This window comes from Solanum pennellii, chromosome 1 (assembly GCF_001406875.1).
Source record: "Solanum pennellii chromosome 1, SPENNV200".
In the NCBI taxonomy this organism is placed as follows: domain Eukaryota; kingdom Viridiplantae; phylum Streptophyta; class Magnoliopsida; order Solanales; family Solanaceae; genus Solanum; species Solanum pennellii.
The window spans coordinates 3,471,841-3,536,712 of NC_028637.1; the positions used below are offsets into that span (position 1 = coordinate 3,471,841).

The 64,872-nt window shown below is 33.0% G+C and overlaps 3 protein-coding genes, 1 non-coding gene and 1 pseudogene across 6 annotated transcripts; 2 read left to right on the forward strand and 3 right to left on the reverse strand.

Moving 5' to 3' along the window:
• Window positions 1-1,811: 1,811 nt before the first annotated feature.
• Window positions 1,812-20,330, reverse strand: LOC107003959 (histone deacetylase 14). 3 transcript variants are annotated; one of them, XM_015202199.2, is made up of 10 exons: window positions 20,158-20,330; window positions 17,975-18,222; window positions 15,979-16,008; window positions 15,702-15,776; window positions 14,343-14,444; window positions 12,768-12,839; window positions 4,584-4,640; window positions 4,428-4,442; window positions 2,599-2,780; window positions 1,812-2,295 (listed from the first exon to the last, which is right to left on the reverse strand). In XM_015202199.2, exons 1-10 carry the CDS (start codon window positions 20,264-20,266, stop codon window positions 1,995-1,997), a joined length of 1,191 nt encoding a protein of 396 aa, XP_015057685.1. In that variant the 5' UTR covers window positions 20,267-20,330; the 3' UTR covers window positions 1,812-1,994. The 3 variants fall into 3 exon arrangements, with proteins under 3 accessions (XP_015057685.1, XP_015057679.1, XP_015057682.1); XM_015202193.2 differs by having other exon boundaries at window positions 4,191-4,442; window positions 20,158-20,327; XM_015202196.2 differs by lacking the exon at window positions 15,979-16,008 and having other exon boundaries at window positions 4,191-4,442; window positions 20,158-20,325.
• A 14,212-nt stretch (window positions 20,331-34,542) lies between these two features.
• On the reverse strand, window positions 34,543-38,159 carry LOC107016601 (annotated as a pseudogene).
• A 9,250-nt stretch (window positions 38,160-47,409) lies between these two features.
• On the forward strand, window positions 47,410-52,402 carry LOC107010293. The gene is made up of 3 exons (XM_015209562.2): window positions 47,410-47,733; window positions 50,750-51,077; window positions 51,836-52,402. The coding sequence occupies exons 1-3, from the start codon at window positions 47,583-47,585 to the stop codon at window positions 52,035-52,037; spliced, it is 681 nt and encodes a 226-aa protein (XP_015065048.1). The 5' UTR covers window positions 47,410-47,582; the 3' UTR covers window positions 52,038-52,402.
• Window positions 52,403-53,375: 973 nt separating this feature from the next.
• LOC107027394 (NDR1/HIN1-like protein 13) lies at window positions 53,376-54,556 on the reverse strand. The gene has a single exon (XM_015228568.2). It carries the CDS (start codon window positions 54,375-54,377, stop codon window positions 53,562-53,564), a length of 816 nt encoding a protein of 271 aa, XP_015084054.1. The 5' UTR covers window positions 54,378-54,556; the 3' UTR covers window positions 53,376-53,561.
• A 6,835-nt stretch (window positions 54,557-61,391) lies between these two features.
• On the forward strand, window positions 61,392-61,463 carry TRNAC-GCA. Its single transcript has one exon. It is a non-coding gene; the product is annotated as a tRNA-Cys (tRNA).
• The last annotated feature ends 3,409 nt before the right edge of the window (window positions 61,464-64,872 follow it).

Below are 64,872 nucleotides of genomic sequence, written 5' to 3' on the forward strand. Positions count from 1 at the left end.
GGGTTTACTTGCCTCGGGGCTTGTTTGACCTTTATAATGGGTTGTTTTGTCTGTCAGGGCCAACTGGATCCATAGATACCGTCTTGAAGGATTTCCACACTAAATTTGGGCCAATAAGACGTCATAATTCCAAAGCACCAAAACTCCATTGACTATAGTACACAAAAATTGGCAAAATGGGGTTTACAAGCTTCAAGGCTCGTTTGACCTTGAAAATGGGTCGTCTTAACCATTAGGCCTACAAGCTTAGTATCAAGGGACGTGCATGAAAATTTGATTAAAAAAGACATCAAAATTCTGTATCACCCAAAATCCATGGACTATAACACACAAAAATCGATAAAATGGGGGATTTACCTGCTCTGGGCTCGTTTAACCTTCAAAATGTATCGTTTTGGCCGTTAAGGCCAACTAGCTCAATATCATACCTCTTAATAAACGTCCACAAAAATTTTGGGAGAAAAAAATGTTGGAATTTTGGATCACCGAAAAACGATCGTGGACTATAACACAAGAAAATCGATAAAATGTGGGGTTTACCTGTTGCGGGGCACATTTGATCTTCAAAATGGGCGGTTTTTGTCGTCAGGTCTAACCGGCTCCATAGATGATGTCTTAACAGATGTCCATAAAAATTTGGGCTAAGTATGTCAAAATTTTATTTCACCAAATATTCATGGACTATAGTACACCAAAATCGGTATGAAGGGTTCCCTAATTCAAGGATCGTTTGATCTTGAAAATGAGTTGTATTGGCCATCAAGATCAAATATCTCCATATATAATGTCTAACGGGCTTTCACAAAAAAATGGGCAAAAAAAACGTCGGTATTTTATATCACCAAAACTCGCTTGTACTTTCAAAATGGGTCGTCTTGGCCATTAGGGAAAACTGTAACCATAGCTACCGTCTTCAAGTAGGTCCACAAAAGATTTTGGGCAAAAAAGACGTCGAAATTCATGATCATTGTAAAAGATCGTGGACTATAGCACATGAAAATAAAAAAAATGAGGGGTTTACCTTTTCTGGGATCGTTTGATCTTCATAATGGTCTATTTAGGCAATCAGGGTTAACTGGATCCATAGATGACGTCTTAACGTACATCAACAGAATATTTGGCAAAAAAGACATTGGAATTCCAGATAACGAAAAATCCATGAAGTACACCAAAATTGGCAAAATGGAGTTTACTTGCTTTGGGGCTTGCTTGACCTTAAAAAATGAGCCGTTTTGGTTGTTTAGGCAAATCAAATCCATAGATAACGTTTTAACAGACTTCCATGAAAAATTTGTACAAAATAGATGTCGAAATTCTGAATCGCCAAAAATCCATGGACTATAACACACGAAAATCAGTAAAATGGAGGATTTACTTGCTTCGGGGCTTGTTTGACCTCTAAAATGAGTCATTTTGGCTATCAAAGCCAATTGTCTCTTTAACTAATGTCTTAATGGGCATTCATAAAAGATTTGGGAAAAGAATACGTTGGAATTCTAGATATCCATAAAATATCATGGACTATATTATAGGACAGAATCATCATATCATATCATATCATAACATAATATAGCACTGTACCTAAGTGGGAACAAAAATCAAAAGACGAATCACTAAAATACCCTTGATGGATTTCTTTTTTATTTTCATAAACCAACTTAAGAGGTAATAAAAAATAAAAATGAAAAAAAACAGTTACAATGAAGAGGAAATACCCAAAGTTGCATTTTTCCTTCATATATATATATACACATCAATTCTTCTGCAGGATCATACAATATATAAGCATTTGTTATCTAAGAAAGAAATAATTAAACAGAATGGACGTTCATCAATTTTAGCTTGTACTTTTAAACAAATTTTTGTTACGAATTTACGACATCAGTATATTTTATATCGTATATACTAAACAAAGCTGTATACAAATTATAGAAAAGTCATGGTGTCCTATACAAAGCTGTATAATAATTCTAGACCACTGCCAATATAAGCTTTCAAAAGGAATGTATGTGCTTCACTTTTTCTATAATCTGCTTCACCTTCTTCAATGGCTCTTCGTGCAAGTAGGATGGATCATCGAGCACTGAAGCTAAGCTCCGATCACCAAGAAAAGCACGAAATGATTCTGCAACTGAATTTGACAGAGAGCTGAGATTATATCCCCCTTCTAAGAAAAACACGCAACGTCCCCCACATAAATCTTTAGCAAGTTGCTTAATGCTGGAGGCTAGCATGTAATATGTTCCTGTTGTGAACTGTAAGCTGGCAAGTGGATCCAACAGATGGGCATCATACCTGAAAATTTTAGACGACACGTTAGAATTGCTGTATAGATCAAATATCCGACCTCATTACAAGACCAGAAACGGAATATATGAGGCATGATAGTAGTGAATAGACCAAATATTCCGACCTCATTGCATTGCTAGTTTAGCAGACAACACAAGCATAATACATGACCCATTATTAACGTCAAAAGAAAAAGGAACCACACAGTAGAGAACAGTAAAGAAAAGTAAAAGGAACTGTGCTAGAATCATATGTTCTGTTTTATATTCCGAATGTTGAGACTATCTTCTTGACTGAATAGAAAATTACCCAGCTGAAACAAGGATTATATCTGGCTTGAACCTTTGAGCACAAGGTACAATAACTTCATCAAAAACTGTTCGCATTGCTGTATCACCGGATCCTCCAGGTAAAGGGAGGTTTAGTGTTGATCCTTCACCACTTCCACAACCAATTTGATCTATCTTACCAGTTCCTGGATAACTTCCAGCCTACATCGATCCAAAGATAAGTGAGCATAACTGATAAAAATCCGTGCAATTGTTAAGTTCCAGACTATTAATTCTACACATCGAGGTGCATAGCTAGCATATAATGAAAGCAATCTTATTTTCCTCTAAACAAAATGTTTGGTTGAGGTGAAAGGAGGAACGCAGTAGCAAGGGTGGGTTGTTTCCTTGTAATGTAGTAAGTAAAAGAAGATAACAACAACATACCCAGTGTGATTCCACAAGTGGGGTTTGGAGAGAGTAGCATGTAGGCAGACTTTACCCCCACCTTTTGTGGGGTAGAGAGGTTGTTTCTGATAAACCCTCAGCTCGAAAGAAAAGAGGATAATCCGGTTACGTGGCAGCACAAAAATATGACAGCAAAATACGAGATACAAGGCAAATGAAGCAACAGATAGTATTACACATTGAAGAAAAGGAACTGCGCCGATTACTAAATAATACCACTAATAAGGAGAAGCGGATAGAGGGGTAGCCCCATGCATCTTCCACACAAGGAATGACAACACTCTGCTACCTATCAACCTTCTAGCCTAATCCTCGCCCTCTACATTTTCTTATCTAGGGTCATGTCCACAGTAAGCTAAAGCTGGCACATGTCATCGCTAATCATATCCCCCTATCTAATAATAAGAAGATACAAGGCAAATGAAGCAACAGATAGCAACAAACATTGAAGATACGAAACTAAATGATTACTAAATAATACTACTATTTTGGGACGTGACGACAATCATAATTGATGTGTTTTATTTCTGCTCATTTGTAACAAATAAATTTCCAGAAGAGTAATCACCAAGTCCCAAGCACCCTTGAACTGAACAGTGCTGCGCCGATTACTAAATAATACTACTAATAAGGAGAAGCGGATAGAGGGGTAGCCCCATGCATCTTCCACACAAAGAATGACAACACTCTGCTACCTATCACCTTCTAGCCTAATCCTCGCCCTCCACATTTTCTTATCTAGGGTCATGTCCACAGTAAGCTAAAGCTGGCACATGTCATGTCTAATCATATCCCCCTATCTAATAATAAGAAGATACAAGGCAAATGAAGCAACAGATAACAACAAACATTGAAGATACGAAACTAAAAGATTACAAAATAATACTACTATTTTGGGACGTGACGACAATCATAATTGATGTGTTTTATTTCTGCTCATTTGTAACAAATAAATTTCCAGAGGAGTAATCACCAAGTCCCAAGCACCCTTGAACTGAACAGTGTCAAGAATAATCATTTTTGTGGATCACTAGATTTGGCTCAATTATTAGATAAAACCAAATGATCTTTCGTTCATACAAACTACATTTTATAATAGCAGTTGATTCAGAGGTAAAAATGTCAATATTTCCTAAGCAATTTGTTCAGTAATGTGTAGCTTACTTGGTGAGTTGAAAGGAAAAATATATCTGGGTCCTCATAGAAGGCGTCATTGGTTCCATTTCCATGATGAACATCAAAGTCTATGATAAAAACACGTTTCAATCCATGCATTCTTTGAGCATAACGAGCAGCAATAGCAATATTTCCAAACACACAAAAGCCCATGGCCCCCTTCGGAACAGCATGGTGACCAGGAGGTCGAATTAGTGCAAAAGCGACAGGAGGATCTTTGCTTACTCTGGATGCTGCAACCTGAAATATCAGATGAAACAATTAATCCAGCTTTGAGAGACAGAAGTTTACCAACAAAACGCACCCTGAACTGATTGCTACATTAAACGAAGTATTCCCAGTAAACTGAAATATTACTAACAGCTTAGACGGATACATTACCACTGAATCAACCAAGGAAATCCCAGCTCCAGCTGCCAATAACGACTCTTGGAACGTCTGCATCATATTATATCAAGATCAGAGTTCACATTGCCATAGGAACACTTGTTGTTAAATCTTTCTGACGGAACTCAATAATTTTAGGAACCTATTAGCTCATACGTATTCAAAAACTTTCCTGATTAAGAATGGTTATTTCATTAAATATTAGAGAACTTCGAGCATGAAATTTACTAAAATGGAATTTTAATGTCTATGGGGTTATGCACAGGGCTGAGCTTTCATAGTTACACTCCTACATCATCATGCATAATGAATAATGAAATAGTATCTCCATATGTTTAGTTGATCAATATAAAGCACCATATATGACCACTTGTGCCTCATTAGGATGATATTGTAGACTCATTGAAGAAGCAACCAGCTTTTCTGATCTGAGTTTTCTGATTAATCCTCATTCATGATGTCCTACAAATTTGGCGCTTGCCTAAAATGTCATGATGTAACTTAAGGTAGGATTAATTAGAACTTAAGAAAGCAATTTAAAGAGATATAGAGAAGATACAACTAAAAAGTACCAACAAGAACAATTTGACAGATATCAACAACACTACTTAGTGCACTTAAATAGCACTCCTGAACTATAGGATATCCTTTAATAGAATCAATCCACTTGAAAACACCCTTAAAAATCTTGAATCAAAGTTTGGATACCATCCAACTCCACAAAATACATCAGTCATCACAGGTAAGCTAACCCTAGTTATTCTAGGAAGCCAAGCATTTATACTAGGTCTAATTATTCCATAGTAATGATTTAGGTATTTCACATTTATTTGAGTTTTCCCATTAATTAGTATACTATATGTATAATATTTTCTTGCAATTTATGTTAGTTAGAAATGTAGAATAAAGTATAAATTTATATTAAATAAAAATTTTGAAATAGTATGAAAATTATATAAAGTGATTTTTTTGGAAAAAGAAAGAAAAAATTTATATCATGAAATAAGAAGAGACTAAAACAGAACATGCTGAGGAGAGAGGAGAAGATTCCTTTTTAGAGAGTAAAATAGAGGATTGGGCTGGAGTTGGTTGTCTAAAAAAAATAGAGAACTCTATATTTGGAGAGTAAATAGATTTTAAGGTTGGAGATGCCCTCAGGATTCTATTTCCAGTTGTTCTCATACTACATCAACAACAAAAAGCTAAAATAACTGAAGTTTGGAGTAACCAAGGCTGGGATCTTAGTGTCAGAAGGCCTCTAAATGACTTAGGATATGTCAGGATTCATAGAATTCCTCAACATTCTCAATTTCTTCAAAAGGAGTCTCACTAGAACAAGATAGGTTACGGTGGCTCAGAGACAGTACAGGGATCTTTTCAGTCAAGACAGCAAATTATACGAGGAATCAGAACAACCACCTTAATGTTCAGTGGCCCTGGAAGCATTTATGGAAACCAAGACACCATACAAAGTGATGTGTTTTGTTTGATTCGTAGTTAAGTTGGTCCGCTTCACACAAGAGAGACCGCAGAGGAGGAATACACCTTTGCATTATCTGCCATCTATGTGGAAGGAATGCAGAAGCAGATAGTCATCTTTTTTGCTATGTAAGGTGACTTCTCAACGGAGGGGCATATTTGTAGCTATGATTCGTTTAAGCCGGACAATACTAATGAAAACACTAGATATGCTATGAGCAGATTCATGAGCAGGAAGCACCACCCCAGTCTACTCCAGAGATAATCAACCAGGTTCTCACTTATATAAGCGAGTTATCCGATCAAGGCCAGGCATCCAAGTGTTTTCTGCACCAGCAACTTAAGTTCAAGGAGTAAAACATGCAGCTATTGTGGCTCCCCGCATGGATGCGTCCTTGGAAACATGCATGTTTCCTCGATTAACTACAGGGCCTATAATGACTAGTGACCATCATGATCTCTTTATTAAGTTCTTAAAGTTGAAACCTTTGGTCTTCAAGGGTACTGAATCTGAAGCTCTGACCTACCAGTTTCAAGAGGATACTAAATTGTGGTGGCAGTTCATGTTGAGTGTCGAGGCATCACCTATGACTTGCGCAACATTTTCTAGATTCTTCATTGAGAAGTATATACTCGGAGTTTGAGGGACAAAAGGAGAGATAAGTTCTTGAACATAGAGCAAGGAAAGATGTCGGTTGCAGCCTATGAGGCCAAATTTCGTGCATTATGCAGATATGCCACTTAGCTTTGCTTCAGTCCACAAGAGCGGATTCGCCGCTTTGTGAAGGGACTGCGGTAAGATTTGCAGATTCCAGCTTTACAGGTTGCTTTTGCAAAATCTTTACAAGAAGCGGTTGATTTTGTGATTGAGGTAGAGAAGGTGAAGTAAGATGACTTTACCAAGGTGTCAATATTTAAGAACTTCCATAAAAAAGTGAGGTTAGTGGTTCTTACTTTGGAGGCGGAGTTTTGGGGGTTATCCACCCCGTCCTCATCATTCTTCATTGCAAGTTCCAGTTGAGGGTCCGTCGCCAACTAGTAAGCCTTTTTCTGTGTTTGGGGGTTATCTTCAGTCTTTTTCGTCTTCATAGAGACCTACTCTCGACTCCAGAACTTGCTATGGATGTGGTGAGACTGCGCATATTAGGAAATATTGTCCAAGGCAGAGCCAACCTCAGTATGATTAGAGTTACAAATCTCCAGCAGTTAGAGGTAGGGGTGGTCATGGTAGAGGTTGTCATTCTGGAGGACGTGGTGGCCAAGGTAATCATGGTCACCAGTTCAACCAAGGTGGCAAGCAGGTGAAACTACTGGACGCAGCCCGATAGAGGCAATGGATAGACAAGCGATAGACCCATTGTTATGCTTTCCCTAGGAGGCCAGAGATAGAGGCATCTAATGTTGTTATCACATGTACTCTTCTGGTCTGTGATCGCATGACTTTTGTATTGTTTGATCCTAGACCCACATTTTCTTATATTTTCCCTTATTAGCTAATGGACTTGATTTGCATTGTGACTTGCTTGACATGCCTATTCGTGTCTCTACTCCTGTCGCCGAGTGTGTGTTAGTTGAGAAGATGTATAGGTCTTGCCTTGTGACTTTTATGGGGAGCAAAACTTACGTAGATTTGATTACACTGGAGATGGTTGATTTTGATGTAATTCTGGTATGCTTGGCTTTTGCTAAATTTTGCTATCTTAAATTATAATGTTAAGACTGTAACTTTGGTTAAGCCTGGGATAAATCCGCTGGTATGGGAGGGTGACTATGTTTCACCCCAGTTCACATTATCTCTTTTCTTCGTGCTAAGAGTTTGGTGAATAAGGGTTGTTCAACTTTCATATCTCAGGGATGATACTTCCAAAGTGCCATCGATTGAGTATGTTTTGATAGTTCGTGAGTTTGTGGATGTTTATCCTGCAGACCTGCCGGGTATACCAATTCATAGGGATATTGATTTTCGTATTGACATGGAGTCGGGGACTCGCCCCATTTCCATTCCCCTTATAGAATGGCCCCAGCTGAGTTGAGAGAGTTCAAGGCCCAACTTCAGGAGTTGTTAGGTAAAGACTTTATTAGACCAAGTGCCCCTCCTTGGGGTGCTCTAGATTTATTTGTGAAGGAGGAGGATGGTAGTTTTCGAATATGCATAGACTATAGGTAGTTGAATAAGGTAACTATTAAGAACAAGTACCCCATTCTTCGCATTAATGACTTGTTTGATCAGTTCCAGGGTGCTTGTGTGTTCTCAAAAATTGATTTGAGATACGATTTTCATCAACTAAAATACGAGCAATGAATGTGCCAAAGACTGTTTTCGAACAAGGTATGAACATTATGAGTTCTTAGTAATGTCTTTCATGAGCCAGATGAATAGAATTTTTAAGCCATATATGGATCTCTTCGTTATTGTATTTATTGATGACATACTGATCTACTCCAAGAGCAAGAAAGAACATGAAGAGCATTTGAGAATTATATTGGGGTTGTTAATGGAGAAAATGCTTTATCCCCAAATTCTCCAAGTGTGAGTTTTGGCTTGATTCAGTGTCCTTTTCAGGGCACGTGGTTTGGAGTGATGGTGGATCCCACTAAAATCAAAGCAGTGAATAGTTGGGTAAGGCCTACTAATGTTTTAGAGGTAAGAAGTTTTGATGGTTTAGCAGCTACAACCGTGGATTCATTAAGGAATTTTCTTCCATCGCTTCCCAACTGACCAACTTGACCAAGCAGAATGTTCCCTTTGTATGGTCGGATGAGTGTGAAAAGAGCTTCATGCGACTCAAGACCTTGTTGACTACTGAACCAATTCTTGCCTTGCCTGTGGAAGGTAAGAATTTCATTGTTTATTGTGATGCATCTTATTCTGGTTTAGGTGCAGTGCTAATGTAGGAGAGCAATGTAATTGCCTATGCTTCAAGACAACTGAAAGTGCACGAACGTACCCGACCCATGATTTGAAGTTGGCTGCAGTTGTGCATTGAAGCAGCAGAGGCATTATCTACCTGGGTCAAGTGTGAAATGTATACAAATCATCGTAGTTTACAATATGTGTTCACTCAGAAGGACTTGAATTTGAGGCAAAAGAGGTGGATGGAGTTACTTAAAGAATATGACACTACTATTCTGTATTACCCAAGAAAACTAATATTGCGGTTAATGCCCTAAGTAGAAAAGCAGGGAGCATGGGGAGTTTAGCCACTTACAGGTTTCTAAACGCCCATAGGTAGAGAGCTTCAAACTCTAGCTAATGACTTTATGAGACTGGAAGTAATTCAGAAATGAGGATTCTTGGCTTGTGTGGAGGCAAGATCTTTTCTTGACAAGCTTAAAGGAGAGTAGTTTGATGACGAGAAGCTGAGCCAAATTCGAGACATGGTGCTAGAAGAGTCTAAAGAGGTTGTGATTGATGAGGAAGGCGTCTTCTGAATTAAGGGGTGAGTATGTGTGCATCGTGTTGATGATTTGACTCATACTATCCTTGCAGAGACTCATAGTTCGAGGTATTCTATACATCCTGGTGCAACCAAGATGTATCGTGATCTGGAACAACATTATCGAGTGGAGTAGAATGAAGCTTACATTGTTGATTCGGTTGCCTAATGCCCAAATTGTCACCAGGTAAAGTACGAGCATCAGAGGCCTAGAGGTACACTTCAGAGAATGTCCATTCTTGAATGGAAGTAGGAAAGAATTGCAATGATTATCGTGGTTGGTCTTCCAAAGACATTGGTAAGTTTGATTCTATCTGGGTAATTGTTCCCAGATTAACTTAGTCTACTCACTTCATTCCGGTCAAGGTGACTTATAATGCAGAGAAGTTAAGCCAAACTCTATATCCGTGAGACTGTTCAATTGCATGGAGTTCTGATCTCCATCATATCAGATAGTGGTACACAATTTACTTCTAACTTTAAGAGGACCTTGCAGGCTGAATTAGGAACTAGATTGGATCTAAGTACTGCATTTTACCTTCAGACCGGTGGATAGTCTGAGCTATTCTAGATAGGGACGTCCGCAAGTTAAGGTCATCAAAGGAGATTGCATTCATCAAGGTTCAGTGGAAGAATCATATGTTGAAGAGTCTACTTAGGAGAGTAGATGCTAATATGCAAGAAAGGTAAATCACATCTTCTTGTCGATTTAGGTACATTTTCTTACCATCACCTTGTTTTGATCGTTCGAGGACGAACAATGGGTAAATTGGTATTTAGTGTAATGACCCATTAGGTTTTTTTTTAGTACTATAGCTTCTTATTTCACAAGACTCTTACAATAAATTCTAAATGGGTATTTTGGACTATTTGTAATTATAGTTATATAATTAATGAGATAGTTTTAATAATTAAATTAGTCAAGGGTTGAAGAAAATAATATTAAAATTAGTAATAACCCATTTTTACAACTTTTATAATTGGTCATGTATAATAATTAGGGTAAAGAAATAATCTATAAAAGAAAGACGAAAGAAAACTAGGCGAGAGTGAAAATGAATTAGTTGATGGATTAATGATTAGTCAATCATTGACTGATGATATGATAAATTTGGGTTAGAGTTGTTGTCACTAGTTTTCGAAGTCAGTGACTTTAATCTTATTACGTTGTCATCATATTTAAATTGAGTTTTAATATATTGAGATATGTAATTAAATATTAGGTGTATTAAATAATTTGAATATCATTAAAGTGATGATAATTAGAGCAACTGAAACTTACCCTTAAGCTTGAACTGTAGAAAAGTGACTAGATTTGTGAGAGTTGTTGGGTCTAGGCTAGACATATAGTAATATGGATGTCTATAGACTCATTTACTTATGAATGTTTAATAGATTGGAAACATTCGGAGACATGGAGGAAAGGAAAAACTTTGGAAAATTAGCTTGCTCAACTTCAATCCTTGGTAGAGGTGGGTTAAGGTTTATTCTATGTGATAGATAGACTTTTAATAGTGATTGAAGTTATTGAGTGATATTGTGAATTTCTTCATGTACTTGGTTATGTAAATTGGATAATCTATGTGTTGTTTGTGATTGATTTGAAATCCTTAGACCGTGAACTTTATAATCATGAACTTTCTCTATCGAAGTGATGTCTTGAATAAAGAAGGCTTGGTAAAATATTATTAATTAAGTGAAAAGTGGTGATTATAAATGATAAATTAACGATATATTTGGACCGAATGCCATGAGTTGGCACGATTTTATTGGATCGGGTGTCACGTTCCGGCAATATTAAAGGAAAACATATATAACATCCAAGCGTCACGTACTTATATATGTCTTTCTTTAATGTTTCCGTGTTGGAACATGACACCCGATCCAATAACATCGTACCGACTCGTGGAATCCGATCCAAATATATCATTAGTTTATCATTTATTATCACCACTTTTCACTTCATGAACAATATTTCATCAAACCTTCTTTATTTAAGGCATCACTTCAATAGAGAAGATTCAAGATTATAAATTTGACAGTGACAAGATTTCAGACCAATCACAAACACATAGATTGTCCAAACCTTACAACCAAGTACATAGGGAAATTCACAATATCACCAATGATTATCAGTCACTATTAAGAGTCTATCTATTGCATAAAATAATCCATAACCTACATCCACAGAGGAATCGAAGTCGAGCAAGCTAATTTTCCAATGTTTTTCCTTTCCTCAATGCCTCCGAACGTTTCCAATCTATTAAACATGCATAATTCATAAGTAAATTAGTTTATAGACACCCATATTACTATATGTCTAGCCTAGACCCAAAAACTCACACAAATCTATAGTCACTTTCCTAAAGTTAAAGCCTAAGGATAAGTCTCAATTGCTCTAATTATCATCATTTTAATGATATTCTAAATATACAATACACCTAATATTTAATTACACATCTCAATATATTAAAACTCAATTTATAATATGATGACAACGTAATAAAATTCAAGATTAAAGTCATTGACTTCGAAAACTAGTGGCAACAACTTTAACCCAAATTTATCATTATACTATAAGCCAAATATATCATATCATCCGTCAGATTGACTAATCATTAATTCATCAACCAATTCATTATTGCCCTCACTTTCTTATCGAAGTCCAAACTCTCATCGCATCCGCTAACACCCACTTTCAATTTATATCTAACCATGAAATATTATAGTATAATACTTAACCCCCTACCATTAAATAAGGACGTTGAAGATTCAAAACATTAGCTCGATGTCTGTCTTCCTTGTTAGACGCTGCAGGTAAAGTTTCTCGCCTAGTTTTCTCTCTTCTTTCTTTTACAGATGATTTATTTGCCCAAATTATTATACATGACCAATTATAAAAGTGATAAAAATGACTCCCTACTAACTTTAATGTTATTTTTCTTTAACCACCGACTAAATTAATTATTAAAATTAACTCATTAGTTATATAACTATAGTTACAAATAGTCCAAAATACCTATTTAGAATTTATCGAAAAAGTCTTTTATGAAATATGAAGTTAAAGTACCCAAAACGACCTAATGGGTCGTTACAATGGCTGACGAACACCCAGCAGAAAACACCAAAATAGTTTGGAAAAGGGAAAAAATAACCTAAAAATAAGTGTAATGTGACGCATGTGTGTTAACATCATAAAGTTAAATATGGTAGAGACTAGCATCAGAAAGAGGAAGAGTTACCGTAAGAGATATATTCTTACTGTGGAAGTAGCATATGTGGGTCCAGATCCATCAATGAAAATTAGACCTTTCTCTAAAGCTTGATCCATAGCCTGCAAATGATAGTCAACAAATCAAGAGAACATAGGATGAGAAATTAATGGTGACAACGGCGATGACAAAGATGATGATGATAATACTACTACTATAATAAATAAACAATAACAATTATTACAATGATATCACAAATAACAAAGAACAATAGGAACAGTAACAATAGTAAGGATGATGACAACAATTATGCAAAGTAAAAATGATGTGGAAAACATTCCCTCAGTTTCAGAAGGAATGGACAAGTTAGGAATATCAGAGTACAACCATTCAATTTCCTATCACAAATTATCAATTTCTTTATTTTCCTAAAATTAAAATTATATAAAAAAGTATTGTTACTAAATCTTTTACAACTAATACTATTTAGATAAAGCACACATTGAGGATAAAATGAGAGAAATGACGTTTGCGATGGTTTAGCCATGTCCTAAGTCAATTTATGAATGTGAAACCATAGCATGTGTAAGTGTTAACAAAGAACGAGGTAAACCTAAAATACATGAAAGAGAGTTGTCTCGATGGACCTAGTCTCTTGAAATCCATGCAGGCCTGAGCAAAAATAGGGGACCCAACATTTCTCCACCTGTTACAACTTTTTTAAAGAACAAATTCCAAAAATAAGGTAAGAAGTCCTTATGCTAACCTCTTCACGGTATATGACAAAATTACGCATGTAGACGTTACAAATAAAAACATTATTTTATACTATATGGAGTCTTCACATTCATGGTGCACTCTTAGTGAATGGCAATGACATGGGCATGGGTGCTTCACATACTACTTTAAGATAGAATAAATCCCACTAAAAGTGAAAAACGGCCATGTAGAATACGTACCAATATCGACTTTTCAAACCCAAATCTCCATGTAACATCAAAATAATAGATGACTTTTAAGAAAAACCCCAAAATTGAAAAAAAAAAGAGAGGAATGCCAAGCATGAGATTATCTTTATCTACGAACCAAAATATAAACCCGTACCATGATCGCATGGATTGAAAATATTAAGGAAATGTAACTTTTTAGATCGAATTCAAAGTTTGTTTGTATGATGGAAGTCATTTTCCATGGTAACAATTTTTCAAGAAAATGTTTTCTGGTGAGTGGAAAATAGTTTCAGAAAAACATAGATCCATCAAAGGATTAATAATAATCTTCGCAAACCAGGTAATGCTTTGGTTAAAAAATTTACTAGTAAATATCAATAATGCAAAGGTGTTGAAATAAATAACATAAAGCTAAAAATTTATTTCATAGTCTCCAATAAAAGATATGAAGTTAGAAGTAAAATAGAAGTTCGGAAATGACTTGCATCGATATATGAGGAAAGTCATTTTTCTCATTTTGATGGATAACATTTTCTAGAAACCAAAATGTTGTCGTCATGGAAAATATTTTACTGAAAAGTGACTTCCATCAATCAAACACACCACCACAGAAGTTTTGAATTATCGTACAACAACATTAACAAGAAGAATTACCAAACCTTATGGCTATGCTACCTTCTCAAGCCCTGAAATATAGGGCCCAACATGAACACTTCCTATGTCATCTGTTGTAGCTGGTCTGAAATTCTGCACTTCAACAACATCTGATCCTCGAAACTGGAACACAAGATAGCTTGATTAGTTGTATAGCTGTTTTATAAAATCTCTATATGCATCTTGCTAGTGCGCATGAAGGTTTAGGACGTTTTAATCAGAACCAAATCCCCCCCCCCTCCCCCGCCCAAAAAAGTGGTAGAGTTCTACTAGGATTCTCTTGCCTCCTATGATCACCATAGTGTTCAAGGTCCTATGACAAAGGAAAATTCACCAGATCTGACTTTATAATATCTCTAAGTTCCTAGTAGAAACTGCTTCACTCTAGCGTAGGATGGTAGCTCCTATAAAATTCTTCCTGTATATTGCTAACACTTAAGAATAGGAGGTAGCTCACACAAGGTTTAGCTATATAGCTATAATGGGAGTGTCATTAGGTGGCACATCATGTAGGAGAGTAATGACACCATTTGGGATGGTGATCCAGGCAAGAGGCTTGGTTTAGTCGGTTAACTATCGGTGTGCATACTGGATGACACTGAGTGTTACATGCAAGTTTGGCTTTTATGTCAACAGGATGCTGAGCAACAACAACCTGGAGGACTTGGGAACTATTGCCAGTTACGGAGATCCATGGTAGAGCAAGGCTATAGAATTTATCACATGTTAGCCGAAGTCCGGAGATTATGCACTATTATGGTGGTCATGGATAGATTTTCGATGTATGCCTATCTTCATGCATGCCTCACTGAGCTTTGCATTGCCGAGGAAGCTGTCAAGCTATTCTTAAGAACGAGTTTAAGTATTTGGGGTTGGCGAGGCATATAATTAGTGACTGAGACCCTCGCTTTACGGGATTGCACTTTCCTACTAGCTTCAACCCGTACACAGATGGATAGATGAAGCGAGTCAATGCCTTCTACTAGCTTCCACAATAAAGTTGCAATCAGTATAGCTTAGAGCCTCAGAATCATGTTCAACATGACTGAACAAAATAAAATGAAATTGATTGGCACTTCGTCAAAGAGAAAGTTACTAGTCGCAGCTTCAGTTTGTTTCATGTAGCGTCAGAAAACAAATAGCATATGTGCTGACATAGGGCCTCAGCGGACAGATTATGCTAATTAATTAGCATGATTTTAGGAGACCTCATTTTTCGTTTACCTAGCGTAATTTTTATAAAATTATCTCACATTTTATCCCAAATTTATTTTCCTCATCAAGAGATATCCAATGTGTTTGTCTTTTACCATCACTGGTGAAAACAATAAAAACAAGAATCAGCACTGACAAATAATTGTAGTTGTGTTTGTGGCATACCTTTGAAGTCAAATTCATCTTTTCCAGAGCTGTCAAAATTGCAGGAACTCTAGAGTTGCATTCTGGATGTGATTCCTGAAAATTTTTAGTGACTGAATTCCAAGAAATAGATATTCCCTAAAACAAAGACCTAGTAAAGAGAATCAACAAAAGATTTAAGCTAAATGTTAGGATGGTGAAGTTTACGCAGTTCTTACCCTAAAGAAATCATGCAACAGAATAGTAACAAAAATCAGTAAAAATAAAAGGAGTTGTTCTATGAAATCCAACTACGTACTTTGATTAGGGATCCTTGCACTGTAGGAACCTGAAAACTCAAAGCTATATCAACAACTTTAGCCAGAAAAATTAAGGGGCAAGGTCATAGGAGTGAAAAGTTCAAGATAGAATGGCGCATTTCTCCCCAAAGATATTTTGCAAGTGAAATCTAGTCTAAACAAAATTATTAAGCAACAAACTGTCACACTTAAATAGAATCAAAGTCAATATATTCATATGATTCAGGCAGCATCTCACAGAACAAGAAATCGCAATGGCACAATTTATTAGTCCAATGTAACCACACAACAGACATGCTAGGAAAAGAGAGAATGCCTCAGAAAAGCTGCAAAACTACTGTTAGAGGAACATCAAGCAACAAAGGTAAGAGTTCCTACAGGGGCGTCCAATAGAATTGGAAAAAAAAGGTAAGGAAATTGGAGAATATTTTGTCATCTCTAAAACAGAAGATAAAACTATGAAGCTTTCGACTTCTACGTTCCAGTCTCGTTATGTTAACATTAACTATTTGGCCGTGCATAGCTGCTCAGCAATACAAATAAAGGGTACTCAAGTCTCAAGATAAATAGAAAAACCAAATTAAATATAACACCTAATTCACCCATATTCAGGGAAAGAAAACTTAGTCAAACAAATCACAGTGCGTAATGGGACATGAGAGACAGTTCCTGAAACTAAAATTCTTGAAGTTAGATTCTTTGAACAATGGAACATCTCCTCTGACTGCTTACCTAATGATAATTAAAAGAGTTGGTTTGCTTGGTGGGTAGATGCTCACTAAGTGGTGGTCACGGTCCTTTCGATTTGGGTCATGACATTGGCTTTCACTTAAGTCGTGTAATTTTGAATTAAATGATCAATTTGGAACTTATTGACCGAAAATGTTGACTAGATCCAATGTGTCTTGAATTTAGGATTTTGCATAAGTATTGTATGGACTGATCCAATAAGATTTAAATGTCTACGATGTATTTTGAAAGGGAAAAGAATAGACAAATTATAATAAAAACCTGTCGATCTCCAACCAGTCGAAAAGTGACACATGCCCTAAATTTAAATAGGTTTCATGTTGAAGGAGGAACTATTCCTGGAAAGACAAGGATCCTATTGTAGGACATTTAACTTAACAGTCACTGGAATCGAGATTCAGAACTCTGGCATACATGAGTTCTGGACATCTGATAGGGAATATTTGGAACCTTGCAAAGAGCAAAAATCTAGGCATTCCCTACAAGAACTTTGTTCAATTGCAGATAAGTGAACCTTGGAATTAATATCTACTTTTTGCACATGCAGGCGACAGAATGACGTGCAACTACATAGAACAGAATAAGCACAACTTTTTCTTAGGGAACATATATTAACATTATCTACCTAATTCTCAAAATATATCTCAGTAGGGAAACCAATAAGATAACTGTGGGAAAAAGACACACAGGAGAGTATAGAGAAAGAATAACTGCAAAGGCAGTAATCTGCTAATCTTTGCAATTAAATGGGCGGAAAAAAAAATATTGCTTCCCCCTATGGGCAGCCAAAACTTGATAGGAAGTTCATAGAGGTTGTAATGAACTTGATGACGGCATATTTTGAGGTTTATGACATATAACAGTTCTATGTTTCAGATTTCACTGCCATTTAAATTGATCAAGACACTTGAAACAATTCGAACCCCCTGAGGAGATTCTTCTACCAAAAACAAACAAACTTTGGGCTGTAAAGAAGAGAAATTTTCTAGTTGCAACTCTGATATAAGAGTTTGGGTTGATTCCTTCTCAAGACATAAATGGTTATACAAGGCAAACACTTGATCAAAACCGTAGCACCATATATAGCTTTAGTTTAACTCTCATGGTGGACATCAAAAAAAGAGATATAAAAGTTGTTCCGCATGAGTTGGTTCCACAACAGCTCTAGGAGAAGAATGAAGTAAATGATTCCCTGGAATCACAAAGCTAGCTTGACAATGCATATGGTAAGTAGATTTACTTTACCTGATTATGACCCATTGCAGGAGCAGCAGCATAAATCACTTTTGCACCAACTGCGATATGATCAGAAGGCAAGCCAACATTTCTTTCCTTATGATTTGAACAATAAATGGTGCCTCGAACACTTGATGAAGAATATCCCTTTTCTGGTCTGATGTGCTTGGGGAGATCTGTATACTTAATGGTAATTCCATTTTTGGAATACTTTTTATGAGAGTAAACGTGATGTCTATCATAGAACAGCAAGTTACCTGCCAAAAGGAATTGAAACAATTATGTATATCCATTGAAGCAGTCCATTTTGAAAGAACAGACAAAACAACTCCGCAACAACAATATTTGACACAACGATCTTATACAGGAGTATCCCAACAGAAACTGTGCATTTTCAAAAAATACTTATTCACCTACAACCAGGCTATCCCAGGAAAAAAATCAAATGATAGTTTTCGAATCAGATAAAAGTTTAGCTGTGAGTCTGGTGGAGCTACGGTTCATTAGTTACTACTGCTTAAAAAACAGTAGACCTAAAAAGCGACCTCAATGACAGGTCACTTTCAAGATTCAAAGTTCACTTAATTTCCAACTTTATGAAACTAATTTAACATACTTGTAAATACTTGGTGTTTCCATTATCTTAGTAATCAAATTGTAAACTTGTTCTACTTTAATCATGAAGCATTTTGAAAGAATATTGGCTTCAAGTCAGAGCTATCTTTTCACGACTGCAAACAAAGATTATTACATAAAATAGTCATTGCAAGCATTATGACAGGCACACAGCTGACTTGCGTTTACATGTGCTAAAAAGGAAGTTTGTACCCTCCAGCTTGTGTGACTTCTATGTTGTTGATGTTGAGTCTGTGGTTGTGGGTAGAGTTAGGATACTTGGAGATTATGAATAATGAAAAGAAGTGGAGAAGGGACAGAGGGCAGGGTCTATGGTTTGGGAGAAATATCCTTGCAACTAAGTGAAACCTTAAAAAAGACTAGAGCCCATTTGGTTTGACTTTTTGAAGTGTGTTTAAGCTATTTTAACTTAAAAACACTTCAAAAAGTCCACTAATTAGCTTAAAACACTTCAAAAGTATTTGGACTGACTTTTGGAGTGTTTGGATAAGTTAAAAAAGTGCTTATAAGCACTTAGTTTTAAACAAAAACGCTAAAAATAAGACAAAAATCATAAGTTCTATAGTTTTTGGATAATAAGCCAAAAATGAAAAGTCAACCAAACAAACTCTAAAGCTAATACCAAAAGTTCTCAAACATCATTATTCATGCAAACCTTCACCTAATATTTAACCTAAAACTTGCAATTGCTGAATAATAAAGTTTATAGTTAATAGAACATCATCATATTTATATTGTGGAACATGGAATAGAAATTTGATCGACAAGACAATTAAGTTGGCAAGACCAATTCATAGAACAGAGTAACTAAGCATCAGCTTTTAATTATAAATCACCCCTACTTAGAATTTATAAACTCTTTTTCCCAATGAACAGGTCCAATGAACAATATTTGTATGACTCAAAGTGAAGAATCAACATGCAAGTAAACTAAATTAGTGGACCACATCAAAAAAAAAATTGAACTTTGTACGTTTTTCAGAACTTTCTAATGAGAACATACACAATATTGTGTGATTGAGTTAAATACAAAACGAAGTACAAAAAAATCCTGCTTGACACTACAATGGTGGTAGTGACCTGCAACTACTATCATATGCTCAACCGCCTGATCTCCACACCGAAATAAGAAGGTAGTAACCATCAGAACCATAAAAGGGGCATTCGACGTTCCCTCAATAATTTAATGTTGTTAATACTCTTTACCCTATACAAATGTTCTCGATCCTTTTTCCCATAAACTGATGATTCCATTACTGATTGTAACAGTTCACTCGACTTCTTCCCCCAATATTCAACTAAAATCTCAATACTTACCTTAACAACATTACCACAACGACACAATTTCTCAATTATAACTAATACTATAGCAAATTTCATTAATTATTGAGCAAGCAAGATTATTTGAACTTTGAAGTATCATTAAAAATAGCAGCAAAAGTAGACAATAAAATCACAATTTAACAATAAGGAATTAATAAAGTGTTTTAGAGCTTATCAAGGTAAAACCTAACATGGATTTTTTAATAAAAAATTAAGCGAATTTTGAAACTTACACTGGATCGAGGGGACCGCAGGCCGTGAAGCAGTCATGGCCGTGAAATTCGCCAGCGTAGGAGTTGCTGCGGCGGACATCATCGCCGGTAGAGAGGATACAGACTTCATCGCCGGCGCAAAAAATTACAAAAGTTTTTTTTTATTAAAATAAAAATGGGCCTCTTGAGTTTGGATAAATAATGAGAAATATTGCTTTTTTATTTCATTAAACACATAATAAATATTTTTTTAAAAAAATAAAAAACAAAGAGATGATTGTTAGTTTCAAACCTATAAAATAAGCTAAAAAGATAAACGATAGGATATTTTTAAATCGAAAAGATGAGTACAAGGGTATCTTTAGATCAAAAGATGGATGAAGAATATTTATAAACCTTTTCTTATAATCCAAAGTTCGTCATTTTTTGAATTTTATAATATTTTCTAGTGATGTCTTTTTTTTTAGTCAAAGTAATTTATGATTATTTAGAAATAAAGAACTCGGGAGGTCATTCTATAAATATATTTTTATCTTTTAAAAATCTTTGGAGATCTCATTAGGTCGCTATGTTTTTTTTTTAAATTTAAAATGAACCTTGTAGAATTTAATTAAACACTTTGTTTGTAGGATCGTTGAATTTTGTTCCAAGTGCATCCAATCACATATATATAAACATGAACTATATTATATAAAGCCACAATCTAAAATCATACATGTTATAGTGGTTCGTTTCAACACTTTTTTGGAGAAGAAACCTTCAAAGAATCTTCATACGGACTTTAGTGCAATTGGAGGAGGATGAAGGAGAACAAACAAAAGAAGTGTCTGTTTGTCTGAAATAGTAGAGAATCCCTATTATAATTCTAAAGGATACAACTCTCTCTCTCTCTCTCTCTCTCTCTCTCTCTATATATATATATATATATATATAGTTGGGTGACTCGATTTAATTTTCTTCAAGTCGCTATTATTATTTGGCGGATTTTTTTTTTATTCAACCGACCTCATGAGATCTCTTTCTTTAAAAAAAATATTTAGTTGAACAGCAACCGCATGAGGTTTTTTTAGCGACCTGTTTTTTAGGTCTTTCTTAATAGTAATTCTTTGGACTAAGCATTTGACTTGGTTAAGGGTATCACTTAGACCGGTAGATTACCAGGTGTTTTGGACTATTTTTAGACTAGGAAAGGAAGACAGACTTGTGATTTAGCATCCAAACCTAGGTTTTTAGAATGCAACAGGCTATCCAGCTGCAACAACAACTTTTAGACTTGATGTTATGCCTTTGTCAGGTGTTGGTGTACAAGTTATGCCCAGATCTGTTATATCTAATGTTTGAAAGGTTCTAGGAGATAGATCCACTTCAGTTTCACAATGGATAAGGAGAGAACTGTGAGTTTCTTGTGAGATGTCATGAGATGTTACAAAATATGAAATTGGCGGAGCCCGACAAATTGGTTACACTACTTTTCACATGTGTGGCCTATCCATGAAGTGGTGGCGGTTTGATGTGGATACTAGACCAACATGTTCATTTCCTCTAACTTGCAAGAAGAGAAGTGAAGTCAGTTTGAGCACTTGATATTTCAGATTGATATTTCATGCCTATGAGACTAAGAATTTGTCAATTCATTAGAAATTTGACTTATAATATCAATGTAGCAGCTTATCAGACAACCTTGTCTGGAGCTTCTTTTCAAAGAGCAAGTGGTCATGGAAATTGAGCTTATGCGCCACAAGGAATTTAGGAATTTAACGAACAAGAGGTTGCACTTCTTGTGATTTCAATGGTACCTCATCTGAATGTAGGGGATCTTTAAGGAGGGTTTTCATCCTCGGTTCAGTATAATTGTTCATGCAGTTATAGAAACGTACGAGGAAAGATATTTAGGACAAGGTTTCTACAACTTGGGTCAAGACGTATCAGGTCGGTATTAGAGGTTTTCTGGTTATGGTGACTATTCAGTATATTCAGATTCTTGTTAGTATATGGTGTTTCCTACTCCTACTATGAGTGTGGTGAGTTAGGAAAAATCAATAGAGATTTTTCCCGTCTTAGATTGAGAGGCCGACATCAATAGTGTTTTGTACATTTGTTGCTTCATTTTTGCTTCTTTTAAATAAAATTTGGGAAGTTCTTTTTTAAAAAGTGAGTAAATTTTCCAAATTCAACTTGGAAAAAAATGAACAATTTCATAACAAAACATTAATATCGTAAAAAAATGTTATTTTTGGAAAAAAATGAACAATTTCATAACAAAACATTAATATCGTAAAAAAATGTTATTTTAAGAAAGTGAATACAATTTATACACCATGACTTTTATGAAGAAGATGACAATGAACAAGAAAACCCTTATTTCTTTTTATCAGACTCACATTAGCTGGTCTTGATTCATTCAATTCATATTTAATTTAAAATAAGATTTTACCAATCTAACAACTATTCATTAATGCAAGATATGCCTATTTTAAGAAAAAAAATGGATAAGAATTCACCAAGTAATTTAGTTCCTCTAAAAAACACACAAAACTTTTTATTAAAAAATGGAGAAAGTTGAAGAAGATATGGTGTTGTCATGGGTTAGAAAATCGGGAAGTGATGGCTGCAAAATTCTCAAATCCCTTTTCTGATTTACGTTGATGTATTGTTCAATTTTCATATGTCGAATGTTAGGTTAAGTATGCAAATTTAAAAGGGAATTTTATTAATGAAGAAGATGATGAGAATGCATTCATAAAGTTGATGACATATAAACTTAGAAAGACTTGTAGAGATTACTGGACATAGCAAGTCAAGCTAAAGGATACTCCATCTTTTTCATAATCCCTCTTTTTTTCCTTTTTAATTATTATTTACTTATGATGTTTAAAGAATTATGAGTCTTTACTAATATTTTGTTTGATCTACATTTATAAGATGATTTATATAAAAACAAAAAATTCTAGGAGGTACAAAATATATCCAAAGATATATTATCTTTTCTAAAGTTTAGGTGTTGGAGCACAAACAAATTATCACTAATTGGTAAAATATGCACTAGTTTTATATTATTATTTTTTTCAAATAAAATGTTCTTTATTATATTTTACTATTACCAAAAAAAAAAAGAACCAGTATCACTAAATATCAAAACTCCATTGTTAAAATATTTAGGGAAAATTGTTAAAACAATATTAACTATATATTTTTTAATAACAAATTTCCTAGCTAATTCATGTTTTTCTTATAAAAGCACTAATAGATTGTTAGCTTTGATAATTGGCACCAAATAATTATTAATTAATTTTGACTACGTTTATTGTCCAAAATTATGTTGTAAATCTATTTTTTTGGTGCATTGAAAAAAAAACTAAAAAGGAAAAAAAATAAATTTTGATAAGTCAAATCGCTTAATTCTCCCTTGAGAAAAAACTTTATATTATTGTTGGTGACTTTCCAACTTAGAAATTCTTCTTTATTTTAAAAAAATAAAATAAAATAAAATTTGAGTTAGAGAAAGAGAAAATGGAGGAGTGGATTAGAAGTAGGGTCAAACCTTCACCAATAAATTGAAAATTCATGTAATCAACCAACATAGCTTCTAAGATTTTCCAACTAGCAATTCTTTGTATGTTACAATCTTTATTTCTCAAAGAATTTGTAAAATTATTTATAATCTCTCTTCGAATGCATATTCTATCATTTCTATCAAGTGTTTATAATTTTCACTATTATTATTATGAGAGTGAAATTATATATCCAAATTGTTTTAATATAAATTGACAACAAAAAGGTAATATGATTATTGATATCTTTAGTTATGCTATGTTTATGTAGGAAAAAAATTCCAAAATTTTTCAAATAAGAAGCTGAAGAAAGAATAAAGTTAAATGAAGAAAAAAGAGATGATAAATCCTAATGAAAAAAGAGAGAATATTAATCAAAATTTCATAAAAAAATTTGATGTGGTGAGATCTCACAAGCATTATTGTCTTTCCGAATCTCAACTTCTCAAAAAGGTAAATACATTGCTAATTTATATTATGTTATAGTTTCTTATACTTGTATTTGTACTTTAATTATAAACTAAAACTTAGACAATTAAAAAGAATACTTTCTTTCTTCTATTTTATCTGACGTTCTTTCCTCTATAATCTATTATTAAAAAGAATAATATTTTCTTAATTGAAACATGATGAAGTGTGAACCTCAATTTTTTTATATTTTTAAAGACATGTTTACTTTGACTCTACATGAAACACATAATTCTAAAACTTGTGGTCTTAAATACGTTATAATATTTGTGTGACTATAAAACTTCTCACTAATGATAAAATAAAAAATTTATAGCTTGATTATTTCAAATATAGACAGATGTCATATTTTTTTTAAAAGATTGATGGTAAAATGGTGTTACATAAAATCGGAGAAAAGGAGTACCTGACATGTTTATTACCAAAAGTCATTTTTTACCTTTTTAAACTCATTATTGTGAGGTCAAATTTACAGTATAAGGATTATAAAGCATGAATTGTATATTCGTTATTAGTGCTAATATTTATATTTTTTCTCAAGAAGATATATATTATACTAAACAAATTAAGCAGCATAAGAATTTATACATTATTCAAAACAAGTTAGAACAAGATAGGTTTTTCGAACTTGGAAAATGTCAATTTCTTTAAAGATATCTTATTGATTTTCAGCAACGTCATTGTTTATTACTCAAATGAAATAAATCAATATTTTATTGCACCTGAACTCAGAGCCATTATTGTGAGAAACCCTAATTTTGTCATGAAATTGTGTATGAAACAGGCAAACCAATGTTGGCCAAATAAAAATTGGACAACATGACATATTATGCACATAACAACGCTCAAGAAGGTGATTCGTTGGTGTGGTGTACGAGAGTGAGAAATAAGGCTTGCAAATTCAAGAACGATCCAGATAATGATTGCAAAGGGAAACACCAAAGAATGACAAAGAAAAAATAAGAATATTTTGAAAGTAATGAGTGAAACTTACTAGAAGATGGTCATAGATGTTTATTTTAAGTTTACTGAATTTCTTTTGTTTTGTAGTTCTGGTAGTTCATAGTTTATAGTCATTTTAGATTGGAGACTATAATTAATCCTCCTAACCTTATCACGTGCCTTGTTTCTCAAAATTTTATGTATCGAACAAAAAAAATGTCTCATAATTCAATTAACATAATTTACTTGATGATGTGAAAAATTGTTTGGTATGTGATTTGCATCAACCTCTTTTGTTTTGTTTTTCAGGAAAAAAAATATTTATAAAATTATTAGTAAATTTGAGCATTTTAGTAGAACGTTGGGAGTAATTGTCTTTTATTTAGTGATTGAACGTGGTCAGTCATGACCATAACTTCTCATTGAAACCCCATTATATCACTCATTTTTTCCTTTTTATGTTTTGTAATGGGATAAAGCACAAGTATCCTCTAGAATATGATCAAACTCTCAAAGTACTTAACTAGCGTCTTATTACCCCCCAACCGCGAACTGATTATTTTCCATATTTTTGTGCACCTTTTGTGCTGACGTGGCACGTTCAACCACCAAGTAGCACACACTCTCCTGCCACGTGTGTAAATATACATATTTTATTTTATTTAAAAAAAATATTACTAAAAGAATATTATTAAAAATATTCTTATTTTCTTTATTATGTTTAATTAAGTTAATATACTTTTTTTACCTTGTACCAAGCTTTTAATTTTTTACCTTCATTCATTGTTTTTCTATTGATTTTATTCTTGTTGTCTTTCATTTTCATTTGATTTCAAATTTAATTCCAAATGTCTTGTATTTAAAATAACTTAATTTTAAAATGATATCAAAATAAGTGAAGAAAATCAAATAAAACATCAAAAAAATAAAACATTAAAACTAAAGGACACTTTGAGATTAAAAATATAAATAATCTTTTAAAAAAAATTGAAAGTGAAAAGATAACAAATTAATTTTTAAAATGTTTAAGTGAGAAAGAAATTAAAATAAATATTCTATGACGAAAGAAAGAAAAATAATTAAATGTATATAGGTTTTATAATCAATAAATATGTGTACTAACTAATAATAAAATTACTAATCAATAAATGACGTGTACAATTTGTGCACTCATCACTTGTCTTCAAGTGCGTGTGCACATTCTTTATGCCATGTTAACATATGTAGTATATTTATTTCATTTTAAATTAGTTTGGGGGGGGGGGGAGGGAGTAATAGGGCCTAGTTAAATTTAGGTGTGTCTTTGAGATTTTGGTCATAGTCCACAGGAGTATTTGTAACTTATGTAACCTCTAGGCCAGTTATCTACCCAATTTATTACCCCATAATCTTCCTATTTATTTCAAGGAAGAATTTCTCCCCTATAAATAATGATGGTCTTACTCCATTAGCAGAACATTGAGAATAATTGTCTTTTGCTTAGTAACTGAATGTGGTCAGCCATGACCATAACTTCTCACTGAAACTCCATTATTTTATCTCTTTTATGTTTTGTAATTCATGTAAACTCTAGGTCATTTATCTGCCAAATTTACAACCACATAATCTTCCTACTCATTGCAAGGAAAAAATTGTCCCCTATAAATAGTGATGGTGTTGCTTTTTTAGCAGAACTTTGAGAGAAATTGTCTTTTGTTTAGTGACTAAACATGGTCAGCCATATTGACCACAACTTTTCATTGAAACTCCATTATGTTACGACCGGGTTCCGTCATTATAGAAAATCCAATGGGAAAAAATTTGAGGCTGGAAAACCTTTTTGTAGTATTTGGAATTTTCCCAACCTAGTTCAGATTTGGACAAAATTAGAGTCATTAGGGTGCAGAGAAATTTGGTATCAATCGGGTGATTTATTTATAATTTTGATTTAATTAGGGAATATATAACTCATCAAGAAATTCATACGACTTTATGGAATTGAATTCGGGTGAGTAGAACTCTCGAAATCGATCTTAGCGCGAAATGGATTTTCTAACTGTAGTTGGTTAGAGGTGTGTTCTGAAATGGGGGTCTTGAAATTATTAGAATATCTCACTATTTCGTGCAAGCCGCTTTGGCGTTGGGTTTTGTCGCTTTGGTGGGGCCGTTGTGGCGGGCCAAACACGACTTAAAATTGTAAATAAACCCCTAAACGACTTTATTCTGCACTTTTCAATTCTGAGAGATAGGGAACGAATCCCAAGCGAGTTTTCACAGTTTTCAATATTTCTTGAGGCTAAAGGTAAGCTTTTCACTCTCCAAATCCATTTTCAATCCGTAGAACGTAATAGAATGGGTAATTATCAACGGGGGAGGGTTTTGAATTGGAAACCATGGTGGAAAAATCCCTATTTGGATACTTGGGATCATGGGTATGATCTAGGATTGTTACAATTGTTAGTAATTCGGGTAATTAGTGATTTTTATTGATTCTCGTATTATACTAATTGTTTGTAAATCAAGAACAAGCGGAACGAATCCGAAAAGAGAAAGATTTAAGGTTTCAAGCTTGTTTTGAGGTAGGTGATGGTTGTGATTCTACTGTGTGATTTATGTTGGTTCGTGCTTCATTTTGATGCATGTATGTATGTAAACGTTGCATCGTTGATCACACTTGTTGTAAATGAATATGAAGGAATACCTATATGCCATGAATCATTCTTGATTGTATGATATTGAGAATATACTTGTGCTTGTTATTATGGTGTGTTGAAAGAATTGATTGTCACGTTTCGGCATAACTAACTGGGATCTGTTTTCATATTCCGGCACAAAGATGGGATCAATTGTCACGTTCTGGCACAACTATTGGATCGGGTACCACGTTTGGGTATGCTAACAATTTGGGTTTGGGTTCTATGAGAGGACCAAATACTTGACATAATTGTATATCTTGAGAATTGTGAAATTGTACGTTGTTAATAGATATTGATAATATTGTATATGTTCGATACTTCGCATGTTTATGATGTTGTGTTGATTGCTTATGTTACGCTTAGTAGAATAGTCACGTGATCCTACTAGTACACTCTGGTTGTGTATTGATACTGAACTTACTCTTATATTTGTTGAGTATAGTGCATCTTCAGGCGACCATTGACAGACCTCGTCTAGAAGATTAGTGATCTCGTGCAAATTCAAGTGTTAGCCAATTCTTTCGGGCTGCCATGAGTTCTCTTTTCATCTGTGTCCACATTTTAGACTTAGAACTCTTCTAGTTAGTTAATAGTTCATTAGTTTGGGGTTGTATCCCTTCTTGTTTAGACTTTGGTTCCTCGTTTAGTTGTTTTGGTATATTGACTTTCTGGTTCTAGGGGTTGTTCTTCCGCATTAGTTTGGTTAGTTGTTTGTTAAAACCTTAGAGTTTATAGGTACTCCATTTTTATTGTCATTTAAACCTGCTTTTGTATCTTTAAATACTTAGTTTTCATAAAAGTTATTAGTTTGGGTTGTAGTAATGGTTCTTCCATTGGAGGGATAGTGAGGGTGTTAATCACGACTCTGGATTCTGACACATTATTTCACTCATTATTCTATATTTCTATGTGTTCTAACCCATGTAACCTCTAGGTCATTTATCTACCAAATTTACTACCCCATATTCTTCTTATTCATTGCAAGTGAGAATGTCTCTCATATAAATAGTGATAGTTGTACTTTATTAGCACAACGTTGGAGTAATTGACATTTATTTAGTGACTGAACATGGTCAACCATATTGACCATAACTTCTCATTGAACTCTATTATTTCACTCATTATTCTATATTTTTATGTCTTGAAACTCATGTAACCTCTAGGTTATTCGTCTATCCAATTTAATACTCCATAATCTTCCTATTCATGGCAAAAAAGAATGTCTCCACTACAAATAATGATGATCTTACTTTTTCCGTGCATAAGAAAATATAGAGTGCATAAAAGTGAGTAAATAAAAGTTATTATTAGTTGAAGAAAGATGTTCTTTTTATGAAGCTTTGGATTCAATTGTTGTCTCACATTTTTTTACTTATACTTTGACATTGAGGTATGTTGTCCCGAGAGGACAAGTTAAGAAATTATTGCTAGACTTGTGAAAAAACTTGTTGTTATGGACTTAAATCTCCTTAAAAAGAGAGATATATTCATGTCTCAACCTGAATTTTTTTTCTTTCTTTTATTTTCAATTGTAATGTTGTAATTTCACCAACAAAACTACTTGACTTTCCCATATAAGTATATATCATCCTGTAATTATTTTTATATTTTTTAAACAAAAACTATACTATCTAATCAGTTGAAGAATATCTATGCATAAACCTAAATTTCTTCTCTATTGCTATTTTATTGTCATATTTTTTCTCCTTACAACCATGTTATGAACTTTTCTTTTGAATCGTAGGTCTATTAGAAATATTTTTCTTATCACACAAAGATATGGGTAAAATATGTGTACATCTTAATTCTTATCCTCCTCAAACTTACTTGTGAGATTACACTGAATGTTCACTACTAGAAAAATCGACTTCAAAAGAGGTCTGAATAAACCCATATTTTGAATTGTGGATTAATTAGAAAAAAAACTCTTTATCTCGCAAAGGTAGGGATAAGATATGTGTACATCGTACCTCCTAGATTCAACTGTAAGATGAATATGTTTTTCACTACTAAAATTTGATATTGCGCAAGACTTCATTAACATCAAGGTATGGTGATGTTAAAAAAATTGATCATAAATCTTGACAAATTGCCTTACAAAAAGTCATGGTGATCGTCAAAAAATTGTCCTCAAACCTGAATGAATCACCATAATGTTTTCAGCATTAACGATAATATTATATTGTTTAATTTATTTCTTGATATATTTGGGATAGTTCTGAAGGAAGTGGAACTAATACATTCCTTACTAGTATTGTTGAGCTCTGTCCATTTATACTTTGTATTTCATCATTCTCTTGCTATTAAACTAAAACTATGCTCCTGAAGACTCAACGATATAGTAATGTGTATGTAGAACTGTTCCAGCCCATTTCAATGGAATGTTTTTCTTTACGAATCATGAATAGCTTGATTCTACGGGTTGAAATCTCTCTTTTCAAAAGGGTCAAACACGGTGAAGTTTGGCATTTTAGCTAAGCAACTTTGTGATGAATTAACCAATTATGGGATAACAAGTGATGAACTTGTAGAAGTGGTAGCTGTGAGAAAGAAAAACGTGAAGGACACTAGGATAACAATTTGGAATGGTAATTTATCTATTAATATCTTCTTAAATTCATTTTAAAGGTTAGTTAACATTTCTTTTTCTTGACCTATCTAGTAAGATTGTAACTTAAAGAACTCTTAATTACCATTCCAACATTCCATTATGCTAATCTAGGAGTTATTCCTTTTTTATCCCATTCTTTGTCCTCAATTAATTGAAATGTTTTTATCTTGAGTTATCCCAATACGTTGTTCGTATATTTATGAGGAACATCTCAACGATATTTTTTTGCACTTTTCAATATTGTTATTGTGAAATCACTTTGACCATACAAAATAGTAAATTCTTGGAAATGTACTTCATCTCCATTAAAGACTCATTGTCCTTCACTTGCAATACAATTTTCTTACTTAAATAGTCTTGCTTATAGAAAGTAAGATACGCCAATATTGAAGATGGAAATATAGTTAAGGTAAGAATTCTTCATATTTCCTTAATCTAATGATGAAAGAGAATGTGAACCATTTTCTCGAGATGATAATTTTGTGCCCTCCTAATTTGATGCGCATAATTCCTTTTTGTACCTAAAAGAAGGTTGAAGGTATAGTGGATAAGTTGGAGACCTGGCATCGATTTATCGTCCGCATCTACTTTTACTTGTTTGCACATTCTTCATGCAAGGCAATTCAAACCAAAGGTAGGATTTTCTACCTTTTAAGTTTTTGACATAAGTACTTGAACATGAGCAGGGTTTCAATGAATACCATCTTTCTCTACTATATAAGCCTAATGGTTAGAGGGACATAATTTCTTTAGATTTTCTTGATTACGGTGTATTAGAGTTTTATATCTAAAGAGTAAATCATCATTGGTCATTGTGCATACTGGGAGTTCATTGAGAGAATCAACAAATTCGATTCATATTGTTCTCAAATTTTTGGAGGAGCTAGAAAAATCATCAGAATTACTTCATCTTTGGTGATCAATAAATCTCTTATCATTATCTATAATAGATGAAACCATCTGCATGTAAGTAGTTGTGAAGGAGGATGAAGGTATATTCTATATGAGAAACTCACGAAAATCTTGGCAATTTCATGTTTTACTATTTTGAAAATATTACGTTATTGACATTTCTTTACCATATTTGATATTTTTATACATCCTAAATTACCTCAAAAACCCTTTTTTTAAAGATTTTTTTGGGGTCATATAGACCATTTTATTAATTATCAAAAAATGAAAATAAAGTTTTGGCCCAAGCCCAACCTAATCTGATTAGGGTAAAGCCCACTTTTATTAACCCTAACTATAAAATCTAACTTTAACTTCCTCTTGAGTATACTTTCATTTCTTCTTACTCCTTGCTCGCGGCTGAATGTTACTCTTCTCGATTCTTGTGGCTGTACCAGCTCTCTATTCCAACGTTCTCATATCTCTTCTTCTTATACAAGATGTGTCACTCAACCAAGGTAACAACTCCTATCTTTTCCCTTCCTTTATTCATTACTGATGAAGTCGATTCGAAGTAACTTGGATACCTTAAAAGATTAATGAAACAAGCATGGAAGGTTTAAAATACACTAAAATGAAAATTAAGCAAGAGGTGACTACATTTTAAATAATTTTATAGGCTAGCCTTTTCTTCGTTTTAGCTCAAGGTTATTATTGTAACTAACTTAAATTAGTTTATCTACTATTATAAATAGCAGAAACTAGGATTTGTCTTAGGGGTTAGTTTTGAATGCACATTTAATGTTTAGGCTACTTTGTGAATTTGGGAAACCCTTACATCTGTTCAATTTAACCCTCTTGATTATCTGGGTAAGTCTTCACTTTTATGAATTAAATTTCTTTCACCTTTAGATTTTACTCTAGTAATTAACTGCGTTTTAGTTGATAGATTATCCTTTTTTCCTTCTAAATCTCCCCATCTTTCTTTCTATTTCTTAATAGTATAATTTTGTTTCCTTTATTGTGGTTCACTTTATTTTTCTTGCACCTACAATTACATCAAGTATCTCTCCCTCTTCCTTTCTGTTTCTCAATCATATATCTTTCTTGCCTGATCGTGGTACTAGGTAAGTCTATCCTTCAAGGCATAAACAAAAGAAATCACCTAGATTTTTTCCACTGGTAAAAACTGTACTTGATACCTCATGGTTCTTAACTCACTTCCTTGTCGACCAGATAATGTTTTTATTGTATGCTAAAAAAATATATTTCTGATGTAAAAGGAATTTTTCCTCAGTGAAGAATATATTGAATGACCTTTTTATTATGTTCTATGAACCCTACTATTCTAGGTAGGTTTTGAGTAAATTTTAGTGCACCTCCAATATATGAAGTTCTTTGTGTCTTCATAATCCAATTATTAGGTTATCGTAGTGCACGGATTGGAAGTATAACTTATACATGTAACCTATATATCCATTCCTTCTCGCCCTGATCCAAAAAAACTAAGAGAATAGACCCTAACTAGCTTAGAATTGACACGTAATTGTTGTTTATATCAATTTTTGTTTGACAAATGCCTTTACCATAACATATCCTTTTATACTAGTATGATCAATATATGTTAGCTCTGATAGTCACTTAAATTTTGCTTACTCTGATATTGGATTATTTAGCATTGGGTGTTATAGTGGATGTTCAGGATTTATTATTGTCCATATACCTAATGGAAAGTGGCACTTGGCTTGGAACTTAGTGATCCATAGCTTATGTAAAAATATAGGAAATAACAGGAAACTTGTTAGCATTGTGTGTTGCAGGAGTAATTATTGTCTAGATACCTAATGCAAAGTGTGATTGGCTTGGACTGCAATGATCCATAGTGTCATGTCCCACAATCTAGATTTGTGAAGAGGTTAGTAAAACACTCTAGAACTTCCTAGGTATACTCAAGAAGGCTTTAGAATTCCCTAAAACTTGTAGAGAATTCTAGAATAGGACTAAAGTGTAAATATTGTAGGGAATTGTAAAGTAAATAATATTTACACTTAGGCCTTTAGGAGATAATATAAATAAAGGGCCTCTCATTGAAAAAAATGGTCCAACCAAGTGTAAAACATTCGACAAAGTAATACAAAGCCTTTTTCGAAAGCTTTTCAAGTTTTTCTAAGTCTTTCTTGCTTTCTCTTAGCGGTCTTAGTTTCAAAAGTCCTACTTGAGCTTACAAGACCGTGAAATATTGTGAGTAAGTTCTCAAGTGTTGCATCAGACATTAGTTAGACTCTAAGTCTCTGAAAATGTGGTATCATATCTAAGGTTTGCACTAAGGGAATGACCAATGAGGGAGATGTAAACGTTGCTAGTACCACCAACATAAGGATGGTTGGTGGAAGGAAGATTTGCAAGGGAAAGAAGCACCACAAGAGTAGTAAGGAAATGTTGTTCGACCCTACACTAAGCAAGGCACTAACGTGTCACCCACATTTGACCATTGAAGCAAGTGACGATGAGTATGGTGATGAGTCTATTGACACCACCATCGGAGAGGAATGGGCCACAAGGGTTCAAATTGCGAGGTGGACCGTGGAGATATTTGGCCTTTTGGTTGAGGTTGATGAAAAGTTCAAAACTCTAGAGGACTTCACCCTTAGGAAAACAACAACATCCGCAAGGATTTGGAGGGGCGCCAGCATGCCGAGTTCGAGATGAAGAAGGCCATCACTTTCTTGGAGTGCCGGCTCATTGATGCGCTAAGTATGATTGCAGCCATTAGAGTCGAGAAGAAAGCACTCAATGAGGGTGTGTAAGCTGAAGGATCTACGTCATCCAGCCGAGATAGGGAAGACAAGGTCGAGTCTCTCAAGTCACCTATGTTTAAAGGCATCCGTGACGCCCAAGAAGTGGAGAACTTCTTATGGCTCTTGGAGAATTACTTCAAGTGTAGTCAGGTAAAGCGTGACAAAAACAAGATCAACATTGTCGTGTTGTATCTTCAAGGCTTGTCAGAGTGTAAAACTTATAAACTTAAAGATGATACTTGAAGTACCCATAGAATGGAGTTCCAATTTTTGAAGTTTAGGGTAAGTAGTCTCCAAAAACCCTAAATGAAATTGGATTCAGCTTGTAGAGTCCCTCCAAATTTTGATGTCTCAAATGTCAAGTTCTTGTCCCATGAAATTTTTTGGGTCACATAGTTCATTTATTAGTCTTACTGGATAGAGTTTTATTGGTTGAGGTTTAATCAACTATTCCAAAAGAGGTCTTATGCTTAGATATGTGGGTTCTTTGTCAAAGCCAGTATCAACAAAGATCGCTCTCTAGCAAGGGACTCAAAATCATCTCCAAGCACCTTTGGGAAAGTAGTTCCACTCTCCCATCCAAACGTGTACACAAGATCTAATTTCTCAAAATCCTTAAAAGTACAAAATATCTGCCTTTGTAGATCTAGAGAGGCATGAAGAATGTGCTCATGCAGGCTAGCCTTAACTGCAGATTGAGCATAACATTCATTATTTACAAAAGTAGACCACAAATAAGTAATTAGTCTTGGACAGTCTCGAATATTTGAAATAGAGATGTGTTGTAACAACATAATCTAGCACTACATCTCCAAGAAATTCCAAGTGCTAATAGCATCTTGGTATCTCAGGTAGCATGTAAGATCCGTGAGTTAGAGATTTAACAAACAACGAAGGGTCACAAAACTTGTAATGTAGCAGTGATTTCCAAGTACCGTATATTGACTAGCTTCTCAACATTCACGAGGAAGTTCGTTAGCATAAGTGCATCAATAAAATCAATGTCCATCCCGATCCATTTCATAAGATAAAGTTGCTACTTCCACGCCTGAGCTGAGGTAGGTACCTATTAGTGCCTCACCCACATTAGCTACTATCTTACTTCTAATCTCCTACTTTACCCGACCATACATTTTTACCGAAGGCAAACTCTTTGACAAAGTTTTGAACTTGAGAATTATCCTTAGGAATGAGCCCCATTTTAAGATTTAATGGTTTATTGCGGATAAATCTCAGAATTTTACGAGCACATCCAAGCTTGAACAATGCAACACTCAAAATTATTTTATTTTTCTTAATGCTGAAAGACCCTCATGATGATTTTCATAAGTCTTAAACAGCTGTATACTAATAGCATATTTGAGAAAAGAGTCTCCAAGTTACCTAAGTGATTCCAAATGAAACTTCTGCAGGCATTTCTTTGTTGTCAACACTTTCAAAACCTTAGCAGTTGGGATAAAATTTTTTAGTTTGCCCCATAAAGTCTAAAGGTGCTAGCAGACATATAGTAATTGGCGAAAGACTCTTGACCCAGAGAATCTTATGAATCTAAGGTATACACGTATGAGAGTGAATCTTTTCGAGGGGATATAACAGATTCACTGCGATACGTGTATACCTTAGAATTCATAATATTCTCGAGGTCTGGACTCTCTCGCAATACCTATCTGTCGTGCTACAACCTTAAGACTTTATATGGGAAGCAGTCATGCCGAATAAACTTGAACTGCAAGCAAAAACTTTGTATCCCAATTGCTAAGGTTTTGGAAGTAATGACAACAAAGAAATGCCTCTAGAACTTACATTTGGAATAACTTGGGAAACTTGGAGACTCTATTCTCAAATGTGATGTTAGTATACAATTGTTTAAGACTTATGAAAGTCATCACAAGGGTTTTCTCAAAATTAAGAAAAATAAAATCATTTCCAATGTTACACTGTGCAAGTTTGGATATGCTCGTAAAATGTCTAAATTCATCTATAATGAACCATTCAATCTTAAAATGTGAATAACTCTTGATGATAATTCTCGAGTTCACTACTTTGGTTAAGAGTTCCTATTGCCTTCAATAAAAATGTATAGTAGGCTAAGACAAACGATTAGAAAAAGTTAGAAATAGTTGATGTGGTTGCGGCACTAATAGGTGCCTACCTCAACTCGTGTGGGGAAGTAGCGGCTTTACCATTTATGAAATGACTTTTGTTGCACAGTAATTTTGTCGATACACCTATGACAAGACACTTCCCCGTGAATGCTGAGAAGCAAGTTAATATGTCTGGTATTTTGAATCCCTGCTACATTACAACCCTTCACTGCTTGTTGAAGCTCTAACTCAAGGATCATACAAGCTACCTGAGATTCCATGATGATATCAACACTAGGAATTCTTGGAGATACAATGCTAGATTATGTTGTTACAACACATATCTATTTCAATTATTCAAACTGACTCCATGACTAATTATTGATTTGATGTATGCTTCTATAAACAATGAATGATATGCTCAATCTGCAGAAAAGGCTTGCATGCACAAGAACCTTCTTCATGCCTCGCCAAATCTCCAAAGACAGATATGTTGTACTTTTTAGGATTGTTGAAAATCGGATCTTCTGTCTACGTTCATATGGGAGGCTGAAAACTACTTCCAATTGTGCTTGGAGATGTTATTGGGTTCGTTGTTTGTGCGATCTTTGCTGATTCTAGATCCAAAAACTCGACATTCGTAGACATTAAATTTGTTCAATTAGGATTTTACTCCTAGTTTACACTATATAAAGGGTAATATATCCCTTAGAGTGGGATCTTGAAAATTTCATAAATTCATGAAATATTTACAAAGATATCAAGATGTGGGTGGACTCTTCTTGATAACCAAATACTTAAAAAAAAGATCCATAGAAACCTATTTACATGGATATCAAATAAAATTCATTTAAGGTGCAAATTATCCTATAGAAGAATCAAGAGAGGGACATAATTGTACCCAAACTGTTAATTAATAAAATATTCTTGTTTCATCATATTTATTTTGTGGTCGGAGTTTATTTACCATAAATAATATTTAGTGCAAACAAATTTTGTCTCCTTGAACCCTAACAAATATTTATGATTTCTTTTAGGGTTTGATTAGTTCGATTGGAGTTGATTAATTGGTAAAATTCGTTAGACATTGAAGAAAAAAAAATTGAATATTCATTGATCAAATCATTCATTCCGTAGTCTGAAAGATCATTTGTAGAAATTAATTAATCAGACGAGAATAAATATAGATCAAGTTCCTTTGGGGTCATCTCTTACCTTTTATGTTGTATTTTTATCTCCTCAAACCTTGGAGATGCACACACAAGAAGAGGCCTTATGTTTAAAAATGTATTAAGTATCTTTTTCAAAGCTAGAATCAACAAAGATCGCACCAACAAAGGACCCAACAACATCCCCAACCACATTTTGGAAAGTAGTTTCACTCTCCCATCCAAATGTAGACACAAGATCCAATTTCTCAAAATCCTCAATAGTATAACATATCTGCCTTTGCAGATCTGGTGAGGCATGAATGTTAATGCAGGCTAGCCTTAACTGCAGATTGAGCATATCATTCATTATTTACAAAATTAGACCATAAATAAGTAATTAGTCTTGGAATCAGTCTCGAATATTTGAAATAGAGATGTCTAGTAACAACATAATCTAGCACTACATCTCCAAGAAATTTCAAGTGCTAATAGCATCGTAGAATCTCAGTTAGCATGTAAGATCCGTGAGTTAGCATTTTGACAAGCAGCGAAGGGTCGTGAAACTTGTAGTGTAGCAGTAATTTCTAAGTATCGTACATTGACTAGCTTCTTAGTATTCACGATGAAGTGCCTTTAGATAGGTGTATCAATAAAATCAATGTCCATCCCAATCCATTTCATAAAATATAAAGCTCCTACGTTTCCCGTCCAAGCTGAGGTAGGCACCTATTAGTGCCTCAACCACATCAGCTAATAGGTGCCTACCTCAGCTCGTGTGGGGAAGTAGCGGCTTAATTCTGAGAAGCTATTTAATGTCTGGTACTTTGAAACCTTGCTACTTACAAGTTCCATGATCCTTCATGGCTTGTTGAAACTCTTACTCATGGATCATATTCCACAATGATATCAACGCTAGGAATTCTAGGAGATGTAGTGCTAGATTATGTTGGTGCAACACATATCTTATTTCAAATATTTGAACAGACTCCATGACTAATTAATTATTTGAGGTAAGCTTCTGTAAACAATGAATAACATGCTTAATCTGCACTTAAGGCTGGCATGCACAAGCACTTTCTTTATGCCTCGCGAAATCTGTAAAGACATATATGTTGTACTATTGAGGATTTTTGAGAAATTGGATCATGTGTCCATGTTCGGATGGGAATCTGAAATGTGCTTGGAGATGTTGTTGGGTCCTATGTTGGTGCGATCTCTTAAGACCTCTCGTGGAACCGTTGATTACACCTCAAACAATTAAACTCCAACCAATAAGAGAGTTAAGTGAACTATGTGCCCAGAAAGGTTATTTAAAAAAGAAATCAGTTTCTTCATGAGACAGAGACTCGACATTATTTAATTTCATTTGCACTTTGCAAATAACTTTTCATTTTCCCTCCAAAATTGGTTCCTCCTCATTTCATTTTTCTCTTCTCATTTACCATTCACACTTTGCTTAACCCAACATTTACTGCCCTTGTAATCTTCCTTTTCATCATTGGAAGGAAGAATTTCTCCCTTATAAATAGTGATGGTCTTACTTTGTTAGTAGAACGTTGAGAATAATTATCTTTTGTTTGAAAAATGAATGTGGTCAACCATGACCATAACTTCTCATTGAAACTTCATTATTTTATACTTTATGTTTTGTAATTCATGTTGCATTTAAGCCATTTATCTACCCAATTAACTATCCCGTATTCTTCCTATTCATTGCAAGTAAATAAGGACGGTCTTACTTTGTTAGGAGAACGTTGGGAGTAATTATCGTTTGTTTAGTGATTGAACGCGGTCAACCATATTGGCCATAACATCCCATTGAAACTCCATTATTTCAATCATTATTCTATCTTTTTATATCTTCAAACTCATGTAATTAACTTCTATGCCATTTATCTACCCAATTTACTACTCGTTAATCTTCTTATTCATTGCAAGAAAAAATTTCTCCCCTATAAATAGTGATGGTCTTACTTTATTAGCACAATGTTGAGAGTAATTTCATTTTATTTAGTGATTGAACATGGACAGTCATATTGGCCATAACTTCTCATTGAAACTATTATTTCACTCATTATTCTATCTTTTTATGTCTTGTCACTCATGTAATATCTACTTCATTTTTCTACCCAATTTACTACCTCATAATCTTCTTATTCATTGCAAGGAAGAATTTCTCCACTACAAATAGTGATGATCTTACTTTTTTTTTTTGTTGTATTAGAAAATATAGAGTGCATAAAAGTGAGTTAAAAGAAAGTTCATATTATGGAGTTCTGGATTCAACTCTTGTTCAATATTTATTTAGTTGTACTTTGAGATTCAGGTGTGTTGTCTGGAGGGGACAAATTAAGAAGATTATTGCTAGATTTGTTAAAAGAGTTTTTGTCATGAGCTTAAATCTCCTTAAAGAAAGAAAAATATATATCCATGTCTCTACCTGAAGATAATTTATTTTAAATTGTAATTTTCAAATTTCACCAACAAAAACTACTTGACTTTCCCATAATAATGTATATCATCCTACAAATTTTTTATTTTATTTTTTAAGAAAGACTATATTATCTAATCACTTGAAGAATATCTACGTGTAAACCTAATTTTGCTTTCTATATTGCTATTTTTTTGTCATATTTTTTTCTTACAACCATGTTACGAAATTTTCTTTTATAATCGTGGGTCTATTAAAAAAAATATTATTATCACACAGAGATAAGAATAAAATATGTGTACATCTTAGTCTTACCCTCTTCAAATTCACTTGTGGGATACTAAATGTTCACTATTAGAAAAACCGACATTAAAAGGGGTTTGGATAAACCCATATTTTGAATTGTGGATCAATTAGAAAAAAATCTTTTTATTCTGCAAAGGGGTAAGATTTGTGTACATCCTGCCTCTTAGACTCAACTGTACATTAATATGTTTTTACTACTAAAATACGATATTGAGCAAGACTTCATTAGCATAAGTGATGGTGATGTTTAAAAAATTGATCATAAATCTTGACAAATTGCCTTACAAAAAGTTAAGGTGATTGTCAAAATTTTGTCCACAAATATATGGATGTCCCAGTTCGCCACAATATTTTCTGCAACAACGAAAATATCATATTGATTGATTTGTCTCTCGATATATTTGACATATTTCTGAAGGAAGTAGAATTGATACACTCCCTACTAGTATTGTTGAGCTCCGTCCAGTTATACTTTGTAGTTTTAGAAAAATCAAATCATTCATTTGCTATTAAACTAAAACTATGCTCTTGACAACTCAATGATATATTAATGTGTGTGTAGAACTTTTCCAGCCATTTCAATGAAATATCTTTTATTTACTAATCATAAATAACTTGGTTCTACGAGTTGAAATCTCTCTTTTTGAAAGGGTTGAACACGTTGAAGTTTGACATTTTAGCTAAGAAACTTTGTGATGAATTAACCAATTATGGAATAATGAGTGATGGACTTGTAGAAATGGTAGCTATGGGAAAGGAAAGTTGTGAAGAACTCTATATTAATAATCTGGAATGTTGTTTATCCATTAAAATTTTCTTAAATTTATTTTCTTAAATGCTCTTTCTTGAACTTTTGAGTGAAGACTCCTGTCTATCGATTATAACTTAAAATAACTCTTAACCATCATTTCTATATTCAACAGTGCTAATCTAGGAATTCTCATTCTTTGTCCTCAATCAATTGAAAGTTTTTATTTCTCTAGTTATCTCAATATGTTACATGTAAATTTATGAGGAAGCATCTCACCTATATTTCTATGACTTTTCAATATATATGGTTAAAAATGATATTGTGAAATCACTTTGACCATACAAAATAGTAAATTATTTGAAATTTACTTCATCTCCATTACAGACTCACTCCTCTTCACTTGGAATACAATTTTCTTACTTAAATATTCTTGCCTATAGAAAGTAAGATACGTCAATATTGAAGATGAAAGTGTAGGTAAGGTAAGAATTCACCATATTTCCTTTAGCTAATGAGGAAAGAATATGTGGACCATTTTTCTCGAGATGATAATATTGTGCCCTCTTTATTTGATGCACATAGTTTATTTTGTAGCTACAAAATAGGTGAAAAGTATAACCGATATGTAGGAGACTGACATCGATCTATCATCCTCATGTACTTTTACTCGTTCGCGCATTCTTCATGCAAGGCGATTCAAATTAAAGGAAAGGACTTCTACCTTTAAGCCTGTGGCATAAGTACTTGAACATGAGACGGGCTTCAATGTTTACCAAATTCCTCTATGGAGTAAATAATCCTTGGTCATTGTGCATGAAGTTCATTGAGACAATCAACAAATTCAATTCATATTGTTCTCAAATTTTTGAAGGATCTAGAAAACTCTTCAGGATTACTTCATCCTTGGTGATCAGTACATTTCCCATACTATCATTATCTACAGTAGATAGAAATTCGATTAATTATATTCTCGCACAATCCGAATGTTTGTAGTTGTGAAAGGGGGATGAAGATATTTACAAAATGAGGAACTCACGAAAATCATGACAATTCCATATATATTTTAGACATTTTGATAATATTACAAGGTTGATATTTCTTTACCATATTCAGATATTTGCTATTTTACCCTCAAAAACCTTTTTTAAAAAAAGATTTTTCTTTGGTCGTATAGGCCATTTTATTAATTAACCAAAAATAAAAATAAAATTTAGGCCCAAGCCCAAAATAAAACAATCAAAATAATTTATTTCTAATATGATTAGGGTAAAACCCACTTTCATTAACCCTACCTATAAATGCTAATTGCAGCTTACACTTGAGCTCATTTTCTTTCTTCTCACTGTGTTGCCTCCTTGTTCACGGCTGAATGTTACTCAACTCATTCTTCTCTTCTGGGCTGTTCCAGCTCTCTAATCTAACGTTCTTGTCTCTCTTCTTCTCAAACAAGAAGTGTCAATCAACCAAGGTAATGTAAGTCCTATCTTTTCCTTCTCTTTTTCATCACCGTTCTAACTCTTTGTTGTTTCTCCAGATGAAAGAGCTTTTTTCACTGAAAACTTATCTAGAATTTTGAAATTTTCTTTCGAGTTTAAAAATCGTCTATAAGAGAATCAAAGGAAACTCTTCAATTTCTTACCTAGAAGATGTTACTCTATTCCAAATCACACATGTACTCATTACACATTACTAATATATATTTAGTGATTTGAGATTAAAATGAAAATTTAAACAAGAGATTACTTCATTTCAAATAAGTAATAGATTAGACTTTTCTTGGTTTTAGATCAAGGGTGTTATTGTAGCTAGCTTGGGTTAGTTTATCTACTATTATAAATAGTAGAAACTAGGGTTTATTTTAGGGGTTGATTTTTGAATGAAAATGTGATGTTTATACTTCTTTGTGAGTTTGGGGAAACCCTCATATCTGTTCACTTCAACCTTCTTGATAAGTCTTCACTTGTATGCGTTCAATTTCTTTTTACCCTTAGAGTTTATTCTAGTAATCAAATATCTTTTAGTTGCTAGATCATCCTTTTTTCTTCTTCTGAATCTCTCTTTCTTTCTTTCTACTTCTTGATAGTATATTTTGATTGATTGATTGTAGTTCGCTTTATTGTTTTTGCATCTAGGATTACATCAATTGGTATCTCTCCCTCTGCCTTTCTATTTCTAAACCATAATTCTTGCTTGCTTGATTGTGGTACTAGGCAAGTCTATCCTTCAAGGCATAAACAAATTAAATCACCAAGATTTTTTTGTCATCGCTGGAAATTGTACTTGATGCATCATGGTTCTCAACTTACTTCCTTGACGACCAGGTAATGTTTGATTGTATGCTAAAAAAGTTATATTTCTGATGCAAAAGGAATTTTCCTCTAGTTAACAATATATTGTATTGTCTTTATATTATGTTCCATGAACCTACTACTCCAGGTAGGTATTAAGTGAATTTTGGTGCACCTCTAATATTTGAAGTTCTTTATGTCTTCATAATCCAATTATTAGGCCAAGTAATGGATGTATACATGTCATCTATACCTCCATTCCTCGTCGCCCTGATCCAAAAATTCAAGAGAATTGACCCCAACTAGCTTAGAATTGACACGTAGTTGTTGTTTATATCAATATTTTTTTGACAAATGCCTTTATCACAACTTCCACATAATGCCTCATAATGTAATTTTATACTAGTATGATCAATATACGACTAGCTTTGATATTCACTTAAATTTTCCTTAGTTTGGTATTGGATAACTTAGCATTGGTTATTTAGTGGGTGTGCATGAGTTATTATTGTCCAAATATCTAGTGCAAAGAGTCACTTGGCTTGCACCTCAATGATCCATAGCTTATGTAAAAATATAGGATATAAAAGAAAATTAGAAATATTTTTTTCTATACTAAAGTATTTGGGCGATCTATTAAATGTTGAGACATTTAATACTAGAATTTTGGTATTTTAAATGAGTATGATTTGCGTACGTTGACCGCAATGATATTGAAACCTAATTTAAAATTTTCCTAAGCTACAGAGTGTGTTGAGCTCGTTCGAGAGGATGTTCCCACTAACTATGACTTTCCAAATTGTCACACTTTTCTTGTGGATGTGATTCATCTCATAGAGTTCCACCAAATTTCGGTGTCTATAAATGTCCCCTACTTCAAGGCTTGTCAGCGTATAGACTCGCTAAACTCAAATACGAGACTTGAAGTAACCTTAAAAATAGAGTTTCAGTCTTTGCAGTTAGTGGATTCAGATTTGCATTTGATTTGTGAGAGAGAAGATGAAAGGTAAATTGGGTCACACTGGGTGTGCCAATTTTTTTTGTCCCAAATACAAAAAATATATTGCAATCAAATAATAATAAAAAGAATAATTTTATTCATAAAGATTGTGAGTACAAATATGTTTATTACTTGTTTCCTCTCTCTTAAGATTTCTCCGTGATTCAAGGGTTGTTAGTGTCACTCAAACTAAGGATTATGTGGACCTCCTTAGGATTTATTTGAACTCCATGAAATGATTTTATGGATCTTGTTAAAAAATTTGGTTGCCAAGAAGAGTGCACCCACATCATCACTTTACGAATATTTCATGAATATATGAAATTTTAGAAATGCCTATTCGAGGAAATATATTACACTATATATAAGTAGTCTCTAAGAACCTTAAATAAAATGGAACTCATCTTGTAGAGTCCCACAAAATTTTGATATCTCAAATGTCGAATTCTTAAATAAATTGGACTCATCTTGTCCCGTGAAATTTTTTTGGTAGTTCACTTAACTGTCTTGTTGGATAGAGTTCTATTGTTTGATTGACTATAGAAGAGGTCTTATGCTTATAAATGTAGTATCTAATAGAAGCCAATATCAACAAAGATCTCACTCTAGCAAGGTACTCAATAACACCTCCAAGCACATTTGGGAAAGTAGTTTCACTCTCCCATCCAAATGTGGACACGAGATCCAATTTCTCAAATTCCTCGACAGTGCAACATATCTGCCTTTGCAGATCTAGCGCGAGGCATGAACAATGTGCTCAAGCATACTAGCCTTAACTTCAGATTGAGCAGAGCATTCATTATTTACATAAGTAGACCGCAAATAAGTAATTAGTCTTGGAATCAGTCTTACATATTTGAAATAGAGATGTGTTGTAACAACATAATCTAGCACTACATCTCCAAGACATTCCAAGTGCTAATAGCATCGTGGAATCTCAGGTAGAATGTAAGATCCGTGAGTTAGCGCTTTAATAAGCAACGAAGAGTCGTGAAACTTGTAATGTAGCAGTGATTTCCAAGTGTCGTACATTGACTAGCTTCTTAGCATTCACGATGAAGTGCCTTTGCATAGGTGCATCAATAAAATCAATGTCCATCCCAATCCATCTCATTAATGATAAACCTGCTACTTTGTCCGCCCGAGCTGAGGTAGGCACCTATTAGTGCCTCAACTCCTGTGGGGAAGTAGCAACTTTATCATTTATGAAATGTTTTGGATTGCACATTGATTTTGTTGATGCACATATGCCATGTGAATGCTAAGAAAATAGTTAATGTCTGGTACTTTGAATTCCTGCTACTTATAAGTTCCATGATCCTTCACTGCTTGTTGAAGCTCTAACTCAAGGATCATACATGCTACCTGAGATTTCACGATGATATCAACATTAGGAATTCTTGGAGATACAGTGCTAGATTACGTTGTTACAACACATTTTTATTTCAAATATTTGAACTGACTCCACGACTAATTATTGATTTGAGGTTTGCTTCTATAAACAATGACTGACATGCTCAATCTGCTGTTAAGACTGGCATGCACAAACACTTTTTTAATGCCTCTCTAAATCTGTAGAGACAGATGTACTGTTGAGAATTTGAGAATTTGAATCTTCTGTCCACGTTCGAATGGTAAGCTGAAACTACTTTTCAAAGGTGCTTGGAGATGTTGTTGGTGCGACCTTTGTTGATTCTAGCTTCGACAAAGATACTTAATACATTTCTTAACATAAGACCTCTTGTAGAACCGTTGGTTACACCTCAAACAATAAAACTCCGACCAATAAGAGAGTTAAGTTAACTATGTGCCCAGAAAGGTTATTAAAAAAAGAAATCAGTTTCTTCATGAGACAAAGACTCGACATTTGTAGATATTCAAATTGTGTGGGACTCTACCAGATGAGTCCAACTTCAGTTAGAATTCTTGAAGATTAATCCTAGCTCACATTATATAAAGGGTACTATATTCCTTAGAGGGGGATCTCGAAAATTTCATAAATTCATGGAACATTTACAAAAAGATCAAAATGTGGGCGGACTATTCGTGACAACAAAATACTTCATGAAAGTCCACAAAATCCTCTTTACATGGAGATTAAATAAAATTCATTTTAGATGCAAATTATCCAACATAAGAATCAAGAAAGAGACAAAATTGAACTTAAAAAAAACTGTTAATTAATAAAATATTATTGTTTCTTTATACATAAAATTTATTGCAAATCAATTGTCTCCTAGAACCCTAAATAAAATTTATATTTTATTTTGGGGTTTAATAAGTTGGATCCGAGTTGAAGAATTGGTCAGAATCCATTCAACGTTGTAAAAAGATTGAATATTTATTGATCAAATTCTTCACTCAATAGTCAAATAGATCGTTTGATGAAATTAATTAACCAGACGAGAGTAAAGATAGATTGAGTGTCTTTGGGGTCTATCTCATACCTTCTAAATAGTATTTATCTCCAAAAAGTTTGGAGATACACAAAATTTGATGAAGTTTAACTTAATATAATGAGATTGACCTCAATTAGTATAATTAAAATTGTTCCTTGATATAAGATGTCACAATAAAGATGTCACATTTCATTTAATTATGAGAACTATCTCTGTGGATGGAGCTGATCCATCTTGTGGATATAACAATGATGTGTTGCTTCTATATATGTGCTTGTTTTCCATCTTTAATATTATTATCTTGTAAAAATTAAGATAGTTTGGACATATGAAGAGAAAATGTGTAGATGACGTATCGATAAGGATGTGAAACAGGTTGGCTATAGAGGGTGCAAGGAAATACAGAGATAGACAAAAGAAGTATTGGAGAGAGATGATAAAACAGAATTTAATGCAACTTCAAATTACCGAGGACATGACTTTATATAAAAAACTATGGAGGATACATATTAGGATATCAGGTTAATAGGTGGTGTATGGATATCTTGCTTACAATGGTTGGTGTTTATCATTATATATATACCATTGTTTATTCTTGTTTTAAATAATCTATCCCAGTAAATTGTTCATTGATTTATCGTATTACAATGTTGTTGTCTCTGCACCCTGCCGATAGATTTTGTATCGTTTTCATGTTACTTACTATTTTTTTATTTTTACTTGAGCCAAGAGTCTTTCAGAAATAATCTTTTACCTTTACGAGATAATGGCAAAATGTACGTATATTCAATTCTTGTGATATTCCATTTTTGATATTTCACTAATTACTAAACGATTTTTATAATATGACAATTCGGTTCACTATTCGGATTCAAGAAAATCAAAAGTTATTGTAAGTCGTAATTTTACTCAATAATTATATCGAAAATTATTTTCACAGCTCAAATTCGTGATTAATCCGAGTCCACAAGACCTGATTGACAACCTTTGTATTGCCATTTGCCACTCTGTAGCCATTTTTCTCTTAGGATTCAAATTCTCCCAGTAAAAAGGATCTAAAAAAGTTGATGTTTTTCTGAATAAATCAGCAAAATTTAAGGATGGAAAATGGGTTTACTGCAGAAGATCTGTCGAAGATTGGAGGTATTGCTACCGTATCACTGCTTCATTCCTTCATCCCAACTCATTGGTTGCCATTTTCCATTGTGGGTCGTGCTCAAAAATGGACTCTTTCAAGAACCCTTTTCGTCAGTTAGTACTCTCCTCCTCTCTTTTAATTGTATAATGTTTGTTTGGAGTACAGATCTTTGCAGAAAATGAGCTGAAAATTCGTAATGGGTGTTTGATTATGTGATTGAAATTGAGTTTTTTGTTGATGGACGTGATTTATTTACCAATTAGCATGCCCCCTTTGATTAATCTGCTAGTAAGGAAGAAGAAATTGGGAAATTTTGAGAAATGGGTGAATTTCGATTATGTGGTAGGAATTGAGTGTTGTGTTGTGAGCTGAGGGTCTATTGGAAACGCCTTGTTAGGGGTAACGTTGCGCACACACAATCCTCTTTAGACCCTCTTGTGGGATTACACTGGGTAAGTCGTCACCGTCGTTTTTGTAATTGAGTGTTGTGTTGTGAGCTGAGGATCTATTGGAGATAGCCTTTCTATCCTTACTAGGTTGGGGTAAGATTGCTTACACAACTCCCTCCCCAGAACTGACTTATAGGATTATGTTGGGTACATTGTTGTGGTAATTGATTATTGTGTTGCTGAGGTAATTTCAGTATGAACTTGCTCATTTCTTGATTAATCCACTGATGCTACATCCTGTAAGTAAAGGTGTCAGGAAAACTGCGTACCAAAGCTTAGCAGATAGATTCAAGTCACACTGAATGTTGTTCCTGGAGTTCGAACCTAGTTTTCTTTGGGTTGTTAATCCTATGCCTCGGCCAGTCAGTTATTCTCTTGAGATAATGAATGTAGAGTTATTGTATAGCGTAACTGAATTAGTTTGGGATTGAAGTGCAATAATTGTTTATAATGGGTTTTCATGGCTAGCATAAAGAGACAATTGCGTTTAATTATGCTGATAAATCTCGATGCTCCTCGAGGGACCTGTTGTGGGCGCTTTTCTTATGCTACAATTTACATGCTCATAGGGTCTCACTGACTGCTAAATGTAATCTTGGACACATATTTTGCTGTTAGGACACCTAAATTGATGTATGCAAGACTATGTACTTGAAAGATGTTGGAAATCTATCTCGATTTTCGTGTAAATGAAAGGTTGCTGTTCTAAGTAGAAGAATGTAAATAATGATTTAATTTTATAATAGGAAAAAATGTTGACTTCAGTGTGAAGAAAAGAGGAAAAGGGTGTTACTTTAGTTCACAAGGAGGTCCCAAAAGGAATGGTTGGGTGAGTGAGGCATAGGAGCAAAAATTTAGAGATCCTAAGTTTGGATCTGTACATAATTCTTAGTGTGAACTCATCCTTTTTAGCCTTTGTGGGAAGTTAGGATGTAACACGTGACACAATGGATTAGTCGAGGTATATACAACTATCATCATAAAAGTAGTTCATAAGGAAGAAAGCATAGATGTATCAACTTTTATTTTGATTTATTCTGTAGGTCTTAGATCATCTTGTCACTGAAATTTTTGATCTGATTTCTTTTCCCAATGTGATCCAATCTAGAACTTCTTTTGCTTCAAAGATAGCCCCTCATTCCGTTTTTGTTTGACACTCGTTCCTTTATAGTCTGTTCGAAAAAGAATGACTACTCCATGCCTACTAAAACACCACTATATTAAAACGAAACAGAGGCGCTGCATCCTAAGCTATATGTAGTTTCTGCATTAGCAATCTCCTATTTACTGCCAATACACAATCATGTAACTAGCTAAGAGTTTTCTGCCATATTTTATTTTTAACAAAGTAACCGGCATCCATTCTTGTTATTACTTTTATCTTTATATTTTATTCGTTATTGTAATGAAATGGCCCTGAACATGGAGGAATAAATAGAGAGAAATCATATAGCCAGTCCTACTAGTTTGGGATTGTTGCATAGGGGATTGATTGTTTTATCTTTCTGAAATAAATTGTGTAGCTGCTTTATCCAGTTGTCTTATGATTGTTATGTTGATTTCTGGTGAGGGAATCAGTTGGTGTCCTTGAATTTGCAGTTTGAGACATAAATGATAGACAAGATTATATGAAATAAATCATGTAGCTGCTTTCATCCGGTTGTCTTATGATTGTTATGTTGATTTCTGGTGAGGGAATCAGTTGGCGTCCTTGATATTGCAGTTTGAAAATAAATGACAAACAAGATTATAAGAAGCTTTGCTTGAAAAACACCTAGAATGGGAAAGTAGTCAAGTACTATGAGCTCCTTAACCGGGTATCGACTTGTTAAAACTGAGATTTCTAGAGATAACTTCCTGAGTCTAATTTAAACTAAATTTGCATTTCTCCTATTTCCCGAATCCTCTTTAAAGAACACAGGTGCGTTGAGAGTTGGTAAGTTGGCTGGATCATCCAAAATAACCACTGTGCCTGATGTTTAATGAAGCTTGGATACAAACGCTTTGTGGATATAAAGTGTGATCTAGTTAGGTAAAATTTAATTTACTTTTGAGTCGGGAATTGTTTTTAAAAGCCAAATATCGCCAAAGTTAGACATACAAAATCCTGTCACATCATTTGGTTAGAGAACTATGTTATTATGTTGGTTCTCTACTTTTTTCTATATGACCATAATATTATTTACCTTGTCAAATATAAAGTAGAATTTATATCCTCTTATTATAAGCTTATCTAAAATTAGTGAATTTTATAGGTTAAGTATCATTTGAGTTTCTCTGACCAACCACCTTTTTCTCCCATATTAAGAATTTTGAAGTCATTCTAGAATTTTATATGCCCGTTTCCCATTTGTTTTTGTGATTTGGCCCAGTCGATATTTTAAAATTTAAAATAATGTCTACTATGGCCATTGTTATCTTGAATATCCTTTTGGTAACTTTAATTTCCAAAATTTGTGTCTTGTAGTACCTTTCTTTTTAGTTTCCAAATATCTAAATTTCACCTTAACATTTAATTATTGATGGTTTAATTCAACCTTGAAGTTATTACATTAGAACCTCATTATCGAATTAGATCATTCATTTTCACACTAAAACAACTACTAAAAAGCAATTTAAATTCAGTTGAGATTCATTGAATTAAGTAATAATAACTGTTTTTTATCACTGCTGGATGCAGCTGCATTTGGAGCAGTATTGCACGTGTTATCCACCTCACTTCTTGGCATAACGGCAATAACGATATCAAACACAATTGCTGGGGAGGAAACAGTGCACAAACTGGCTTCCTTACTGCTTGTAGTTCTTGGTGGTAGCTATGTCATCTTACATCTCTTTGGAAAGGGTGGTCATAGCCATTCACACAATCAACCAATGGAGAAGATGGCTGTGGCAGGGCTTATACTTGTCCCTGCTTTGTCTCCTTGCGCAACCACTCTCCCTGTATTTCTTGCTGTTGGAAATTCGTCTTCCATGATGGTGCTTGCCATCATAGTTTTACTTTTCAGGTATTAGTTTGATTTTAAATTTTCATTGTACACTACTTAATTGTACTCCAAACCTTTCTGTTCTCGGACTTTTCGTTTTCTAGACATATATTAATCTTGATATATTGCAATAATACTTGGTCTTGTTTGAAAAAGAAAGAGAAGGAATCAGGGGTTGGGGTTTAGCTGATGTAACCAATACTTGGTATTGTTCAAATCCAGTTGCATTTTTCTGTTAACCGTTTGACTCAACATTATTTGGGCTCCATAGAATTATCTAATTGCATTTCGTTAGATGTATTTTGAGGTTTCATTGACTGTTGGAAATGACTTTATTAGACTTGCATTACTACTTTCTAGACTGCCCCAGGGCTTTGGATCAGTATTAAGGATGCCAACACATGATGTGAAGATTAGGTGCATCTCACGAGTTCAAACCGTGTCAAAGATGAAACTTTGGTATTTAAGTTGGGAAGAGGGTAGAGATACATTCTCATATCCCTAGGAGTTTCAAACTTGTGCACCAACTGGACTTGGGCCAGAAGCCTACGGGGGGTTTCTCTGGTCTGATATCAGAAAATTTATAGCCTTTTAAGACAGACTGCTTCAATCTTTTTGGTGATCAGAATAGATGTAACTTTTCCCCTCTCACGATTCATAACATATAGAGTCTTAGGATTCGGAGAATTTTGTTTCTTTATTGGCACACTAGTATCATTTACTTCTTTTATGTATCTGAACTTTCCAATGTGTAACATAAGTTTATACTTCATTTGCAGCACGATTACTGTTATGACCTCATTGGTGGCTCTATCATTTTATGGTGCAAGTCAACTCAAGTTTCAATGGGTGGAACGCTACGATAAGCTCCTCGTTGGTTCTGTGCTGTGTTTGGTGGGCATTTTGACCCTTATTTTTCACGATCACGATGATGTAGGTTCCTCAGGAGTCCACGTGCACAGAAAACTAAGTTTGCTGTAGGAGTTACTCTTCAGCCAGTGAATCTGTTAATGCGAAGAGATACACAAACTTCCCCATATTCCAGACGCAGGGGTCGACTTTTCTGTATGAGGTCTGAGGATTCACCATTTTCCAGTTGAGTAGTCTCGTCTTGGAACCAGCTCATGATGCTTTGGCATGGTTAAAGCCAGCATGGGATTTAGGGCAGTTCATTTTTGTTTAGATTTGTGTTAAAACTTTCAATATAGCAACTACAAGAGGATATGTATTTTAAAGGATTTTCTTTTGAACCCTTTTCTTTGTAAATGTTAAGTGTACAATACTCGTTGGGGGAATAAACCGTTCTCTTCTTATATAGTCTTTGACAATCCTCAGCTTTATAGAGGTAACTTTTGCGATTGTGTTAGTTTTAGGGTTCGTCTTCTTTACTGTAAAGACGAAGAATATACATTAGATTGATAAGTTCCTACTTGTGTTTTCAGTATTGAATTTGGAAATTGAAGGAGATGAACATCAGTGACAAAAGCTAGTAGCAGAATATAGTTATAGAAAGGGAAAAATGACAAGTATACCGTTTGAACTATCAAAAATGATATACAGATACCTTCTATCGTACTTTTGGAACATCGGTGCCCCTGTCGTCCAAAAACTAGAGTATATATACCCTTTATACTAACAGGCATACACATGTCATAATCTTATTCACCGACCCGACATCAGATCGATGGATAAGATTATGTAACGTGTCCCTATTTAGTATTTTGTTAAAGTGAAGGGCATATATGCTCTAATTTTTTAACAGCAGGGACACCAATGTCCCAAAAGTATGACGGAGAATATCTACATATCATTTACAATAGTTCGGAGTATATGTATCATTTTTTCCTTAAAGAAATAATGCTAATTAGTGAATGAGTTTAATAGAGGTATAATAAATACACTTAAACTCGACCTCGACTAGTAAGTAAGAACGTCTAGACACTTCACTTTGATCTCAACTGGCAACTAGATACTCCAACTCATCCCTGTCTCGTAGGACACTTGATGCTAATATAACTAAGTAGAAACAAGTTAAGATATTTAGACGTGCATATTCAAAGTAAGGACATTTACTTTCTAGTTAAAGGCCAAATTTGAGCGCCTATTTAATATTACATGCATTTTTACAATAGATAGTTAACCAAATTATGTTGTGCAAATAAATCCCTAGAATTTCCAAGTGAAGTCTCATAAAGATCTCCATAGGTTGTCGTCGTGGGATGAATAACATCATTTCACGTAATTCTCGTATAAAAAGCTTTATGAATGAATTCAGATTAATCAAAACACTAAATACTCAAACTAGAGAAAAAATAAAACCAATGTTCAACTTCTCTATAAATGAATTAACTAACATTTTTCAAGTCTATAAAAATACAAGCATTTTTCTCAAAACCAAAAGAGAAAAAAGTATTACATAATTTCTACATTATGTTTTTTAGTATATAGTATTATACTAATAATAATAAAAAATCAAATTTAAAACGTTATTAAACTTTAAACCCTCTACCAAAGCCTCACACTATAATCACAGTCTTTAGATACCAATTTCGACTTAACGGTCAAAACATTCACCGTTAAATCACACTTAACTTTAACGATAACTTCCCACGTCTTAACGGCCCCAATCTTAATCTTAACCGGCGCTCTAATATTCACTCTAAACGGCACTTTCCCTTTTCTCTGTTCATTTCTTAACGTCGATTTAACGGCGTTTCCAAGTACAACGTCTGAACCCTTTAACGCCGTTTGAAAAACCGTTACATTATTCGCCGGCTGATAAAACGCCGGCAATACACCGGCGGATAGATCCACGCCGGAGTAAACCACTGTAACAGAACTTCCTTTCCGGTAGTAAATCCCTAATTTGTTGTTCGGATTTTCAGATCTGACAGAAATGTCAAACTCCGGCGAGATCTTAGACGACGCCGTGACGTTGAAATTCTTAATCGCGATGCTGGAAATGGTGTATTTTGGTGCTTCAGGGCGGTAAACAAGGAAGAGAACTCCGGCGGTGATTCCGATTGATATAATGAGAAAAAGTAGAACAGAGAAAGTGAAGCAGAGACAACGACAGCAGAAGCTCCGGCGAGGTTTCCGCTTAGTAAGCGACTCATACCGGCGAGAATTCTCCGGTGGAGGATACTTGTAAATTTGATCCTTCGGAACTTGAACTACGTAAGTCCCCGCCGGAGGTTGTATAGGTTTCGCCGGAGATGGAAATGATGGTTTTTTCGGTGAAACTACTTCGCCGGAATTGTTTGAAGACGGTGGATTACTTGATGATGATGGTAAATCCATAGGATATACTCGATCCGCCATCGTACTACAAAATCAAATCAAAAATTTCGATATTCAAAATCAATATCTCCAAATAAATAATGAAAATTTTTATTTATAACTACAAAAAATTTCAATATTCAAACTCGATATCGAATTTTATTTGTAAGTGTGAGGTTGACATGAAAAAAACGTGAATAGCTCTAATACAGCAAAATGAAAATGGAGTTGTGAGAGTTATGTGAATATATATATATATTTTTTCGCAATGTAATAAAAGAAAAAAAAAACCGCGTTAGATGTAACGCGCAATATTAACGGGTATTTTAATTTAATAATAATTAATTTCATTTATTATATATATATTTATTTATTTATGGAGGTTAGGTATTTTTTTTAATATTTTTTTTTTGTTGGTACAGTTCATTATTAGTTGTAAAGCATATTAACACAAGTAATTAATTATAAAAGTAACTGTAAATACAGACATTCGAAATAATATAAAACGCATAAAAAATATAGTGATTAAAGAAATGCCTTGTTAGATGTAAAAATGCGAAAGATATCACGTAAATTGAGATGAAAGAATTGTTAAATTTTTGTTAATGTATTTGTATGAAAGTGTTATTGTATAAAAAAAATTATTAGTGATAATTGATTAATGAAAAATAATTTCATTGACGGTAAATATATTCTTTTTGAGACAATTAACACTCTTTATTTATATCACTAAAGTCTATAGTCAGATTGAATTCAATGACAATTAACTGAATTCGATAAAGATTTTAGCTTGTTTTTTATTAATGTGAATATTTATTGTCCCGTAATTTTTCTCGAATGTCGTCGTGCCATAGGTATTATTAATTAATTATGAAGCATTTATTATGATATTGAATAAGACCAAATCTACATTATATTATTATTAATAACGATCAGGCACGTTCTAACCCTATTTGTATATTTTATTGGAGTCATTATTATTTAGGTTAGGGGTAATGCTAAATAATTTTAAAAAAATTGTGAAATTTGGATAAAAATTTAGAAATTCTATAATATTTTTTTTTATTTTAAAATAAATTGATATTATTTTTTAATTTTTTAGTTAAAATGTTTCAAAATTTAAAAAGTAAAAATATTCAAAAAGTTTTAAAAAAAAACACATCATAAAATATGTTATTTTATCATTCTGGACAAAAGAATTTCTAACAATAGACAAATTCTCTAGTTGCTAGTATAATTATTTATTTTAATCATTTAGTTTGTGTAAAAGTAGTTTGATGTTTAATTAGTAATTGGATTTAAAATGTCATTAGCTAAGCTAGCTAGTGACTTCCTACTAATTAATCTAATTGTCATTATCTTATGACCTCATAGAGATGACTAAATTACCCTTTAATTTTAAGTCAATTGCTATATATATTGAGACTAAAAATTTAGACTATTTCTCACTTTGTATGTAGAATTTATCAAACCTTTGGGGAAATTAATATTGGTGAGGAAGGAGTAAAGTAGAATGAGTAAAAGATTAATGAATAATTCAAACAAGAAATACAAGAAATAACTAATTTAACAAGAAAAGATTATTTAGCGGATTTATTTTGCCCAAAATTTGAAAAACATCTCCAGCGTACTTCGATCATAATTTAGGGGATAGCTAACAATCTAGTGGAGAATTTCAAGAAAAATGGAGTTAATTAGTTGGCCATACAATTTTTCTCTTTTTACCTTTTTTTTTTAGATTTATACTACTAGACAGTGCGATCTAGTCGTGTTTTATTAAAATAAAAATGAAACTAATGGATAAGTTCAAAATAAGGGAGGTTAGGCCTTATCTTATCAAATTCTAATGAAGTATCAAACCTCTATTAATTAACAAACATGAATAATATAAGAACCTAGGTTTTTTATAATCACTACAGGTTTACGATATACTCTATATAATACTTCAAATAGGGATATATAAATAATGTAAAATTATAAAAGCCAAAAGGAAGTTAAGTTTTCAACTCTTTTATACCTAGGGATTTATACCAATATAATCTAATAAATACATATGTATTCTTACATTCTATGTTATTGTTAAACCATAGTTAAGTAATACATATTATTACCTCAATTTATCACTTAGAAATGATAAATTATTATGATTACGTGTAAACATAATCGCTAAATTTTATCATTGGCTCCATACTCTATATTAAGATATTGGCGTTATGCGATTAGAGACAGATCTAAGATGATTACTATAGATATAAATTCAATAATTTCTGTCAGATTATGCATATGTATTAAGAAATTCATTAAAGTAATTGATATTTAATTATAAGTTTTATAACTATCGTATATTACTTAAAATTGATGTAGAAAATCATCAACTTTAAATGTTGAATGTGAATCGAATGCATCCCTAATTTCTCCAAATACCCTGAGGGCCTAAACAAGTGTCATTTGCAAATGTTTAATGAAGAGTAGAACTAAAAGAGTAATTTTGCACTTTTATTATTGTAAACATTAACTAATGAATCAAAGTAATATTTTCTCAAAGAATGATCCTATTTTTTTTTTTAGTCTGTTTAAAAAAGAATGACTTCTTTATTTATTTGACAACACTTTAACTTTAACTTTCCATGTGGCATATTTAAGACCACAAAATTAAAGGGCATTTTGGTATATTTGACATAACTTTAATGTATAACCACATGATTAAAAAATCTTCTTTTTTTTCTTAAACTCCGTTCCAAGTCAAACTAGGACATTCTTTGTTCGTAAGAGAGAGAGTAAAATATATTACTACTATTTGGAGAAAATGTTCTTACCTAGTTACCTACACCCTACTCCTTTTGTAGTGTTCCAATTGGTTAATGCAAAAGTGGAGGAAAAAAAAGAAAAACAAGGAAAACTATACAAGTATTTCTTAGATTATAATTGAAATTTTAGAGACACATCTTATTAAACTAAGTTCTTATGACTCTCCTGAACTTAATTTTTTTGTAATTTTATATATTTTTTATCTTACACTATACACTCTGTGACTTCACACAATTGAGATGCGTAAGAGATATTTGGATGCCACGTAAGTCAAAATGTGGGCGAAATTACAAAAAGAAAATCGAGAAGACAATAGAACCTTAGTTTAGTTAAGATGTGTCTCTGAAATTTCGTTCATAGCCTAAAGGAATACTTGTGCATTTTTCAAAAAAAAAAGAAGAACAAATCCATGCACAGTTGCATCCTCATAATGAAAGAAAGAAAGGATAAAATTTTAAGATATAAACTTGAAGAAGAACAGGAAAACAAATAGTATGAACATCGATTAGTTTGATCCCCGTACTCTAAATCAAGTCACATAAAATTAAACATATATAGGTATATAAAAGAGTATGAACATTGATTAATTCGATTCTCGTACTCTAAATTAAGTCACATAAATTGAAATGTATATAGAAATATAAAAAAGTATGAACGTTAATTAGTTTGACCCTCGTACTCTGAATCAAACCACATAAAATTAAAACATATATAAGAATATAAAAGAAATATGTACATTGATTAGTTTGACCCTTTTACTCTGAATTAAACCACGTAAATTGAAACATAAGAATATAATTGGCAGAAGAAATCAATTCCCTCAGACACAAGAATTGCAAGTATGGATGAGAAAAGCACACACCACAATCCTCTCTTTTTTGTTATTTCTTCTTTAATCTTATTGGCACACTATAGAAAAGATATGTGATATATCTTATTGACTAAGCCTTCTTAAGAAGGAAAATATATTTGCACAAATAAGGGTAGTTAGGAATGAGTTGAATTTGCTTATTTATTAGAGGAGAAGAGCAAAAAAAAAGAAGAAAGAAAAGTAAGGAGAGGGACAATTATTTGAATTATAATACGATAGCGAGACTGTTTCATTTTTAATTAGAATTTCGATCTGTTGAAAGTGAAACTCTCAAAATGAATCATGCAATATGCGATTTAAATTTAATTAAAACTCTAATATAATTACGAAACATTAGATGATTTTTGTTTTATTGTTTTAAAAAAAGAGAGGGACAGTTCATTAATTGTTGTCAAGATGAGTTAAAAATGAGAAAAGAAGAAGACAACATAAACATTATCTTAGTCTATTAGTCTTTGTCTTCATTGAGAAAGTAAAATAATTAAGAAGAAAAATAAGCTATTAATTAGCTTATTTTGTTGCGGACTAAAAGGAAATTAAACTATAGATGCTAAAATATCATATGCATTAACATGACTTGGCCAAATGGAGTTTGTATATTCAAGTTACACCTTGTAAATTTCAATTTTTCAAGATTCATTTCAAATATTCTTGTGTTTACATTTGGCATTGTCATGAATTTTGGCATAAATGATGCTAGATTATTATTACTATTTTCATCTCAAATTATTTATCGAAGATTTTCTTGTACATATCTCTTAACAAACATTCATTAGAAGACAATTTTGTTTATTTATAATTTATAATCGGTATTTATAATATTTATTTGTTCCTAATTTTTTTTTTCATTTCTTCTTTTTATAGTTGTCCCTAATTACTTTATTCATTTTGACAAATTAAGAAAGGACAATTTTTTTTTACCTATTATCCCCTCAATCAATTACTTTGAAAAAAGTTTGAACTTCTTGAAATCTTAAGTTTTTAATTCATCCACTTCATAATTAACAAGGATAAAATGGTAAATTCAGTATGTTATTAGTTTTTTTCTTAATAGGTGTGTCAATTTAAAAGTAGACAAGTAATTAGGTACAGGAGGATTATACTATAAATCGTAAAGGAATATTTTTTTTACTTGATTTTATTTTACATTATGCTCTTCTATTTTCAATGTGCACAAATAGATATTTACACTAATATAAAATTAAACAAATAAACACACACATTCTATCACTTATATCACATCTTATATGATAACTCATATCTTATGTATAACACATATCATATTACGTAGAACTCACGTGTCTATTTATTGACTCGGTGGGATTTTCCTATTTCTACAAGAGCATAACCGCGTAGGTAACTAACGGCGGCCCTTAGATTTGTTGGCTAAGTATCAAAGAGCACGTTTGTCAAAGTTCTAGCTGGCAAATGCTCACACCTTGGACTTGGCCACTTCATACATATGGAATTAAATTAATCAAATCACAAAATACTTATTGTAATTATTAAAATTATTATTTATTTTAAAAGATTAAGATAAAAGTTGTTTTTTTTTCTTTTTATTTTATGAGTTGAGGGTTAAAAATATCACACAATTTTTTAATTTATGAGTTGAGGGTTAAAAAAGGGAAAACTTTCACATATAGTCACTTAAAAATAGTATAATTATTCTCCATAGCTATAGTTTGATAATTACAATTTGAAGCTACATGTTATATGGAGGAGAGACGCGAGCGATACTGGGAGAGAGATGAAAGAGGTGAGAGAGAGGGGAAAAGAGTGGGAGAAAGGTGAATCGTATATGTATATTATACATATGTATTTGTATATATGGAAAGAGAGATTGGGAGAGGGAGGAGAGGGGCGAGCGAGACTGGGAGAGGGAGGAGAGAGGTGAGCGAATCGGAAGAGGAAGGAGAGAGGCGAGCGAGAGAGGGCAAAGAGTGAGAGAGAGGTGAATTGTACATGTATATAATTGTATATTATACATATGCATTTGTATATATGGCAAGTGAGATTTGGAGAGGGAGGAGAGAGGCGAGTGAGTTTGAGAGACGGAGAGAGAGGCGAGAAAGAGAGGGCAGAGAGTGGGAGAGAGGTGAATTGTATATGTATATAGGTTAAATAATTGTATATTATACATATGTATTTGCATATCCTGACGAATTATACATATACAAACGTGACTAATTATACAAACTCGAAGTCAGCTCACATAATTAATGTACAATGTTAGTCGCAAGTGGTAATTATACCAAACTATAGCTATGATGAGTAATTCAATATTATAAATTTGCTTAGCTGCATAATTTTCCCTTAAAAATATATCACACGACATATTAGTTTGGCGTGTATATATGAAGTGGAGTCTTGTGTATAAAAATGTATACGAACAAACTTAAAAGAAAAATTATACAAAGTGATGATTAAACTAACATTGTTGGATGGAATACAATGTTAGCCATTTAATTAAGTACTCCTATATTCAAAATATACATGGTGGGAAAACAAAGATGCTGAGATGGTAGTGTATGTTTACTAGTAGAGATGAGATTAGGAATGACGTAATTCAAGAAAAGGTAGGAGTAGCCTTTTTGACGGACAAAATGAGAGGCAAAATTACAATGGTTTAATTTGGACATGAGCTACGAAAATGTCTAGATACCCTAGTGAGGAGGTGCGAGATTGGATATAGTAGACATAACGAGAGATACGGTAAAGGTAGGATGAAAAATCATTGGAGAGAAGTGATTAAATAGGACATGCGATCTTCAAGAATTCGACCTTAGATAGGAAGGTATGAAAATTGCGTATGAAGGTAGAAAGAAAGTTGCTAGTGGAGTGTTGTCTTGCTTTCGAGGGTTCAAATTTGTTGGTGTTTGTCATTGTACTAACCCCAATTCATGTTAGTTCTAGTTTTTGACATTCATCTTCACCTGTTTATTATGTTTTGATACAGCATTATTATGTTTTTATTTGAAATTCTTTTTTCTCGTAGGCATTACATTGCTTTACCTATTAATCATCATGTTTTGTCTCTATTTTCTTTTTTTTTATACTTGAAAATATTGCACTTTAGCCAAGGGTCTGCAAAAACAACTTCTCTATCTTCATAAGATAGTGATAAGGTCTTTGTACTCACTATCCACTTGTAAAATTACTCAGTATATAATATTGTAGACTTAAATAATTTAACAATTTCAGTTATGAAAGATATTAATAAATTTTTTTTTTGAAATCTAGAATATTAATCGAAAGGTGAAACATACACTTGTCCAACTAACTATTGACCAAAATGTAATTTTTTTTAAAAAAACAAATGAGTTTATATTTTTTGATGATTCTAATATAATCATACTTAATATTAAGTCAAACAAGGGTCCATAGCTCAGTGGTAGAGCATTTGACTGCAGATCAAGAGGTCACCGGTTTGAACCCGGTTGGGCCCTTTTCTTTTTTTTTTTTGATTTTCTACAAATCCACATAAAATATTTCTTTGTATAGACATTTTTCTTTTACTTTTATGAAAATTTAAAATGAAGAAAACCAATAATTATACAAAAAAAGTAAATATTATAAAAACATTTGTCATTTGAAAGTCAAAATATAGGAAAATGAACACAAATTATCTAATAAGGTATCAACTATTATCAGTAATTTTCTTGAATTTTAAATATGTTAAGTTATTCGTAATTTTAGTTAATTAAAATATTTTATTATGTAGAATTTCTTTCTAGTTAAAATAACTAGAAAGAAAGAAATTCAAGATTTATAACTATTATTTGAAAATAAGCTATGTTTCAAGGAGAATTATGGTATAGTTCAATTGATTACTTTCATCTATTATGTTGGTTTCACATACAAATATTTGAATTTCATGAGAAGTTCATTGAATGATACACATTTACCTACAAGATTTTTTTTTTGACAAAAGAATTGAGCATGTATGAATAACTTAGTGGAGCATTTTCCGATTAAATTGTATCTACATGTTTAATTATTTTATATATATATATTATTCAATACTGTAGAAAGAGTTTATATTATTATTCCACAAACGATGTGAGACTCTAACAGTAATGTTATACGATCGCTTAAAATGATATTGTAGTCATCATAAATTGATTACTACATCCAGAAAATTCTAGAATACTATGTAGTGCTTAGTCTAGTAGTCGCTTCTTTCCGGATCTACAAGTGATATTGTAGTCATCGTAAATTGATTACTATCTCCCAAATCGCCTCTTCCATACTTCTTGGATATGTTGGTTCTTTTAGTGTTAGAGAAATATTTTAAAGTGTTATGTGCTATTGCTAACAATTAGTATATTCACAATTGTTTCAGGCCAGTGTATCTAAAATGAATTACACTTAATTTTGATCTCATGTGTTTAGAGATACATGTATTTGGACATATTTGGATGCACTAAATCGGGTAAAATCGTAATATTACAAACTAGAGCGCATTAAAGTAATTATCTCCTAAACTAGTAGGATTTTTATAAGTTTCCAATGAAAAATTCAATTAAAAAGGTTGAGCGATTATGTAGATAAAATATTCATAATTGAGAGACTTTGTGATTATCAAAAGAAAGTTGAGTAAATATTTAAGAAAAAAAACTTAATTGAAAATTTTCCAATGATGTTCTAGAATTTTTTTTTTTGTTGATCTGGAAAGAACCAAACACCGATTAAGTAGAACAGCGTATTCAAGAATTTTTTTTTGGATATAATAATCAATTTACGATGACTATAATATCACTTTAAGAATTGTATAACATTATTGTTGGAGTCCCACATCGTTTATGAAATAAAAATATAGACTCTTTATATAGAGTTGAATAATATATAAAAAAATGGTTGAGCATGTAGATACAATTTAGTCTGAAAATGATCCACTAAACTGTTTCTACATTCTCAATACTTTTTGCCAAAAAAATGAAATAAAAAATCGGCATCTACGAATAAATTCTTTATTACTTATTTGGTATATAGTAATAACATATATAAAAACATATGAATAACCATATATGTGTTTGTTTGTTCTTCGTATTCTTTCTTTAATATTCTTTTTTGGTACTCATTTTTACCTTATTAAATCTATTTTGGGAATTCTTATTTAGCCTCTTCTGCTTTAAATGGTTGAAAAATATTGTATAATAAAAAAAAATATTTAGTTATTTATAGAGTGAATTAATTTAAATGCACAAGTGCTCCCCTAGACTATGACCGAGATTCTAGAGACGCACCTTAGCTAAACTAAGTTCCTATTATCCCCTAAACTTTTTTTTATATAAGTAGGAGCTTCTTGTATGCAGTTTCTAGATAGCCCAGGAATAAGCCCTAAACTCGATGTTATGGCCTTCATGCTTTCAATCCAAAGGTCATCATTCTACCACCTCTAGGTTGAGTGATTTCTTAGGCGAAATATTCATAGTTGAGTGACTCTGAGTTAATAAAAGAAACTAAAGTAACTTCCTGAAGAAAAAAGAATGTTAGGTGAGTAACCATGAGATATTATCTCAAACAACTAATAGGAGTTTTTTGTGTATGGAGAACAACTGTTGTTTATGTCTGAAGATTTTCCTATCATGCTCTAGAATTTCTTATAGAATTAGAAAGATTGCAAGCATCGACTAAGGAGGATAGTGTATTCGAGAATATCTTAGAACATAGTAATCAATTTGTGAAGATTGGAGTATCAGTTCAAAGAACATTATTATTGGAGTCCCACATCGATTGTGGAGTAAAAATATAAACTTTTTATATAGTTTTGAATAATATACAAATATAGTTGAACATGTTATTGCAATTTAGTCGAAAAAATATTTTTCTAAATTGCAATTACTATGTTCAACCATTTTTCTTTCCTTTAGTAATATTTTTCCGACTCATTTTACCTTAGCAAATCTGACTTTTGTATTTACTATATTTAGCCTCTTATGCTTTAAATGGTTGAAAAGTACCAACCATATAGTAAATAAAAATGGCATGTCAATAAATTTCAATGGAAAAAAGAAAATCAAATATATATTTTCAAATAAGTATGTATCTTATCAATCCTTACGAGTTTTCTATCATAGCATATATTAAGAAATATACATTTAGATAGATGTATTTAATTCTGCTACAAGATACACTAATTTAGAGGAGAAAGGCGAGCGATATAATCATGTATCTGATATAGTGCAAATCACACTAAATACACACTAGATGCATGTATATGTATGTATACATAGGAGAGTGACGAGCAAGATGAGAGTAGGCAAGGGAAGAGAGTGAGATATTTGCATGTGTATCTAAAATAAATTACACTAAATTTCGATCCCCATGTATCTCGAGATACATATATTTCGGCATATTTTGGGGCGCTAAAATCTTGTAAAAATCCTAATATTGCAAACAAGAGTGAATCAAAGTAATTATTTCCTAAACTAGTGGGGTTTCTATCAGTTCCCATGAAAAATTCAATCAAATAGGTTAGGGTGACTTTGTAGATACAATATTCGTAATTGAGTGATTATCAAAAGAAAGTTGAATGACTTTTTAAAATAAAAATCTTAATTGAAAATTTTCCATTCATGCTCAAGAATATCTTTTTTTTTGTAGATCTAGAAAGAACAAACAAAGACTGAGGACAAAGTATTCGATAATTTATAGGATATAGTAATTAATTTACAAAAATTACAATATTACTTTAGGAAATCGTATAACATTATTATTGGAGTCTGACATCATTTATGGAAGAAAAATATTGACTCCTTATATAGTGTTGAATATAATAAAATATTAGCAGATATATTGGTGCAGTTTAGTCGAAAAACGTTCCTTCAGAAATGCACTATATATGTATATATA

Bases quoted from the DNA above. Each gene is read 5' to 3' on its own strand.
- LOC107003959 (XM_015202193.2), bottom strand. From the start codon at position 20,266: ATGAAGTCTGTATCCTCTCTACCGGCGATGATGTCCGCCGCAGCAACT. The intron at 16,009-17,974 runs GTAAAGTAAATC...TTGAGTTTTCAG, and splicing joins CTGCAATGGGTCATAATCAG to GTTCCTACAGTGCAAGGATC. The intron at 2,296-2,598 runs GTAATTTTCTAT...TAAAATTTTCAG, and splicing joins ATAATCCTTGTTTCAGCTGG to GTATGATGCCCATCTGTTGG.
- LOC107027394 (XM_015228568.2), bottom strand. From the start codon at position 54,377: ATGGCGGATCGAGTATATCCTATGGATTTACCATCATCATCAAGTAAT.
- LOC107010293 (XM_015209562.2), top strand. From the start codon at position 47,583: ATGGAAAATGGGTTTACTGCAGAAGATCTGTCGAAGATTGGAGGTATT. The intron at 47,734-50,749 runs GTTAGTACTCTC...TGCTGGATGCAG, and splicing joins TTCAAGAACCCTTTTCGTCA to CTGCATTTGGAGCAGTATTG. The intron at 51,078-51,835 runs GTATTAGTTTGA...CTTCATTTGCAG, and splicing joins ATCATAGTTTTACTTTTCAG to CACGATTACTGTTATGACCT.